General features: G+C 40.2%; 1 long non-coding RNA gene across 1 annotated transcript; it reads right to left on the reverse strand.

The window, feature by feature from the left end:
* Window positions 1-8,359: 8,359 nt before the first annotated feature.
* LOC112987017 (uncharacterized) lies at window positions 8,360-59,265 on the reverse strand. Its single transcript, XR_003260165.2, has 4 exons — window positions 59,133-59,265; window positions 57,262-57,477; window positions 34,963-35,104; window positions 8,360-8,724 (listed from the first exon to the last, which is right to left on the reverse strand). It is a non-coding gene; the product is annotated as an uncharacterized LOC112987017 (long non-coding RNA).
* Window positions 59,266-72,089: the final 12,824 nt, after the last annotated feature.

Here is a 72,089-nt window from a genome sequence, read left to right on the forward strand (position 1 = left end):
AATCTGTATTAACCACTTCATTTTCTGTGGTAGCTATTGCAGGAAGTTTATCGCCTACAGTGAACTGAGAGGAAAAAAAAGATGCTTTTGTGATCTCATTCAGAATCCCTTATTAATGGCAAACACTGCATTATTGCAAGGCATAATTTTCTGTTTATCCGTGAGTATAACGTGGATATACTGCAACAGACCTGGTAATCATTCTTCAGATAGTCTGATCTCTTTTCACCACTTATCTCCTGTCTTCAATTACTAGTTCAGACACTGTGAAAGCTTCTGCTAACTGACTCTTTAAAGGTTCCTGCATTAACCGAAGAATGGAGTGCCACAACAATCTCGGGATGGGTATCAGGGAGATTAAAATGCTGTCTAATTTGCCAATCACTATTAATAGGTTTATTGAGTACAAACTGTACCTTTCAGAATTTCACCCAGCATTGATTTCTCAAACAATGAGAAAGCTATTTAAAGTCTTTAATCAGCCATGCTCTTTCTCCAGGAACAGAGAGATGTCTATGCTGTTGTTTATTCTGAATGACTGGAAATACTAAATACTGATGCAGAACTGATCTTCCTTTTTTTATTATTACTTGTGACTAGTGGAAACTTTGTATATTCTTTTTTAATGGTACAAAGCAGGGCAGACAGAGGGAGAAATGACTACTTAGTCCTAGCATAGCATAGCAAATTCTCCCTGGGTCCAAAAGCCAGAAGGCAGTGATTGCTACCGTAGAGAGCTGAGGGAAGGAGAGCTCTGAGAGTGGTTTTCAGATGAGAAATATCTCCCTGGGAGTCCTCGTGCTTTGTGCTGAGACAGGGGCTGAGCATGCGGCTAGGTCCTGATGTCTGCCGGAGCTGGCTTTGCTGCTTTGCTTCCTGCCACGAGGAACGAGGATTAACTGGTGGCTCGTGCATCAGCAGGGTCCTGGTCCTGATCTAGCTCTAGCGTGGGCACTGCGCTTGAACTGTTACATAGCCCTAGTCTCAGCATATAGGAGGTGCACATGCAAGGGGAGAAAAATACCTGGGCCAGGCTAGCCTCTCTGAGCGACGCATTTTTCTCTGCTGCTTAGCTTCTGGACTATTGAACTAATTCTGGAAGATGTTCGTTAACAGGCCAAAGGGAAGTCAGACACATAGCTTTATAACGAATATAATGTGTGACATGGTTATCGTGAGTACACAGAGAAAATGTCAGACTAGATGCACTTGCTGTGATTTTAGTGGGACTATGTAAGAAATAGCTCAGATTTGAGGTTCTTTTGCTAGCTATTGCCTTCAAACAATTTATACTATATTTAGGCCCAGCTATGTGCTATGTCAGGGAACAAGTGAGTCACAAAAGTGATGGACATCTTAGCTACTTTCCTGTGGAAGTGCCCCCTTACCTGATGGTTCCCTTTTGGTTGCGAGTTACCAGTAACTCTGGATTCCCCTCACATGTCACTAGAGACATAAAAGAATTAGAGAGGACTTCTGCGATGTGCATGTGTATATGCTACTGAAAAGCTCAAAAACTAAGAACTCAGGAGGGAGGAACTATCTAATTAAAAGCAATGTGTACTCTCAGAAGTGTGGTTTCCCTCTGAAAATGTCACCTTCTTAATATTCAGTCCGTGATGGGTGTATTTATTACACTCCAGTCCAGTTCATCTGTATTGGCATTAAAGGCAGAAGGGTTTGAAAAGCACAAATGGCATTAGCAGCAAGAAGGAAGGAAAGGCGATTTGACCGCTGACATAAAGGACTGGCAGTCAGGGAAAAAATGTCTGAATGCTTAACACATTTAATCTGAAATTTGCCCCTGACAATGAAATTAGAACCCTACAACGCTGCTCAGATAAAGTTAATTTTCATGTCAGAACTACACTCTTTATTTTGCCATCTCCTGTGTATGACATAACAATAACGCCTTTAGCTGCAGGTCTCCTGCTGTTTTCCACAGGACCCATATCCCATTCCTTTGGGCTGCATTAACCGGTAGAGGGTACAATTCTAGAAATATATTAGAAAAAAATGAAAGAGTTTGTTTCCAAAATGTACTTGCTAGAAATCATGAAAAATAGGTGCAGCAGATCCTAGGGGAGATGGATATTTTGAAGGTGCAGGAAGGGAAGGGAATAACATCAGAAAATGGAAAGAACTCCACTCCATTTGCTTAGTCCTGCTGCCTTTGTGCTTATGGCAGCTCTTCCTCTACTAAGCTAAGGCAGCCCTAAGGCAGGTATGTAACCCCCAAAGAGGCTAAAAACATAACCGAGCAGGTATAAGTCATAAAAAAGTGTGGCAGAGACATTTCTGTTTGTTTTGCAATTCCTTTTACCCATTCTGCTGCCATGGGGCAGAGCTTAATTGGGATCCCTGCTGCTGAGATCCCCGTTTCCCCAGCGCGACGCTGCTAGGGCCGGCTCTTGGGCATTAGGGTAAGAAGGGCATCGCGCAGACAAGAGGTGTGCTGAGCTGGAAAATCTAGCCCATGAATTAATTTTGCTGCCTTGCTCTCTTAGCATTTCCATCTCATCTGCAGGACCCTGCTCAATTTGTCTTGCATGATCTCTGCTTCTTTCACTATACATTTCAGCTTGCTAGAAAATGCATCAAACAATTTCCTCATGCAGGGCCATTTTCTTTTTCTGATTACATCAGTGTGTGTCTGAAATAATGTTGTTAACTTCAGTGGAATTAATCCAGATTTACACCACTATAATAATGATCTCAGTTTGGTTTAGAGTAAGACAGGGGTATGTAGAAGCTTAGTTTCATTTGTTAATTAACTTGCATGGTAGATGAAGAGTGAATAAGACATGATAATGGCATATTGTCGTATAATTAAAAACTGTCCTTTATAATACAAAACCTGTAACCTGGCAGAATTCATCTGTGAAATGACTTCCCTGTTCCCCACCTTTATTCTTTGAATGCATTTTTATGTAACACAGAGGGAATAAAGGGGTGAGCATCAAAGTTGTTCCTACAATATCTATGTAACTGTTAATACTGTTTTTCTGTTAGACAATAGATATTTACATATATTAAAAAAGCCCAAATGCCTTAATAGTTTTAAGGTATGGAAGTAAGGGTATATAACCTTAAGGGTCATTTTTCTAGGACTTTTGGTTTTTTGGTTTTACTTTTGGAACCTGAATTTTAATGATTGTTGTCTTTCATAGGATTCTCATTTTGAAGATTGATTGGTAACATTCTCTGGAGAATCCTGCTTATGCTAATCTTTTTGTTTATGAAGGTAAATGCAATTACAGATGCTGGTCACATGCTCTATCACATCTATGACATTTATCCACATCGGTGAGTAAGTGTTATTCAGAATACAATGCAAATTAATTATCTTTCCTCATAAGAAAAGATTAAAAACTGTGACAATTGCACTCAACATTTACTGTTCACTATTTACCAACTTATAAATTTTATTGATTTATAAATACTGCACAGTACACTACTTTATGCAAAAATTCCTGATACATTTATAAAAAAAAGGTTTCATTATGATTATTCTTAACTCTACCATCTTTGAAACTGAAACTGAATTTATAAATGAACACAAACTCCTTTTTCTTCCTGTGATTTAGTAGGACTGAAAGTTTTCTAGTTAAAAGTGAAAGTGTGTTGAAAGGAAACGTATCCTGCAGTGCTTTCCAGTTAAGTGCCGTCTTGTACTTTACACAGCATCCTTACTTATGAACATGCCTTAGTAGCCATACAATGGGATGAAAACACACCAAGTATTATGCGAGATTATGCAACAGCTGTATAAAAATACAAGAGTATATAGACAGACAAAAACCAGAATGCTTTCAGCATCTCATGGATGAAACATAGGGTGTTAAATTGTGCAGGTAAGAGAAACATAGAAGCTAAAAATACACAGCAATTCTGATATTTAAGTTTCTCAAGTAGCTGAAATTTGCACTACCAAAATTTACATGAGTGATGAGGAAGCACACCCTGGGACGAACCTTGGCAGAGCTACACAGAAATAGTTTCTTCATACGGATGATCTAATTAAGTTGACACTTTGAGTCTAAACAGATCTTCCTTTCATATTTGGCTTCCTTTTGTGTCACGCAACATTTAGTGCCATTCAGGATACACTTCACAGGGCATTAATAGTATAACAGTCGCAAACATCACTTAATAGACAGGGAACCAGAGGCTCCTAACCTACTTCTTGTCACAGCCAGAAGGTGTTAGTGAAGCAGCATAAAGCAGACAGCTCTCCAGTCTGGGGAGACATGGAAAGGCTCTGATTTCAGGCTCCCTCCAACTTATGTTAAAAGGCCATTCTTTAACATCAGGGTTTTGGGGTGTCCTGCATTGCCAACAAGCTGAGTTGCATACATCAACTCTTCCAGAAATCTGATATCTTTAAGGCTGATTGGCTTAAATCTAGTCTCCCTCTGAGAGTGCAATTCACTGTTTGTGAATAAAAGGAGGAAAGTTTCACAGCTTAAATATATGTCAGATGAAAAAATACCTCCTTTTGTTTGCTTTGAACCCAAAGGGCCCTAAAATACAGGTCTCCCAAGTAATCTGTGAGTATTGTAACCACTTTCTTCTTGTTTAAAAGGCTCGCTAGTGTCTACATTTACCTTCCAAATGGACCGATGGAGCAGGTCTGCTCCCTCTTCAGAACTGAACACTTTGCTGGTGGTATATGTTGAAGTAAATCCACTTAACAGGCTGCCTCTCAAGAGCTTTTGGTGGGTCTCCACCTAGTATCTGGATGCTGGGAAGGTCTACATAGGTGAAAGGCATGCAGTTGCTGAGCTGGAGTAGTTCTGCTTGTGCCCAGAAGACGTAATGGAGGGTCTTAGGCACTTTCAGACTAGAACAGAGGAAACCTGCTAGTTTAGGCATGTCTAGGGGCCAACAGCTGCTAAGCTGGGAAACTGTAGTTTGCTGTATTTTTATCGGTGCCTAAGCATTTTTTTTTAATCTAGCCCGAAATTTTTTTAAATTACCAGTGTTAAAATTGTCAGTGAGAGAACTGTCATTACACTTTGTTTTGTATAGTGATGCTATGGATATACCTTTTTCCTTGGACAGTTGTCAAAGATGATATAAAATGCCAAGCAACTCTTTGTTCCATAACTTGAGAACAATGATTTGAATTTTAGAGTTGGCCCAAGTTTTAGAGAGTTCTGATTTTATTTCATCTGTTCATCCAGTTCTGTTTCATTCACATACAAAATAGTTTTTTTGTGATTGCCAATGTGTTCTGGATGAGAAATGTGTGGTCATGCGGCACGCTATGAATTTTACCTGTGCAAAGCTGCTCATTAAGTTGTTTGAAAGGTGGGTTCTTTTCCTTCCAAGTACCATTGCATATATTTGGGACCTGGAATATTTCTTCTGTGGACATCACCTAATTTGGTGCTGGCCTTACTTCGGGGCTCAGCTGGTTTAAACAATGGTTTGATACTGAAACTGAAGTAGCAGGAGAAAGGTTTCAAAACTACATGGCAAATTCTTTGATAGCAGAAGCAATGGTACATTAGAAAAACTAAAAAAGTTACAACTGAATGAATCTGATGAAACAATGGGATTGTGGCTGTAGGTGTGAGCTCTTATAGTGGAAGAATATATGTTGATCTTGTTAATTAAATTCATCTTGCTTTTATCTGTATAAAAACAGTGATATATGGGGTGGTTGGTCTGATGATATTTTCATCTTATGAGTAGCTCTTTTTACCTCTCTGATGTAACTGAGTACACTTAGACAGTTGCCTGGAGCTTGAATTCTTCCCCAGTCTTCTCGTAGGTATGTATAAATTCTTCCCTGAGTTTTTACTGTGGCTATCAGCAGACTGCCCAAATTTAGCTCCTTTAAATGCATGCCTTAGGCTTTCTGTACCTTTCTTCTGTAGAAAGATAAAGAGGGTCATGCTGAGTGTTGAACCCCTGTTTCTTGATTATGGTAACACAGCAGACCTAATTGTACCTACTGCAAGCGCTTTCACTAGGGGACCTCTGGCCAGCACACTGATTACAGCAACTCCAAACAAGCATCTTCAAGCTAAAACATCATTTATTTCTTTCCTCAAGGTATAAAGCATGTAATACAAGAAGTAAAAATAGCACAAAAAGGATTTCTGTAGGTCTCTCACTCTCTTGCTACTTGATGCAGCAGGAACAACAGGTGAAAGCAAGCTCCAGTAGTGCAAAATGCCAGTGGTGATCAGCTGCATTAAGTATATTATTTTCTCTGCCATCCTGAGAATCTGTGTCTTTAAGATAGAAAGCGAGAAATCCTGTTTGCATGCAGACTGAGAATGCTAGTTTTGAGGTGATAGGACTTCACTTAAAACTTACTCTCTTTTATTCAGAGAAGAGCTAAAGCATACATGCTGGGGTCAGTCCTCCCTAGTGTTACCATGTGTACACATGCTGTGTAACCTCTGGAGATGTGAGGAAAACTCAGGCAGTGTCCCACGGTGGAGCTGCAGGGTGGCAGAGTGGCCAGGCAGAAGTTGGGGGGGTTGCCCTGAGGCTAGAGGTGCCTGAATTTATGTACCTGCCTTACTAGCAAGAAGGGTCTTTTGCTACACCATACACAACCCTGCTCCGTGGCTCTGTTATGCTTTAAAATACTCTGACACCTCATAAAAAAGGATTTTCCCAAACCCCTTCCTTTCTTTCCCTTAGAAAGGAAAAAAGGAAATCTCATTTTGTACACATGTGAGCTGAAAGGGGAAAAAAAATTAAAACTGAAGTTGTTTGGCTTGCCTAAAGCTTTTTCCCTTGATGTTTTTTCTGACTAGAAAATTGTCAAAAACATTTTTTCCCATTGAAAATATCAGTTTACAGGAAGTGATACTGTTAGACTTGCCTCTCTCTGCCTCCAAAACATTGCCAGTGAGCATTTCTTCCTCCAGCTAGGACTGCCATTACTGTGAACTTCTGACTTGAAAGGTTTTGCATAGAAGTAGATGCATGTGTCTGCTTAGTACAAATGGAATTTATAAGTATATTTATTCCTGTTTACTAGACCACTACAACGTTGGGCAGAACATAGTGACCCACTTCCTCAGTTTCTTTCTTCAAATCAAAGTGGGAAAAAAGTTAGTTTGCTCATTTTGCTGCATGCTTGCTACATTGGAAAAGTTAGACTGTCTCATCTTTCTGGATGCTGCAATCAGCATCCTCTTTATCCCATATAAAAAGAGAAGAGAAAAAGAAAAAGATCAAGGCTTACTCTATTGTTGCTGTGGTTCAAGGGCCCTCCCTATATTTAGGGAATTCAAATAAGGCAGAAAGCAAAGAGAACATAGTTCTATTGCAACTGCTAGACTGTAGAAATTTAAATATATCCCTCAAAGATACCAGGTTTCTTCCTACAGCTTCCTTGAATAATGTTATAAAAGAAAGAAAAAAAAATGTTTGAATCCCAGGGGAGAAAACCAAGGTAAGCAATTAACTCATTATTTCAGATAAAATTGTATCAGATACCAGGAGGAACTTACAGTGTCTTGTCTATAGCTATTTTCCTCTCTATACATGCCACAAAGTCACATTTCTGTGCATACAGGTGTTTCGGTCACCCTTCTGCTGAGAGCCAGGCTCTGAGGAACCACCGCGCAGCACCCCGGAGGATGCGGTGCCCGCGCCAGCTGCTGCGGGCTGCCGAAGGGCTTGCCGGGGCCAGTCCTGCGCTGGCACGACAGGCAAGGAGACAGGCAGCGGGGCAGATCTCCCGGCAGACGGCAGCGTGGGTCACTCAGGAGGTAACGTGGTGCTGCCTGGGGGTCGCCTGCAGCGGCGGTGGCTCGGGGAGGGCTCCTTCGTGCTCTGCGCAGGGCAGGGTGCTTCGAGGAGGACGTGTGAGCTCCGGAGCAGCACCAGCGACGCGCAGAGGTGTGAAACGCCCCGGCAGCCCTGGGAGCAAGGGAGCGTGGCTGAGGCCTGAAAACGTCCACCCAAGCCATGCAGACAGACGGACGCACATTCACGCTGCTTGGGCTGGCCGGACGTCAGCTACCGGCACCATGGCTGTTTTTCAGTTTGTGTCTCAACTGCTCGTGTGCCCTGCAGCGGGACGGGCTCGGCTCCCCGGGAGGTATGGTGTCACCGCGCGCTCCCTGTCAGCAGCTGCGGACCAAGCTCTCTGCAGGCACAAAGGGAGAATTACCTGCCTTTAAATGCATCTGATCAAGTCACTATGAAAGGATCTGTGAGGCCGTTGGTGCCTCTGATGTGTTTCAGTCATTTTTATAAGGAGGTTAGTGAACCCAAAGTCTGGGCTGATTACTAAACGCTTTCCAATTTCTGTAACCTTTTTAAAAGAGGAAGGGTATTTATTACTAGCCAGGCACTTAGATCACACAGAAATAAGAGAGATCTTGAAGGCATAAAAACATCAACGAAACTAAGACAAATGAGTCAGACTTTGCCTAGATAAGGATGAAAGGGCAGAGCCTGTCCATCATTCCCAGACCCTTGCTCGTCCTTCTGTTTATAGGGCAGAGGAGCGGCACTGGCTCACGCCGGGACACAGAGAGCAGCCATCCTCCACCGGGATCGCCGCAGTCCTGATGTACTGTTCTCTGTTGTGGAGAGGTACGTAATTCAGTCCATTTCAGAAGAAAGAAAGTCATCACTGTGGTGTGTCCCAGTTGGGTGTCCTGCACAGTTCTTTGTCCCAGTGTGTTTGTCACTTCTCCCCTTGCAAGGGCTGCTTCTTTACACATCTTTCTCCTTGTGTTAGGCCTGAAGACCAGAACAAATTAGTGTATACATTCCTTGGGAGGAGTTCCCACAGACTGGTAACCTACATGGGTGATTTGCATTAATTAACCAAAGTGGTTCCAGTTTTCACAGATGTACTCAGTTGGAGAAAGACATATACCATCATGCATAGCTTTGATACAGTCATCTTTTTAATATGCCGTAAGGTCATTTCTAAATACACTGTTTTGTCCCAGACAAAACAGGGCAACATCAACCAGCTCTGGGCATCAGGGGCTGCCACTGGAGGTATCAAAAAGGATGTGAAAGGAATCTATTTCTTTTCTCAGTCCGGAAATTAAGGGAGTTTTTTTTTATGAATTAAATTTCTTTTTAAAAAGCACCTTAGTACTTGGGTCAATATCCTGAAATTTCCATGTGTCCAGAGCACCCCTTTCATCCCAAAGCCTTTCTTCCTTTCCTGCTCGCAGGGGAAAGTCACCCGCTGCTGTAATGGCAGGTGAACGTCAGGCAGAAGTGAAAGGTCCCTAGGACTCTCAGCACTATTTCAGCTTCATGGCGAAGCTGGGTCAGAGGACTTCTGTTAGCAGGATTTGTGACGGTCCTGCTCACAGGGGAAGGGCATCTTCTCCAGCCTTTTCCTGCAGCTTTCAAAGTCTCTTTCAGCTGACTCACCTCTGCTCTCCAGCTGGCCTAACTGCATGCGTCGAGAGGGCAAAGAAACAGGGGCTGAGCCTGCAGACATACTCTCTAGCCCTGAGATGCAAGGGCACAGTTTTCCTACCTAAGACCCTGCACATTATTTCCTCAGGGGAAAGCATGAGTAGTTTGGCTTTATGGAAGCAAGGTGACAGGCACTCTGAGAATAAGAATTGCATAAGATAGCTCAGACATTGGAAAATAATAGCTCTGTCAAACTGCATCTATGCAACATATTTCTATGAGGAATCCTGTTAGAAATGTGTGATAAGACCTTGTTAGTGCACGTACAAATGAGTGTGACTGCTACGTAAAGCCTAAGGGGTTTATTTTTATTTATTTATTTTTTTGAGCAAAAGAACAAAGTCTCCAGCATTGATGCTGCTGCAAAACTGAATGCTGTTCTAAGAGCACTTCAGTTTTTGGATCCTACATGTCTTTTCCTCTGGGTGTAATTCTTAAAGATTATGGGAATGGACATACTTCCTCTGAAATTACTGGCAAAGCTCCAACTGACTTCACTGGAAACAAGATAAGACACTATTTGTAAGATGGTGACTTTTTCTATTGCCAATCCCCTGTGATGCTCTGTCAATCTCTGCATTACAGATATGCTGAGATTTTGAATAGATGGCAGGTCACTAAAACTTATCAAACTGAACCAGAAGAACACGTTACATTTCTCTAGTGTTCTTCATTATAGTTCTCAAAGTGGTAAGTAAGTACAGGTAAGTCTCATCTCTCTACTAAGAAAAATGGGGTTCAAAATAAAATAACCAAAGTAAAATATTAAGATCACAGAATGAACTAATATGTGAGGTAGCAATCAGTTTCTTAGTTCCATGGCTACCTATTTTTCAATGGACGTGACACCCTTACTGCCAGTTATCCACAGTTGGGCATTAGCTGTGCCTTAGTGTTTTCTCTTCCATTTAAATTCAATTAGATGTAGAAGTAAATAGAAAAAAACAAAGACAGACTGTGTCTGCATTTTTCAGTGAAACCCAATACATTCAGGCCAGATGCTGAACACAAGCAAAGACTTTTAAATTAATGAAGCCAGGAGAAGCTTTGCTCGAGCACAGAGCACGAGGCAGTCCCAGTCTATGAGCACTTCCAACATGCTGGTGTTAGCTCTATTTCCACCTCTTCAGCAGACATTAATTTGACAACATTTTTTTATATACAAAATAATCAGAACAAAAAAGAAGTTCTGCAAGTGCTCCCCTCTGTGCTCACTCACTTGAAAAAAACCCCTGTTGTCAAGGAAAGTACACCATGGATACAGAAATACTTTTTAATGAACTAGTCACTGTGGCAGCGTGAAGTCTGGGATTAGATCTACAGTGCTATTAGACTTATTTGTGTCTATCTAGTCTGTCTTCTGTTACTTTTATCTATTTTTCATAAATGTTTAAGCTGGTAATGTAAATCATTCTCTTTGTCTCCCGTAGTGCTCTGAGAAGTAAAAAGAAAAAAAAAAAAAAAAGAAAAAAAATCTTAACATCTGACACTGATTTGCAATCAAGCTCCAAGACTTCAAATGGCATCACATGATTCTGCCTGATGGTGATAAACAGCTCCAATAACAGGCTAATGTTGCAGGTTACTGGCCATGGTGATCAGTGGCTGTTGAGAGAGGCACTGTAAAAACAGTGAAGAGAATGTGGGTGAGATTTCCTGGAGAATGCATTGCTTTTCAGATATGCTGTTGTTTTTCCCAATAGCTTGTGTTATGCCTAGTCAAATTTTTGTTTGCATTATGCTCACGTGAGCACAGCTTAGAAGATAGGATGATGTTTGAGAAGTTATGGAGATAAGAGGAAGTTGTGCAGCAGCAAGTCTTCTCCTTGGCCGTGCCAGTTCTCACCCCCAAACCCAGCCCTGCGCATGACACTCCTAAGCGAATCAAAGATTTATGTCCATAAAAAGAGAAAACTTTCCCATAGGTTTTTGAGCTACTGTTATGTTGGATACAGCATTGTTCCGCTTGCAGAATTAGGCAGCGCAACAGAAAGGATTTTGCAGAAACGATATTATTCTTTATGAGCTATGTGCAGATTTTTAGAGTAATGCTCACAGAAACCTGTGGGCTTTATGCACATTCCGTTTCTACAATTACTTTTGGTCTTCTTTTGTGAATATATTTCAAATTTTTAGCGGTAGTCTTTTCTTCAGCCAGTCCAAATTAACATGCAGCCCTAACACTGCTTAGTCTCATCTCCCGCTCTCAGGCCTAAATCCCTAGAATATTTGGTTTAGAAAAAAATACAAAACAACATTAATATTTCTTTAATGCTCTGTAAAAATGATTGAGCGTGTGTTCCGACCACAAAGCAATACCTTGCCTGCTGCAAGAAATGAAATATCTGTTCAAATTTCATTTCTTCGCCTGATCATTAGGGATCAGGAGTTGTTTTGATGCATTTTTGGTGACCTCTATAGAGAACTCATATTGAGACATTAATAAAGAAGCAGAATCCAACCCTCTTCAATCAAAAGAAGGAATAAAGCATACTATACTGCCTTTGACAAAGTCTGAAAAATCTCCTGAGATGAATACAATATATTTTATATTTTACCTGATATTTTCCCAGTATCATTAGACACTTTTATACATTCCTGCACTGATCCAGTCAATACTACTTGTACCTTCTTTTTCTGGTTCTTACTTTTCCATACATGCCCTGCCTTGAGGTACAGAACATAATCACTGCTGCCAGACGGTTGTTGTCTTTCACAAAGCTACGTTGGTAATGTTCCCTACTGGTTTTTGAATCAGGTGCTTGTTCAGTCAAATGCAAGATTACAATGTTCCCTCTGGACTCTTCTCCTCCCAGGCCAACTGCCTGGCAGACTCTCATCTGGAAATTCTTGACATTGCTTTTCTAAATCCTGCCTCTGGCTACAAAGATTAAGATACTGTCTCATCAGCATGCAGATGTACTTCACTGGTTCTGTTTAGATATTTTCTAAACACCGACTAATTAATTTCCAGTTTAAAGCATACCTGATCGGAATACGCAACCAAAAACAAAGTTAAATCTGAAAAATGTATTGGTTGAAAATGTCTTGGTTTCTGAGAAGACAGTAAGGATGTATTTTGCAGCCATTTCTGTCTTCCATTTCGCCTATACGCTTCAATGAAGGAGGATTTAAAGGAGCAGCCCTGATGTTCCAGGTGTCACTGCTGAACTTCACACCTCTTGGACCCCCTGGCTGGTTCCCCTCCACATCTTACGCAAGGCGGTATGATGGAGATGAGGAAGGACGGGGAGGAGGGGGCACTAACCAGTGTCTTCTTGCTGTCTTGTATCCTGCTTCCGCTTCCTGTTGCTTATGCTTAGAGATGAATTCAAAAGAGATGATGCAAATTCATCTGCCACCTGCTTCCCTACAGGGAGCCTAGAGTCCAGCTGGAGTCAGGATGTAAGATCACCGTTTGCGCAACTTTGACTACATGATACGACACAAAGGCACGCAGGCCTTCACAGGGCTTAGGTGGGTTGAAGGGGACCCTGACAACGAACGTACACCACATTTCCACAGAGTCCATGGGACCTGCCTTGCACAGCTTCACAACAGAGGATACTAGTGTGACAAGGTAGCCCTCAGAAAGTTACAGGAGGATCTACACTGATCAGATTCTCATTTTCATGTGCTAACCTGTCTTTAGCCATAACTCAGTTCTTCACAGGAGTATAAACAGTTTTTCAGGGTCCATGTTCATACAGCACATGCAACAATGAGATTCTGGGATTTTAGTAGGGTTTCTAGTTGCTTGAGTAATACAAGTAATGTTAATTTAAATTCTTAAATACTTTGAAAAATTTGCTTTGAAATTCTACCTGGCTATACAAAACCGTTCTGCCCTTTCTCATGCAGTGGATCTAAAAAAGGAGGATATAGTGTTCTCTCTGGAATAACAGTGAATGTGAAGGAAATATTTCAGAATAGCCACAGACAGTGAACAAGCTACAGGTGAACTTCAGTGCAAGAGTAATGCTTATTCAAAAAGAAAACATAAAAGAGCACATGATCAGGGTGTTTTAAGATACCAGTTATGAGTCTAAAGGAGAAAGTCATCAACAAAAGAATCTGCAAGCTAAGAATTATTTTCAGAGCTTATTCTTGCAAGATTATTCTCCAGTGAGTAATTTCAAGAAAATCCGTGTGATGCTTGGTAATTTTTGGAAAAATACAAGTAATACGATCATCATCTATCGTACTGAACAATACTACATCATGATATTCCTCTGCCACAGACCTGACCCTCACCTAACTGAAAACAGAAAAATCCTTGCAGGAAGAATCATCTTTCGGTAAATGCTTGGTGCCTGCTGTAGCCGAGGTCCCAGTCCATGGCTTACAGCTTACATTGTGCTAAAATTAACCATTATGATAGCTTTCCACGGTCGTATAGGTGCAACTGTAGATGTCAGTATGGAGTCTCTTTATTATTTTAAATAAAAGAGATTTCTGGTGTCTGGGAAAGTTCCATTCCTACTGGAATTTCTCTAATAGACCTCTTATACATGGTGAGGAGATCAGACTCCACAGTGACTTGTTATAGAGCTAAATAATAAAAATGTTGGCAGCCTACATTACTGAGGATAGAAGCTGTCACAACACTGAGTGAGATGTGCCTTATTTTTGAAATAAATTCTAGAACCCCAGCTCAAATGAAAATAATCTACTCACATTGTCTTATTCTGAAAAATCATTCTTGAATTTTCTGTCACCTCCCTGACTTGCTCCTCCACATCTTGGTTTTTAACTTCATTTCTAAATTGTGAGGTGAACTTACTACAAAAGGCAGGAATTCTCTCTCATATACAGTGTATTTTTTGTCATTTGAAAGGTGCAAATATAGTGAACATAAAAGAAACACAAGACCTTCAAAGGTCTTAGATTTAGGACAGATTTAGAGAAGGTGGTAAAAAGCTCTAAAAGGGAAATGCCAGCTCCAAAAATGTCAAAGACTCTTTAAATGTGATGAGATAAATATCTTTTCCATAAACCCTGCAAGGTTTCTTTTCAGTAGAGCGTATTGCTGAGCACCCTGGCATCCTGCAGACAGAGAGCCACACAAACCCAGCGCTACAGTACTTGCAACTGTTTTCACTCTTTAGCCATCTCTACCAGGCATCATTTTTTAAATTAATAATATTATAGAGGTTTCTATTTAAAGGTTGTTTTTTAAGTAAGATAACTGTACAAAATGAGCTAAGGAATACAGAAACATTTGTGAAGGATTTTGCTTAGTTCATTCTCCTGAGCTTTGATAGGTCTGAGCGGTAAGTGTGCCATGAGAATATGCAGAGGAACGCATCTTACAGTCCTCGGCTTCTCTCCCAGAAAATTGTAACAGAGCTCAGTCTCTCAGCTGGCGGCCACCAGATTTTGCCTTGCTAGGAAAGGCAAGACTGGGTACAATAAGACATGTCACTAGAAGATGTACTGCATGTACACATGAACTTGACAGCACTTGGCCTTTGTCTCATGCTGAACATATGAATTACCACATTAAAGTTCCCAAGAAACATGACACTGTGTCTTGGCATTTAAAATATCTTCTCCTCATAAATCACTGCCTTCATAGGTACCCCCTTATAAATCACTGCCGTCATAGGTATTTTCTCTCCTTCTCTCCACCCCAACAGAATAGCTTTTAAAAAGAGCAGAAGTATTTTCTCCCTGTTAATGACAGGATAGTAGTGGCAGAAACAGACAGGGCCAGGAATCTTCGGTGAACGTAAAATCGAAATTGTCCTGTGTAAGAACCCATCTAGTACCAATGTCACCTTCACTGAAGCAAAAGAGATGCGAATCCTTGATAAAGCCCTCCATGTTTTGACTGATCACTGCTCTTAAAAATGTGTTCAGGAAATATGTAAGGCAGATTTTTATCAGTTTTACAAAGACATAAGTATGGACTAATTCTACTCACTTTGACAGCGTTACTGCATTTTTATGGAATAATCATCACACGCTGATGCTTCTCCTGTAAAGCATTGGTGACCTGACCCATATGAAATACTGTTTTTCAGTGTCCAGCTTCCAGACTGCTGGTCTTGCTTTGCAGGCCAAATTATCTGATGCTGTTCCTCAGACAAACTATAGAAAAGAGCCCTTTTGAGATTATCTTTGCAGAGAGTCTTTCCTTCTGCAGCTAGAGGTGGAATAGGGGGGATGTGAGGCATGAAAAGAGCATGTGCACTAAAGTGAGCAGGGCCTGAAGCCTGCCGACACAGCAGCTATAGGTGGAGAACATTTGGAGGAGAGGCTGGCTGATCCACTCGGGCCGGCCCAGGGGAAGCTCTCGCTCCTGCTTGGATGAGCTTTGCTATTGTGCCCAAGGGGTGGAGATGTTTACCAAGCTCCGTGCCCGGATTCTGAGGCAGCTTTTAGAGCTCCTGGCCGAGGTCACTGAGCAGATGCAGGGTAAGGCTGATGAGCCCTCAGAGCGGCAGAATAGGGGATGGCTGCAGTGATGCATCTAACACCAGCAAAACTCAGGACCAACAGTGGTCAGTGGCCTGTAAGAACTATAAGGCATGCAAGAAGCAGCTGGACTGTCGCTAATTAAACCTGTCCCAGTGACACCTCCTTTGCCTCGAGAGCCTTATGTTCAAGTACCCAGGTCTTGGCCCTTGATGAAGAAAGCTATTGCACTGTTTGCAGAGGATGTATTTCACCTGCAAACTAAAAACACCTAATTCAAAGTCTTTTCACTCTCTCCCACCATGTCTCGTTCACACACAGTGAAGGAAGTCTAACATAACTAATAGTATAAAAAGCTGCTGACAGGTGTAAGGGAATTTGCGTGGGCACTTGGCTATTCTCTGTTGGTAAAAACCAAGTCAGCTGATGAGGCTATCCCAGCCCCTCTATCGCTCTCACATTTCGTGCTTGATCGAAAGGGACAGAGAAATAAAGATTCCAACAAGAAATGAGAATTGCGCCCCTGTAATATTCTCAGCCTTTCTCTGCAAAAGAAAGACTTGCGACAGGATGATAACTGGTTGACAGAAGCCTTGTCAAACACTGTGAGGAATTATGGAATACTTTTAAATAATTCATGTAATGTGAGTTTTTATATGGCTTTATCTGCAAACACTGGTTTTATTACTGCTATCATTGTTCATGCAGCTCAGCTGAAAATTACACGCATCAGACTGTGACTTCTCAAACATATGTGCTCCAGGACAGAGAGCTTTTCTTTGATGTGGGTTAGCAAGCTCAGGTTTTGACCTCAGCAACTCTCTGCATGATATCTGGAGTCACAAAGGGTCAGCCTAAAAATCACTGAGGAGAGAGCTCCCAGTTTGTTGACAAACCCCATCTAAATTCTCAGAAATTTATGTCCACAGTTGATATCACGCACCCAAAATGAAGCCAACCTAATTCAAATCCAACGGCAAATAGGCAAAAAACACCAAGAGCAACTGTGACTAAGCAGAGACATCCATGATTCAACAACTGTCTGTAACATTGAATAAATAATTTGAATTAGGTTTATTATTTTTGCTGTAAGTACAGTGCTGTTCGCTGGAGCAAAGTTTGGGCTGAATTCTGTTCATATGCTTATTTTGATTGGAGTTACAATGTACTCCTTACGTGGGTAAAATAGGTAGAGATTGACCCTTCCAATATCTACATAGCTAGTCATAGGATTTGCTTCAAAAATGCTATTGAGTGAGGAGAGAAAAGCAACACACACTTCTGAAAGCAGCTCTGAAGCACTGATTGTACTATGTTTATCAGGACTTATATGAGTTTATCTGTAGTGCTCAACTACATGTTCTGCTGCCTGTTCATTCATGCCAGCAACACTAATATACTGTTAGCAGAAACTGTGGGACTTAAAGAATGTTACTTAAAGAACTGATAACCCCATCAAAATATAAGGCAAATTATTTCTTTACAATATAAGTAAGGTAATAAGTAGCTATCTCTTGACAGGTGTATCATATAAAAGGTGAGAGATGCAGCCCATTCTACTCTTATTAATACCATAATAATGTTACTTTTAAAATCATTGATGGCAGTGGCTACCTAGTGGTGACAGAAACAACTTCTCTATGGTGAAGATACTCATTCATATGCTTTTTTGTGTGAGAATTGAAATAGGTGGGAATTAGATACTTAAATATGAGAATCTAGGTCTTCCTCTATTGCTTTGAAACTAGTTTAATGCTGTTCAGTATTTCTTGACAGATTATCTTTACTTCCTAGAACACCAAATGGAAACAGTCATATCAGATTTCCTGTTCTATACAGTGTATTCCAGCTGCTTATACACACTACATGACATCCAGCAAAGGATATGTATTTTCCTTTACAAGGCAGTATGTTTTGTCTATGTTAGCTTTATGTTGCACTAGGATAATGCAGGTGGATATGAAATTGCTGTCTGTGAAACATCAATGGAAAGTTTCTTGTGCCCTGCATCAGGGAACTGGCAGAGTACTTTGCTTAGGATTTATTCCTTCCTAGCTGAACAATGTTCCCAGTATAGAAACAATTAGTTTAATGCAATGGAGCAGCTGGATGATTATCGCAAGCTTTACTGGCTAACTATTGTTAACAATATGTTCCCTAAACCTGTTTCTACATGAAATCAGCTAAAGGGAACTTAACACCTTAAAGAAATGTAATGACATGAGTACAGCTGATGGTTTACTCATGAAATCCATTTACGGAGCAGGGAAATTAAAATGATTGGAAATTCTTGCAAATCTGCATATGCTTAATCTAAAAATTAGTAGTTAACTTCTAAATAACCCCAGAAAGTTTGTGGTTCAGACCAGATAAAGACAAGCACCAAAAAAACAGTGTGGTCAAAAATGTTATAAACTAAACCACAGCTGACTAACCAATTCCCCACAGTAAAGTACTACACTTTCTGAGGCCTTAAATTGGAAAGGCCTTAAAATAGGAAATTTTGTGGATGGTAAGAAAAACTTTGTGATGCTTGACAGGCATCTATATTGTAAGTATCCAAGTTCACAGCAATCTTTTAGAAGATGGTAAAATGATTTCCTGAGCTTTTAGTGCTTATTTAGTGTGAGAACCGTAAGAATATGTTGTAAAAGGAAATTTTAACAAAGTATCTAACTTCTCAGCACTGAGCTGTATATTGCCCAGCAGCTAAGCTCCAAGCAAACTCAATGCACTTCTATTTGAACATACTTGAGACCTTCTTTAAATGTTTTCTACTTTAAATAAAGTCTTTCCTTATTTACTTCATAAGTATATTCATTGTCACCAAAACAGGGATTTTACAAGAGAAAACACAGTCAAAATTACTGTTACAAGAATGGTTTTTACTGAGGGTGAGAAAGAAATTTGTGTGCATTTACACTGCTTTCTGTTATTGTTTTCCCCCTCCTCTTTCTGGCAATGAAAAAAAATGCTACGACCAGCATGCCCTGCAGTATTTTCTGAATATGGAAGCCCATGGTGATCTCTTTACATAGTTCTGAAATGAAGAAAACTGTTCGTTATGGAGCTAGTTGATCTTCAATAGTACCTTCTGAAGTCTATACCAAGAAAACATCATTAAAAATCCAGTACACACTCATCTTACTTATCCTCAGATGTGTTGTGCATCTTTGTCCTGGTTAAACAAAAGTGTTTCAGTTCTTCAAAGAATGAACTTTGAAAAGCACAGAACCATTTGGCCAAAACTAGAAAATACTGCTTTGGTTTAAAGAGAGTAAAGGGAGAGAACCTTCTTTTTCTTTAAGTAGTTCATCTTCAAATGATGGTGAGACTCTACAGGGTGTATGCAAACTAAGAGAACAGCAAAATCACCATAAGGAAAGTCTTGTTCCTTTTCATATGGAGATTCCCATCCTTAACTTGGCCTTTTAATTAGCTTGATTATAGTGGTGACTATTTGTTACTGCCTCAGTGCTGTAATTTAAGAAACTGACTATTCATTAGAAATTCCTGTTTTCAAAGATTTACAAATAAATCTGAGCAGCAGCAGCACCAGCAGCAACAACAACGACAAAAGATAAATTTACTTAGAAACTTGGATGAGAGAAAAATCACTTGGGGATATTTCCAAACTCTCCAACTCAGACTTGAGTTCGGCTTGGCAAAGTTAGCAGCTCTGCATGTTAAAAGGAATTCTTCCTGCCTTAATGTGTGGATTTTTACAGCATTTGATTTGCTCAGCATATGAAATGTTTAAGCAAAGCATACCACCATGATATAATTGGTATTAATGAAAAAGTGGTTTGAGAAATAAAGCCTGTAGTATGTTGAAAGAGTCTGAGTCAAACTAGTAGATCTTTTTTTCAACAATGTATTCAGGAAACCATTTTTAAAATATTATTATCTGCATTATCAGTCAGCTGCTCATGAGCTTACTGAATGGAGTGGAAATTATTTGTCCAAAATATTTTTAAATAAATTCAGAGCTCCTAGTCTTGTAAACACCTGGGCGCCTGTGTATATACGTACATGTAGTACAGAAAAAGAAGTTGCATTTAGCGTGGTTGGCTCAAAGGCAAAATTCAGTTTTGCAGTGACAGCAGAAGGGATTTGGATGGGAAAAAGTGTTTGGAAGCAGGCCTGTGAAAAGCCTGGGAAGAGAGCGAAGATGAGTGAGGAGGGCTGGAAGAGATAAAGGAGACTTCTAGGATTCATGGCAGGCCCAGCAAAGGATCAGAGGACTTTGGGGTGGAGAGGGACCACTGGAGGTTGTGGAGGCTGTGGAAGAGACCTCTGGATTTTTTTTCTTCTGCAGTGAACAGCCCCTCTGAGATCCCCTTCTCTGGTACTTTGAGTATAACACTTTTATCCGCAAAGCCCCCCTTCCCCAGTTAGTCACCCATCTCCAGCCTCCGAGAGGAACCTCGCAACCTCCTGCACAGCAGCCCCTACTCGCCTTCTCCTGAGCCCCTTCTGGGAAAGGGAGCAAGGGGAAAGGGTGAGAGTCAGAGGAGAGCTCCTAAATGACGGGAGCTTCTGCTTGTCCTGCTGCCAGAGCTGGGGTTGCTCCTTTTGCTTCTAACCCTTCTCTCAGCAGCAGCAGATAGTAGGAGGTAGAGGTCAACTGTCGAGCCAGATCAGCTAACCCTAGCGCAGGCAAGCAGACACTTCACTGCCTTTGCCTGCTGCCCACTTTGCCTGCAGCCTCCAACCAGCTCTGCTGAGGTCGATGAAAGCATGAAGAGGCAGCTATGTTGACTGCGTGACTGCAGCTTTAGATATACCAATTGGATAACGGCTTAGTTTCCTTGAAAGCTCATCTTGCTCTGCTTCATGGATAGAGGAGAATCAGGCCATATAAGTTAACGAACCATTCAAGCCACAAGCAAGCTGCAGCAGATTGGACAGCTGTGATTCTCTTTCCCAGACAGCATACTGGTTTGCCTCATCATATCACGTTTGTGTGGTGTTCTAAAACTTTTCTTAATTATTCCAACCAAATTCATCATTTAAACTGAGATACACTAGTGAACCCAAGACTCATGAAGAAAAACAAGCCTGTTAGTCTCAGAAAAAGGAGATTAATGTACTTCTTCAGATACAGACAACTACACAAACACTGCAAGCTGTGCATAGGTATAGTCTAAGAGCTGTATTCAGTGTTTGTCAGCAGATTTCAGGTTTTGGGCTCAATGGAGGGAACTCATCTCACAGGGAGGATGATCACTTGTGGTCAGCCGGGATAGGCTCCAGAGTGCAGGCTGATTTCCACTTGCACAGTGAGGACCATTGGCATTTTAATTTAACACTACCAACTACTAAACGTTCAATTTTATTTATATGTGTGACTGTGTGGATTGACTTCTATAGAATTAAAGCTGGATCTGCTTTGATGCCTTACATTTTGACAGGGCTACTCTGATTTTCTCTTTTTAGTAAAGGAAGTTTCAGTGGAGATCTTGTGGGAGTTTCATTTACTCAGCCTTGGAAAAAGTAACTGCAACTTCAGCTTCTAAAGACAAATCATGAAAGAAGGCCTGGGGCCTGATTCGCATTTGCCTGGACAGGATGAGAGAGGATTGAAAGCAGACAAGACAAAGGCTTTCACCGACAGCCGTCAGCTGTAGTCGCCTGAGGGCACAATCTTGTCCCTGAAAAACCACAGAGAGGAAAATAGATGGGTATCCTTTGAAAGCCAATTTGTGCTTCGAAAGAGATTACATATTTCCCAGAGATCTTCTATAGATAACATAGGGAATATGTATAGTTAGAGTATGCTTTTGAAGCACACACCTGCTGTATATTTTATAATAGTCGTTCTTCCAAATTGAGCAAGGTGCATGTAACCTGTTACCAGACCACTCTTTGAAAGGGCAAAAGCTCTTTGCCATGAGCAGTAATCACAAGGAGACCTTTCTACAGTATAAAATCCTGCAGCTTTCCCAAAGAGTCTTTTCCTATTTTCTCTGTAGATTTTATTAGCAGTATGACAGAAAAACAGGCTGCTAATAATTTGTTCTTCCACCCTCTCCTCCTCCTTTCAACTATTTTTATATGGAGTGCATAATTTCACTGTATTGGATGCTTAATATAATCCCTGTGCAACAGGAATTGCATCTTCTTCCTACTTCCTGAAAGGCATACTCATTTAACTGGCAAATGTTGTATGAATTAAGAAAAACAAAGGAAGGGCAAAGGGAGAACAGAAGTTATATACCAGGGCGGAAGAAATTAAATTAACTTTTGATCGATGGACAGAAATCTGCTGGTTATATGACAGAAACCAAACATTCTGCAACTTATTGCTTCCCCTAATATTCCATCAGAAAAAAAATTAAAATTCAGTACAAATACAAATAAGCAGAGTGTATCTACGAAGCATTCGTAATAGCTATTAGTTGGGATAAAAATGCATTATTAACTACTTCCAATTGCAAGAGCTGGTGAATACATGGAAAACTAAAAGCTCCTGTAAGCTAATGTAATGTTTTTAACAGAAATTCCATGGTGATGCACACTAATACTTAAGAAGTAATAAAACTGGCATACTGGTGTGGGCATAGCAAACAAGCAAAGCAGAGTGCTCCAAGTCAGAGCACTGCTGTAGTCTTGCTGAATTCGTGGAATAAGCATTAGGGAGTCCACTTTGTCCTTTGTGATCAGCAAGCAGACTGGAAAGGCCAAATTCTCAACTGCCAGATCTGGCATTTGCCAACACAAATGCCAGCTTTTCTAAGTGCAAGTAGATAAAGTTCCAGCGATAACCTGTGTATGGGGAGAAGGGTGAGGGAGCAGATACATGGGGTTATTTGAATACTTTTTCTGTAGATATATGCAGAGAGTAAAGCCAGATAATTTAGAAGAGCTTTAAAATACTCGGAAGACTCTCCAAATTACTAAACATTCACAGCAGCTGAATATGAAGGTGTACAGAAAGCCACTAATAGGGACTAACAATGTTGTGTGCCTTATATATTCCAGCATAAGAGCAGAGACTGAGTAGGAAAAGCTTTAAGAGAAATTGTTGTCAGTTTAAGCTATGCAGGGTTGTTTGAGAGGGCTCAGCAGCAGGATAAAAGCACACTGCAGCAAAATGTTTATTGCTGAGGTTGCTCCAAATAAGTAAACTGTTTCAGATACAGCTGTATAGACAGAGAACAACATTCACCTGCATTAATCCAATATAAGACCATGCTTTGTTTGCATCTGGAAAAAAACACTACTATTTTCACAAATGAGACTTTGGATCTAGATTTACCTGGTGGTTCTCCAAGAGCTCCAGCGGGTGCCCTGGGGAAGGGAGAGAGGTGGGCTATCTGCCATGCTGGGTAGAGAGGTCAGCGAGGAGCTGGGCAGGGGCTGCAGGATTCCCCAGCGTTATGGCCTGCTGGGGATGGGGACAGCCCCCATGGCCTTCCCCAGGTCAGCTTCTGACTTAGGGTCCAGGGCACTGTTGCCTTCCTGATAGCACTGCTGATGTCCGAAGTTGGATTAGGCAAGCACCTGATCTTACGTTTCAAGTTTCCTGCAGTTGGTCGTTGTCTGGCGAAACATGTCCAGAAAACAGTCTATGAAGAAGGTAGGGCCCCGAAGCTCATGTGTGGGGAAGAAATGGTCTACAGAGTGACGTGTGTTTGGGACAAAGGTAGGTATGCTCTTGTAAGGCCACCCAGGGGACTGTGGGGAGATGGTCTGTGAAGTGGCACCTTTAAATTAACTCTTTTAATGTGAATTTTGGCTTTCCCTGAGAAGCAAGGGTCACCTTAAATTTGGAGGCCACCTTTTGTTGGAATGGTATGGTGCTTGGGGTATCTCCACTGGTGTTAATAGTTAGCTTACGGTGGTGGATTTCATTTAAATAAAAGGGGAAAGAGACGGGGGGCATTTATAAAGCCTGGAGGCCACAAAGCCTGTGAAGAAAAATCAAATATTACCTGTCTGCTTTAGATGGGATTTTGTTAAAGAGAGCACAAGAGAGAGCTGAGTGATTACTAACAGAGCTGAGCTTAGCAGAAAAGAGAGAAAAGCCTCATAAAAAGTCCAGGAAAATGGTCACTCCTAAATGTCTTGGTATCTGTACCCTACAGAGCTGCTGGGCAACAATGGAGCTGGTTGACAGGTAGTCTAGGCACAAAAGAGCCACAGGGCTCTTAAGCTAAGGCTGGGTATTGCAACTCTTCTCAAGCTCAGAAGAAATCTTCACAAGGCAGGTGAGTAGCACAGAAAGGACATGCACACGGGTGCCCGGTAATACAGAAATGTAAACATTGTACTGAGACTTCATGCTCAGTAGTGTGAGCATGACAGACATCTGTCTATGAAGAAACTGATGTGCTATGTAATTACAATGCCTTTGAACAGGATTTAAGACACTGTTTCAAAAGTGCTTTCAGTGGTGTATGTGGTATTGCATGTAAATAATTATTAGGTAATTATATGTCATTGTCTTTCTTAGAAGTTAACTGAAAGCTGTAATTCTGCTTATGTTCTGAATACTCTGCTAAATCCCCTCCTAAAGGTCATGCTGTTACAAAAAAATCAGATGAAGATGGAGGGAGAGGGAATGCTGTAGTGTTTTATGAAGAATTTGCTTTCTATATTGATACACAATTAGGAAGAGATGCAATAGACGTAAAGTAGTGGCATTTTGCTAATTATTACCATGGCAAAAGTCCTCGGCTTATTCAGTAGGCAAACATACCTTTAATGCCATCTCCTCATATAATCTTCATTAAAATGTATAACAGCCAGAAATATCAATAACAAATTAAGATACTCTGCTTTTGATGGAGAGAATTAAGGAATTATAAATGAAATTTCAGGTATTCCATTTACCATGAGAGATAACCCTATATAGATGTTAAGCCAGAAGTTTTATTATTGCAAATACAGGGCCAAATCAGTAAATCAGTGTATATTTTTATAGCTCTAATCCAAGAGGCATATATATTGTTATCCAATGGATGGATGAAGTTTTGCTTACACTTTTGCTATTTTTTTGCTTATGGTACAAAGGAAAAAATTGAATCACATTTAAATAAATGCCCAATATACGCAGAGCTTCAGATGGACACATAAAAAAAAAAGCTACTTGATTTATAAAATACAGAATATCCCAAATACAAACCACATAAAATGGAAAACCTATTTAAATGGGTACAGCAATGACTTCAGTTAGGAAGCCTGACTTCTAATGATACATGTGTAAAGTGGGACGGCAAACAATGGATGTAATTCCTGTAACACAGTACGTGAATCCCAGAAAAGCTGTACTACTTCCTCTTAGCTGCAGAATTCCAGACCGCAGCAAACTCACAGTCAATTTATACGGCTTTACCAAATCAAAATCTTGCTTTCCAATTTATAGCATGGGTGAGTGTATTCTGCAAGGAGGGGAGAGTTGATAGCTGTTGCATAGTCATTACCTTTGGGTTGAGACGGTGGGGGTGAAAAGATGGAAGCCCATCAACCTCATTAGGAGTGATGGACTGGGAGAAGAGAGGGTGAAGACAAAGTTCAATTTACGTACTTTAAAATATGCAACTTGTGGGAGCAAAGTGGGTGTTGTAATTGGCAATCCTTTGATTCTTTTGCCTGCAAGGGCTATTAATAAGAGACCAACAGAATTTAAGGACAGGTGGGATTATTGTATTAGCCATCCCGCCAATCTTAGACTGACTTGCCCCCATATTAAGACACTGGATTTTGCTGGTTAAAGCATAACTTTCAAGATGGCTTCTAGACTCAATTTCAACAGATTGTGATGGAGATAAAACTCCATTTTCCTTAGTACTTTCCACCAGTCTTTAAGTAACATTTCCTCTGGAGCTGAGAGGAAAGAAGGGGTCATGAGAGCAGTTGTGACACTGAACTGTGAAGTTTGTACCAGAACAACACCAGCGACACCACAACAAGAAGAGCTGCAGCCAGATTCAGGTCCATGGGAGCATGCAAAGCCCAGTGCAGCAACCAGGGCAATGGGAGCATGGAAAGTGTGTAGTGAGGGGAGCTCGACAAGACAGGACTTGAATAAAGGCAGATTCAGCAATGAGGTACCAAAATTTCTAGTTAGGTGTTATCTTCACTTCAGAGATTCTGTGTAAGTGCTGGAGACAGTCCTTACACAGGGAAATGAATAAGGTGCTTGATGGCAGATGGAAATGAGTGTTGAGAAATAAAGAATAACAAATGCTGGGCTGGAAAACCTGGAATCATCAATCTGCATTGCTGATTTCCAAACTTTGACCTCTTAGGAAGAAAACTAGAGCAGCAAATACAGCAAATCAGGAGGTAGTACGGCTCAAAAAGAATGCAGAAAATAGTGTTATGCCAGCACTAGAGATGGGCTGTCCAGAGGTGAATGCAGTGTTTCAGCCAAGATGTTTGTCAGCTACAAAGAAAATATGATGAGCAGTGAGGTGACAAGAAATAATCAGAGATAGAGAAAATACTTTTCCCCTGGGAGACTGAGAAGATTAGGTTTGTTTGCCTTGCAGAGGAGATTAATTAGAGATACTGAACATGATAAATGCAATAAAGAAAATAGATGGAGAATGTATGCTTACCAATTCTTACAGTAAAAGAATAAAATGATATCGAATAAAAATATTAAAGGAAAGAAATGTAAGATTAATAACAGGGTTTCTTTTATATGATAACATAAAATTAGCCTCTGGAATGTATTGCCACAGTATGTGAGCCTAGTAAGATTCAGAAAGGGAGATTTATACAGCTAATGAGAATCACTGCAGGCACATTAGATACAAACTGAGGATAACTGTAAGTCTGGGCACCAGGACACTACATTTGCTGTTGGTCATGATCAGTCCTTTCTTTGCCTTCCTGACTTCAGGCAGTACTTCTGGGTCTTCAGATAAGCAACAAAGCACAAATCACATTGCTATACCCTACAAGAACTTTTTCCCAATGTTCCAAAATATTTATAGCCACGAATGTGCCAAAAAGTTCTGAACTCTCCTACTGAGACATACCCACAACTATCTTTCCAAGTGAAGATATCCACTTCCAGAGGGAGTGGATATCTTTTGGCATAACAGTATCTGGTGACATTTTAAGAGGCTGGTATCTGCCAAAAGGTCTGTGCTGCAGAAGGATATAAATGAGAGTTTCCAGAAGACCTCTCAGAAGGTATCTCAAGGGCTCTGGGAAAGTTCTAAAAACCCTCTGCAAGACAGCAGGATCTGAGTGCAAAACTTCCTGCCTCAGAAAAGAGCCTCTCTTCTGCCCTGTCCCCTACCAGTCCTGGGATGCTAATGACTTCCACGTGTATAGACGGTTTGTGTGTTGTGTGCTCAGAGGGGCAGAGCGAGCTCTGTGGCTACTGCCAAGGCTGCAGTGACTCTGTTCTGGAGTGACCAGGGTCGTGCACACAATGTAAATGGGCATAGGGAAGAAAAAGAACTTGCAGTGCTACTGCCTTAATGTGTAAGGATCCAAATATGATCCTCTCCCAAACTGCTTTTCATGAGCCTGCATCTTTGTGTACTGTTGAGTTACCATCTAATTCTGAAGGATTTAAAACTATTGCTTACAGATTAACTAAGCCTGCAGGTCTCGCAGCATCTCTTTCCTTTGATTTCCGAAACAGTATACGAAAATGACTGATTTTTTATGAAGCCATTCTCTGTACGGCACTTTCATTTGCAAGTTTTGTAGGGGATCATTGAGTCCAAGTTAAAGTGCATTTTGTTGGCTCTTAAAAACCAAAAAAGAAACCATGCTAAATATTTTGCCACAGCCGTGCATTCATATAGCAAAACATTGGCAGCAAGTTTAAAAATGATTTTTTGTTAAATGTCATGATTTAAAGGCCACGCTAGCAATAAAATCTTTATTACAAAGCTGTGAAATTGGACAGTTTAAACCTAATAGATAAGTGGAGATGCCTCAGGTAACAGTCTGGCTAGAATGACAGTGATTATTGACAATTTTTAATGCTTTGCCATGTTAAACTGTCAGTGGTACCCACAATACCTTCACTGACACTGATTTGAGAAGTAATGCCAACATTACTATCTCTGCTATAACTTCTCCTTCTGTAGGAATTTCATTGTAAGAAGTCACAAGCCCTAAGTCTGGAAAAGTCTTCATCTGCTGTTGGAATATGCAGTACAACTTCAGTCCTAGAAAGGGTTAGGATTTAACTGTGTTGTAATGTATTCACACAAGGAGGCAAGTTGATTTGCCTGGAGACCCATAAATCAGGCATTTCATGAATCTGCAGAGGTTGACTGTGCAGTCAGAATGGTCTTTTAACAAGTATGTTTGATATTACACATGGGGTTGTGTATTTATATGTGAATAAATCCTTGAAAACTGGTTTAAAAGAAGGTTAATAACACTTTGGAACTGAGCACTCAGAAAACATGATATGCCAGGGTCAACATTAGTCTGTGGAGTCTTCATTTGTCTTGAATCATGATATATCCTCTAGTTACACAATGACATGCGTAATTTGTGGTCCCCACCTTGTCATTGTTTCGCATTCATGATCTCCCCATGAAGTGCTTGTCCAAATTCAGTGTTGCCCGCCCCCCATCCCTTTACCCCATCAGACCGGAGATATGTTGCCGAAGAGTACCAGTTCCAGGCCTGTGGTTAATAAAGGTCCAGAGCAGGAGATTTTGCTTGAAGGACTCAAAAATCATAAGCTAAACATCATTCTATAAGATCTGAGATATTCCTTAATTTAATAGGAGGAAAAGGCAGAAGACGACTGTAAGTCTGCTCTCTGGATATATGATATACCTCTGATGCTGCTTTTCCAGAGGTATCCCTTGTCATGGTAAGCCATTTTTTTCCATAGCATAAGGTCCTTAGGAAACACAATTGTTGTGAGAATATTTTTGCTAGATGGCTTATCTTTAATAGAAAAACTATCTTGCATTTTCAGAAGATCATTTGGGATGATAGCAGGCAGCAACTATCTGTGTTGGCACCTTTCTCACCTTAAAGAGGCTTAGATATGTTTAATCCTGTTCTACAATACATTTATCTTCAAAGCTCAACAGAACCTAAGAAAGTTATGTTCTCACCTGCTCAGTCCCGAGGGCTCCAGTTGCTATTATTTCTATTTGGATATGAGGATACATAAGGGGTTTTTGCAAGTATTTAATCAAGATAACTTACGGTCGCTCAGAAATCTCACCAAAGTAAGGGGCAAAATGAACATTGAGTTTGAACCTTAAATTTTGTGTTTCAGATTGCCACCACTGAATTTCATGTCTTAAACATGAGTATTCTTGCATGAAATATGAGTGATTCAATTCACCAGCTACTGAAATAAAACTGCTGGTTTTGGGGGAAAATATACAGCAACATAAAACAGTAGTGTACAGGGAGAGGCATTTGAGACAGGATGAAAAAAATAGCTTGTGTTTACATGGGCAAGACATAGTCATGCTGACTGGAAACGCTTCAGAAAGACCCTGGCCAGTATCCCACATTTTATGAAAATGCCACTGGGTCTGTGCGTAAATTTCTTCGGTGACTGGGAAAAGACAAGTCTGAGATAGTTTTGATCAAGGCTGCTAGTGTCTGGGGAACAGCAAAGCCATGGGCACATGGACATCAGCCACTCATTGGGTATCATGGCTCCTAAGTGAAGCCATGATTTCATGAGCTTCAGTGCAGGCTGTATTCCTGTTGTTAATTGTTAATTGTTAAGGTTAATTGACTAGGTCTATATGAACTTCCCCTCTTCTCAGTTAAAAATAGTCGTTTTAAGTTCTGTAAGTAGCTTGTAGTCTCAGTTCTTCATTTTAGTCAAAGACTGCCTTGGGTATTTTAGCACCAGTTCATGGCTTTTTCCATGAGCTGGTGCTAAAATAAAAGCACAGTGATGAGGCATTCATTCGTATCAATGAAGAAGGAAGAATGCCACCTACTGAACTACACTAAAGGTGCTTCTGCAATCAGGTGTTTTTATTAGCCATTTCCATTTCAAGAAATGAACATGCATTATTCTACTTAGCTTGAAAACTGGAGAAGATACAAACCTGAGCAAAATGTTTGCTATCGCACAAGCTTCGCCATAAATTTCAATGAAATGAGCAAAAAGCTACAGACTTTGCAATGGTTGATTTACAACAGAGGACAACAATGAGTCATGAATCACAGACTGTTTTAATTGATTTTGCATACAACATAAACTGTGGAAAACCTGATTAAATGGCTTGTAGAAGACCTCATGAGTGACTTGCATTCTAAAGTTACTCAGTTCTTTTAAAAGGGAAAAAAATGTACAAAAGTGCATAAAAGATTATTTTGTAAATTAAAAAGAAAAACAGTATCAGAGATCCTACAGCTGGTAGAGATCTTAAGGGTCATCCTGGATGCAAGATATGGGAACATGAAAAGCTAGAGAAATCCATTCACTCTGGCACAGAGAATTTCAGCAGAGGGAATCTTAGTGGTTAAACTCATTTCAGTTACCTGTCATTAAGATATCCAAGCGCACTGGATTTTTATGACCTTTTCTTTCACCTTTTTGATTCCTCCTGGCTATTTCTTATTTCCTCAGTTTTCTGAACTCAGCACAGGTGTATAAGTTTAATGAAATCACAGAAGGCTAAAGTTACATATTACAGCTTGGGTGATGCCTTTGTTGATGGTAGTTGGTATCTATGCTAGTTAAAAGGGATTGTAAGGAACAACAAAGCCCAAAAAAGGCTGGATCTACTGGAAATATGAGCTTCACAGAACACTTCAGAGTGCTCTTAGACTGCTTGGCTGTTCCTAATCACTACAAAAGACTCTTTGCTGGCTCTTGGTTTCTTAGTTAGAAAAGCAGTGTTTCTATCCCATGCCAAGGTAAAGGTCTGGATCTACTGATTCATCAGTTCTGAATTTGTCTGCTCCTGGAAATTACCAATATGTAAGTTAAGATTATAATGGAATAATCTTCTGCTTAAGCCTGTATTTTAATGCTGCTGGATGAAATAGTTTGAGAAGATATTAAATCATAGAACAAATGTTAGAAGAATGTGCAATTGGAAGGATCTTTCTGGGACATCATATCCTGTCTCCTGCCACATCATGCAGCTTGCTTTTCAGAAATGTTATCAAGCTACTTCTTGCTCTGCACAGCTCCTGTCAGAAAGCTGCCTTTGAATCTAACTCTAAAAATTAAAAACTTTCTTGTAATTTCCAGCCCCCAAATGTATGCCTGATTAGTTTATTTCTAAGTGTTGTTGTAACATTATATTCTTTTTTACCATGTTTTCCAAAGAGACGGAGACTTATGTGTTTGTGCTTTTTGTTTTGAATTGCTGCATAATTTCAAAAAAAAAAAAAAAAAAAAAAAAAAAAGATAATGGGGAGAGGTCTCAAAGACAGCGAATTCCTACTAGTCCTGTCAAAAAGTCAACAGTGTGCTAGAGATGAGAGACCTCTACCACTAAAGCAGAGCAGAGGTAGCTCAGCTCTTATGCATTTGGCAGAGGCCAGTTGGCTGTTCAGCACATCTGCACTAATCAGAACATGTTGCTTTTTCCCCTGCTGCTGGCACAAAGGTGCATAAAGCATGTAGGAGGGGGCTGCAGGGACCCAGCAAGATGTCTGGGATATGGGAGGGAGCAGAAAGGGTGCAGAGGCAGGAAGAAGTAGAAAGATTGTAGTAAGCGCCTTAGAAGATGTAATGGATGGGGAAACAGAGGTATAGGTATAGAGTGTATACTCACAGAGGTATAGGATGGTACTAGGTCTTGCAGAAAGGACATGGGAGAAGAAAAACCTGCAGTAGACCACATTTCAATAGCTCCCCTGCTCTTGAACAAAATGTGCATCTTTAACAGTCTTCAGAGCTTACCAAATCAATATACAGCAATCATGTCTGTCACTAGCTTTCATTTTTCTAGACTCAATACAGAATGCTTTTGCCTTCTCTAGTAAGATAGCATTTTCTCTCCTTTGATCATCCTCATGTTCCTTTTCTGTTTATGTTCCAGTTCCATATGGTTTATAGTGCAGCAGTGAAGGTGGCAAATTTCCCTCCTTTGGAAGTGGCATGATACAGGTTGTGGTGTTACCCAGGGCAACCTGGGGTGGGATGGACAGCAGATGTATTTCAAGCAGGGCTGCCTACACTTGAGCTAGGCCACTGACACCAGCTAACAAGAGGAAACATGGATAAGGATGGCTTACTCTAAAACTCCTCATATTCTTAATTCATGTATACACACAACAAAGTACACATGGGATGTGGGATAATACTTATGCTCAGCTGAGGTCCCTGTGTCCTGGGTGCATCAGCAGATTTCCTTGCAGGGCACTTTGAGGTCTAATTTTCGTTGCTGTTTTTCTGCTATTGTGGTGGTGCATGTTTCCCCACATCTTCTGCCCTTCCTTCCTTTCAGTCTCAGAAGAGTTCCTTAGCAGTTTAGGCAAAGGTTGGTCATGAGAGGTTACTAGTGGGTGCATCAAAAAAGTTGCATAGGAACCTACTGCTGCTCTTAATGGAAATGGTATCCTCAGCAGTATAGTTCTGCACTATAACTGTACAATTACATTCAAGATTATTTCTTTAACCCACATGTTTAATTCTTATTCTAGGTGCTTGATTTGTCCTAGGGCTAGACCAGACTTTCAAATTAAGGCCTTAGAGTAAATATTCAACAACAGGCATGTGGCAGTGCCTCCACTGGGAAGGAGATATATCTATACCTGTCTATATTTATAACTATAGCTACAGATATATCAGTTTCAGATGATTCCTCTTAATAGCTAGGCAATAGTCTGTACTTACTATTGCTGAAATGAAAAGCAATACTGCCAAATGCAAACAAAAGGGGATTCTTTATGAAGTTTGATTTCCATAGTGAAAGAGCTCTGTTTCCATTTAATTTGAAATCAGCACTGGGGAAGCAAAAAATATCTTTCTCTACAAAGAGGACATAAAGCAAAGCTAACTTTTAATCTCAGTCCATTGCTGAATATGACAGTATTATATGGGTCGAATTGGAATGGAAGTCTGTAGAGTAAGTAATAAAACACCAAAGAAACCACCCAACCCCTACTGAAAGAGTTAGGAAGGAATGAATACCTAAGTTAGCTAGACTTGGACAAAGCTAAGCCCAAATAGTTCATCTGCTCTAAGCTCAAAAATCCGTTTCTAGGTTTTATAGAAATGACTATCAGCACAAATGACAGAAGCACTTCTGCAAATTGTGGCAGGTACTTTTACTCTTTGGGCTCATCCCACAGAGAAGCAGTATATTGCTAATTTGAACTAAATATGGCCATTTCATTTACTAATTCTTTTCCTGAAGTCAAAGTGCTTGGTTTAGTTTGATTACACATATGAGACCAGTTACTCAGGGAGGTTGGACTCAGACCTGAAAACTAAATTAAGCCTACCAGACAGATCCTCACTGAAATGCATACACACTTGTCTTTACCAGTGCAGCCTCTTCCCAGTTCAGAAACATAAGGACACTTCAGGGAATATGGAATGTTCTGTGCAGAGTGATTTAACAACACAATCTCCATTAGCTTTAATGAGAGTTGCACGATTAAATCTTCATGCAATGTGCTAAAAATTACTCTTCCAATTTAGTGCATAAAATAATAGGTCCACTTCAAAATGTGAACAAATGAAATGTAGATGAATAATTTCTGGAAAGTGCATATGCCTCAGGTTGATTAGATGCTTAAGAAGGGGGGACAAGTTAAATGCATAGTGTAAATCTTGTTGAATTAGACAGAACAAAACAGAAGGTATGAAATGTTTTGTAATTCTTCACTGTGAATCAGGTAAATACTAGGTTGTCTCTATTTCAACAGTGTATATAAAAGGATGTCTAACAAAGACATTAAGCACTTTTCTACCAATTAATTACACAATATACAATCCTTAAGCATCATAAAAGGCTTCCTTACAGCCAATAAGCTTCAAAGGAGAGCAAAACCAAATAAACTGTCTCATTCCAAACACCTTTGCTAAAAGAAACATTGTGGACTGTTCAGTGGGGACACAAATGTAGGCAATTTGGACAAGTTGTGGAGAGGGAGTGAATTCCCATATTGATAAATCGTCATGAAGAACTTTGTGGACAGCTGTCATACCGGCGGAAACCGAAAGCTTAAAACAGCTTTTGAAGTCCCTTTGGAAACAAATGCAGACTGTGGATCACTAGTAATATTGACTCAAAGAAAGATATTCTACCCTAACAATCGACTGCTAAAATCTATGGACACCTTCATCTTCCAACTGGATTTCAAGTACAGGAAGTAATCATTGCTATTGATGTTTTTAATGCAATACTCAATACCATATGCAATTATATATCAGGCTGCAGTGTTTCACTTAGTGTATATCAATAGTTAACAGCTTTCCACATGTGCTCTATTTATAGGCAAGCTGTGCATCTATATTTTAACATATACAGCCAAGTTTACATGTAGCAAAGAGGCTTCACTGGGGCATTTATTTATACCCAAAGTATGGAAACTCCACACCCACAAGCCTATCCTCCTGAGGCTGTAATGGTTTGGAGAACAACTCCAAAGCAACATAGATTGCCCCTGTATTTGAAGATTTAATCATTCTTTTTCTCTAGTCTGATCTTGTTCACTAAAAATTTATGAAAGCAAGTGTCTCACTGACCTACAAAGTTAACTGTACTTTATGTGAATATAAAAAGTAGTAGCTCTTTGCTGTGGACTAGGTTTTAGAGCCTGATACAGAGAGAAGGAGTGAAAAGATTAGACTTCGGTAGAAGAACAAGCAGAATAAGAGTTTTGTTCTGAGGAAGACTAAGCAACGACCTCACTTTCAAAGCTTTTAAAAGCAGTATGAGAAAAGGTAAGATCCATTTTATGACTACATCATAAAATACTACACCTTGGCCTTGATTAGCTAAATAACATAGACAAAGCACATAGCAGGGAGAGAGCACACAGCAGACAGCTGCTCTGCCAGTGTACGTGTAGAATAAGAACAGCATAAAAAGGGTTTAGGAATGATCCCTTACACTGAGTAAGGGTCTTGAGAAGTCCTGCCCTTTCCCCCTAAAAACAGAGGTGAAAAGAGAAGCAGACAAATCAGAAACATACAGACTTAAATGTGATCATCATAATGGAAATGACACATACCTGTACAATCATCTTCAGCATTTCTTCTTCTCCAAGACAAGCTCCAAGATCAGTTTTCTCCTCTGCTCCCTCTCTTGTCCATCATTCCTTACTGTCTTTCTCTTTCACAGCCATTCCATTCAGAAGCAAACATCTTGTGAAGCTATAAGAAAAAATACATTTTTCAGAATGGATATAACCAGAAGGGCACTCTTTTATAGAATGTACAGATAACTGGCTTGGTTGTCTGAAAGTCAATAAATAAATACTTCTCCCTAGTGTATGGAGCAGGGTGCTTTACCACCTGGAACCTATGTGCCTCCTGTTGTAATGGGATCTACTGGTTCCCTGTACTGAGACGTCCCTTTCCAACAGCATCAGCTGGAACTTCAACATTTCAGCCTGAAAATGGGGTTAAATGAGGCCAAGAAGTGATTAACAGGCCTGAAATATGGGCACTATTATTGTTTTCATGCTGCCCTGTGAGATTTCTCAGCTGGAATACAGAGAGTAAAGATTGCCAATGTACATTTTTACACTGAGTCTCTTACATTAGGATCCAAGAAACTGGTGCTTTCAGTCCCTGTTCCTCTCTACGTACTCCAACTTTTGCAATATAGTACATCATTCTGAGATGAGTCTAAATGAGGTTAAGTGGCCAAAAAGTGTACAGCAGAAGCAAGCTTCAGGAAAGAGGAATAAGTAATAACAATAAATGACTGTAAAATGAAGAACATAGCAAAAGCCAACAAGGGTCACTGCAGGTAACTTGGATGAGAACTGATGATAGAATCAGTATAACACATTTTCTCAGAAATTCATCTGGTGCCAAATGCAAGTAAGAAACAGATAAAACTGGATGCCAAAAATGGACTCCTGATCCATTTCAGAAGAGGATGCAGAATTCAGAGATCATTGGAAATATATCTGCAATGGGAAAACGGAATTATGCCAACTGGAATGAAAATTGTGAGAAGTTTAAATGACAAGACCAGGAAAGCTTTATCTTAGCTCAGTCTGTCTGATACCTTTTGCAGTACAAAAAAGAGTACTGAAATGAGCTGATAACTCCCGCTCAGGATCTGAAGCAACTGCTGCCAGATTAAATTGTGGTCCTTGGAAATGGAGTCATTAGCTGGGCGCAAATTCAACTGCAGAACCTGTGCTGCCAACTGGGAGCCACAAGTCCCATGTGATACTGTATATGGGATTCCCAACATGAAAACTTTGGAAGGACTATTCAAAATATCTACTTGCAGGAAAACAGCATTTGGGACTGGTCCTTACAGTGGATCACTCAGGACAGAAGGCAATGGAATATGTAGGTGAGAAAGAAAATGTTCTCCTTTAAACATAGTATCATGTGAAGACATGAGTCATGCCTCTTGGTCTTTAATTTGACATTCTCATAGTAAAAATAAGAGATACAAAAGCTAAGTAGAAAATGCTGATAAGATGTATTATACTCCACATTAAAACTAGAACAGTTTTAATTTGGGAAAAGAAATGTTTTCAATGGAAAGGAGTTGATTTTTGAAATGATTTTCCAGGGACTGATTCATTGCTGTTTGGATTCCCATGTCATGATTAAGTGGCTGATGGATGAATTTAAGCTCAGCTGCAGGGCTGAATGTTATATCTAGCATTCTGCAGTCTTGCCTCAGACTCATGTTTTTATAGAATCCTTGTAACCTGGAGATCTTGTGATGGAATTACAGCTAGTACTTGAGGCACTCTAAACTATAATCAGGAGATGAATCAAAATTATGCTAAATCTGTGTAGAAAATGTAGTTTGAAAAGTCATCTTTAATCTACCGCTTACTGAACTATTTGCGTTCAGCTTCCCTGAATGCAGCAGTATAAATATATTGACTCTTTTTCTCATTTGTCTGATGTCTCCTTTGAGCCACCCCTTGACAGAGGGGTGAATGGCTATAATGACTTTATTTACACCGTTCTGAAAGAATGGCTTCAACAGCTGCTCCAACTCCCTGCTACATGGCCTCATCACGAACAGCTGTAGACTGGCGGGGGACAGCCAGACTGCACATACTCATCGGTGCGCTTACCTTCTGGGTGCGACTGAGACTGTGGAGTCCTCAAATGAAATGATGAATTATTATACAGAGAATAGGAAAGGAAGACATCCAGAAAAAAGTGCTCAACCAGCCTAGCTAGTGTGCGGAGTAACAAAAAAAGTAGGCTAGATTTATACTAGCAAGGGAGTTAGATGTAAGAAAGAGAGGAAAACAATACTAGAAAAAAAAAAGGGTGACAAAAATGATGGCTCAAAATTTATTACATAATTATATTTTTTAAAATTAAGGAAACCAAGGATGGCATATATCCCACCCAACTTTAGCAACCTGAAAGCTGGACAGCTGCTCTACATGAGTTCTGTATTTTCCCTCAGCAGTCAAAGGAGAGAAGCTAGCATCTTCAGGAGGTAATTCATCCCATCATAAAAAGATGCTTCAATCGGTGATCTGAGTCACCTTCTGGAAACACCATTCTCTATTTGACAGAACGTAGCAACTCACTTAGACTAGATGTTAGATGTTTTTTGATGTTTGAATGAAAGTAGGATGAATTGTTCCCTTAGACATTAAGCAACCAGGAAGTAAAGGAAGTTATGCAAAAATAGAAGTGAATAAAGAACGAGCAAAGGAATATTTAGAAATTTTACAAAGTTACAAATCAGCTCCTTGGGACTAAGGATAAACTCCCACATCCTAGAGTAGATAATTTCATTACAAACAGATGCAATAGACAGTGATAGGTTTACTATAGCATATATTTAATAAACCTGAGTGCCTACTTGCCATGCTCTTCTATTTTGCAGAACAGAAGACCATTGTTCCGTCTAGCCCAGTGTTCTGTCTCTGATGGAAGCAATAGAAGATGTTATGTAGGGAGACCATGCAAGCTTGGCCACTTTCTGCAGTCTTACAATAAAAAATATTTTTTGTTTGCCCTGTGTTAAAAATATGTGTAATAGCTTTATGCCATCTGTCTGAATAAATCAATCTAAGAGGATGTGCATGGCTATAATGAGGTTCTGTTTACTATTTCACAGGCACTCTCTTGGGGCCAAACAATGGGTGTGTTTAGGTGATAGTAAAGACCCCATAATCGTTTGTGGCACCCAAGACCATGATTATTTTAGGCATATTATATCTTCGCTGCCCACCGCAACAAACCACAGCAGTAATTGCCTCTTCCACATTGTGGCACTGACTGTTGACTTGCCAGCTCCAAAGTGATGTTTATTTTTTGGGCTTATCTGCTTTCTGGGCTGCACTGCAACCCCTCACTTTACACCGACAGGCAAGAGCAAGTTCCTCTAACAGAGCCATGAGGTTCACCTCGCTCCTGGAAGGAGCCTGGACACATCAGTTGTCGGGTGCTGTGCATTCTCCCAGACTCGTGGTGCTTGCACCTGAGCCAAGACCACCAGAGTTAACCGGTCAAGTGACTTCACTACCCCTGCAGTGAAGACAGGCAGTGAATTACCCACTGTAATCCTCCCTCAGGCCCAGAACGCCCCGTAATGATGATCTGACATCGCAGCTTGAATAGGTTCTCTATAGAAAATCCTACTGCTTTTTTTCTCTTAGACAGGTTTTCTATTTCCAATTCCACCTCCATTATCTCATGCTGTGGTGCTTATACCACGGATTTATGTAAAGACTTGTTTGTGAGGATGCATACTATGCAAAGGAAACCCTGGCCAGCAATCCATTTCTCTCACTGAAGCCATCACTATTGTATTCAAATGCCTCTGAGCTGGCCACAAATCTGTTATTAAACAATGATGTTATCTATTTCTTTAATGAGTGGAGCATTTATAATGATTTTCCCAGAACATTTTTCTTAATCTTTTATCACATTGTCCTTAGCAAATAATTCTCTGTGGCCAGTTCTCAGCTGTAGAAAGAATCTGTCTTACATTGCATGTAGGGTTATTAAGAGTATTACTTTTGTTAGACACTGGTGTATCAATATCCTAAAGGCTCATTCTTAGCACATCTTCTGGATGCTAAATGCTCAGTTCAAGTACAGATGTCTGCCTCTTACACAGCAAAAGCACATTTTTGGGGGCTTAATTTCATGCTGATTGCTGCTTCTGCCACTGTGCCTCTGATCCAGTTACATACCTGCTTTCCAAGTGGGGAAAAAAGTCTTTTGAAAACCGCTCAGGCTGAAGCATCAAATCTTCAATGATGTTCATACTTCCAGTTTTGTTTATATAACAGTTCACAGTGGGAATTTTCTTCATATTTCCCAGGTTAGATTAAGTAAAACTGATGCTTATGAACATGGAGAGATTGACAAGAACATGTAGAGAAAAGCACTGTAAGTCAGATCCTGTGCAGTCTTCCATTCAGACCCTTAATCTTGAATTGCAGTAACCATTTTTATCCCATTATCCTGGCTTTTGGCTTTTCCTAAGGAGATATTTGCAATCATGATAAAATTGAGCTGAGCTGTCTATGCACATTAATGATTAAGGGAGATGAATACTTCACAGAATCCACTTTAAATTTAGCTTGACTGATACTAGTAAGCTGTAGAAGGAAGTTTCTTTCTGACAGTCACTCATCTGACCAGCTGATGGTTATGTGAACTTTTCTGGACAAGCTTTTCTGGGCCAACTCATCTGACAATTTAGGGGTCAAGTAATTGTAATAAATTCTAAGAGAAATGGCTCAAAGTTAAGGAGAATTGTACAAGATACTACCAGATTTTCTCAAATGTGAGAAAGCCTTTAAGAGAAATATGTCACTGCTGTCAAGCTGAATAAGCATAAGGAAACAGCAATCAGAAAAATATTCAATAGACCGAAAGTAATTCTGGAATAAAGTATCAGAAAATATCTCTTTTCATGCTTGTAATATATCTGTTGTTCACAGTACTAGAAGTCTGTCCTCTGGACTCAATGATATTCTGCTGGTATGGGAACCACAAAGATTATTGGCAATAATATTTTGTTCGTAGATAGATATGCTGCACTGGAAAAATGTACTGATAATAAAGGTTTATCCCTCACAGAAGGGAACATTTTCTACTAGCAATATTAGACATTTTTGAAAAGGTTATTAGTGTAAGAGATAATTTAACAGAACATGATCTTTTCATTTTATAAGAAGTAATAAAGTATCTATTATCTATATTCAGAGTGCAACACTTTGCAACCAGACAGTTTTCCAGACAAGGGGACTCTATCATTATGATCATCTACAAGCAGCAAATACTTCAGCTTCCTGGTTTTCACAGTTTCAGCGTATTTCCCTTCCTTGACTTGTCTGTTCACATCTGCCAGTCATACCAGCTTTAACCTCTCTCCTTTAAGCTGGTGCTGAAGTTTCTCTGAAGCTGGGATTCTGGAGGGAGGATTCAGCTTCTGGGCCCTGGAAGGAGCTTGTAGGAAGAGTTTGTCTATGACTAGAAGAAAAATCATCCCGAGAAAGATAAAATAAATAAACCAGTAAACCAGGACCTACACGGAAGAAAAAGAGGCCTGGCCAACAAATTATGCAACGTTTTAAAATCAAGATGTGCAATGATAAAGTGATACCTGCCAAACTGAAACAAGTAACACAGGTCTTTTTACCCTCATAAATGAAAGGGGAGCAATGGAGGAAGTGTAGCCACAGTGAGGGTGGGTTACAAGTTAAAAAAGATCTAGATATGGTCCCAAAACTAACTTAGTGTGTTGCCCCAGTTTTCAGTAAATACAGCGACCCTGTGACAACAAAGGAGTTTGGTAAATGGAAACAAAGGTATGGCACTGGATTTTACCTCAGCTGAGAAGGGAGCAAAACTTAGAGAACATAACGTGTTTGAGAGCTCTGGATTTTGAAATACCTGATACCTGAATCACAGGCCCGGAAGAAAGTATTTTAAAAAAATCTAGTGAGCTGAGTGTAACATTATATGATTGCAAAATGGCAAAGAAAATATCTATATTTTAGAAGGTGGAGAGTGTGAATGGAAGAGATCCAAATAACTATCATTCAATCCCAATCCTGATCTCAATACAATGCAAAGAATTAGAATATATTTGGAAGGAAAATGGATAAGACTATGCAAAATGAAATAAAATACACATGGGGAGATCAAAGGTAGACTGTACCAGTATTGATCTTCGATGAAAAAAAAAAAAATCTGTAGAAAAGCAATCTCTGTCTGGATTTCAGTAAGCATCAAATATAAATCACATAGAAATTACTAGTTAAACTGGGGGAAATAGGGGTGAGAACTCAGAAAGGATTACTAGGTAGTAATCTTGCTAGGTAGTAAGGCAAATTAGTCTGAATTAGGTTCTGAGTTGCTTTTGCTTTGCTGTTTCTTGTACCTGAGCCAATTCACAGCTAGAATTTGCACACCCGCCTGCAAGCTACAAGCAGTTAGAAGTACTCCCAAAGACTGCGGTGTACTTGGTTTAGCAAAACAGAGGCAAAGAGCAAATATGTAAATACACTAGCGTGGTAAGGGCTTATAGGAAAAACCATTTATTTTAGCTGAAAGAAAATGCTGGCACAAGAACAACAGAGAATTAACTGGCCATGGATAGGTATAAACTTGACAGTAGAAGAATGTTTCTAATTAGGAAAAAAGTGTTGCCCTACTCAAATCTTCCCATGAGAAGACTGGGACAAAATACTACCAAGGATCAGTATAGGAGAGGTGGACTGGCTGCTTCCAGGGACCTGGACTCAGTGTGTGAGATGCCTTCTAGTCCTGTGCTCCTTGTTGTCTCTGCTGGTACACAGGAGACAATAATCACATGACATTTTTGCTAATTTTTCTATCTACTAGCATACATGCCAAAGGAACAGTTTGTCACACCACCAGGTCACACTCTTTAAATCATGCCACAACACATTGCTTCACTCTTTAGCCTTTTACTGCGAGGCGCTTTACAGTAATATCAACACACAGTTATTCTTTCAATATGACCTTTTGTTTTGTGCAGGCGTAAGATGTCAATGCATTAGCTATATTTATGCATACTCACCCCACGATGTCTAAGGCATATGGTAGAATATTATCGCCCTACAAGTGACCATCTGTGGGATATAAAGGCCAGCATCATTCTGTCTTCTGCTATGTGGAATGCATACAACTCCCATTGACTTCTGGTTAAATGACTGCGGTGGGAGCATAGCGTAGCAAACACTTATAAACAAAGAGTAAGTTTCTGCCTAGCATGCAACACAAGGATATGTTTCTAAAGGAGGGTTTCAGCCTTACCTCTGAATCTGCCTTTGTGCTTTGCATGCAACCATTTCAATATGGAGAGCAGACCATGATGTTTTCACATAGAAATAATAGAATTTGCACACACACTAGCAAGTGGGGTAAGCCCTGTTTTGACATTTTTGTTACCGCATAAGCCTGAACCAATGTGGCTTTTGATTAAAGTCTCCTGGACTTGTTTTTTAACTTCAGAATTGTTTATACTGCGGCTGTAGCAAAATCATGTTTGTCATAGATAGGGCCTTGTTGTGGTAAGTATGGTGACACTAAAAAGTTAGATATCATTCCTTTCCTGATAACATTATCATATGATTACATTTTCATCAAATTAAAATAACTGAGAGTAATAAGTCTCCTTTGTGTAGGCTACAAGCTGTCCCTTCTGTTAACATCTTTGGCTCATTAAAATGTGCATAACACATACTACTCACAAACACTTCAGATAAAGGGACCTTTTTGTTCAAGTCTCTGTGTTAAAGAGTGATTACTTCATGGAGAGCTGAAAGAATCATTGCAGAAATGCTACAAACTGTAGGATAGCAGGATCATGTTCTACCCAAACATATTGAGGATGAAGAGGGAGTGGGAAAGATTAGAAGATCATAGTTTTGCTGCCCTTATTAAGTTTTGCAGAGACTGCTTAAACTAGGCAGGTGTTTTCTGTCTTTTCATATCTAAGTATGCAATATGCTTTCCCACCTTACATTTACATCAAACTCTAGCCACATATGTAGAGATTTTTTTAAACATCCTAGAGAACGCTGCATTGAGCCAAGGCCATCACTGATACACCTTTATCCCACAGAGCGGCATTTTCCCTGTGAAACAGCTTGGTTCGCCCTTTGCAAATACCTAAATATTTCAGGAACTTTCTTCCCCAGACCAATAAATTCCACTTTATACAAACCAAGAAATGAAGAATGAACTTGAAAACTCTACAAGGAAAGAAGCTTTATGTTCCGCATCCCCAACATATAGGGCAACATACAGCCTCATGCTCTGTCTGAAAAAAAATCAGTACTGCTAGAATCTGAGCTGGCTAGAAAAAACATTACTCTTGTGATCTCAGATCAATTAGAGCAATCAATCTTAGTGACGTATATCACTAAGAGACAAAACTCATCCAGATTCTCCAGGAAATTTCAGGTTTTAGTTGATTACAGCACAAAGAATTGGTAAAGGAATATTAGACGGCTCAGAGGTTTGTTTCTGTTAAGCAGGCATGAAGCCTTAGCTGAGGTATTTTGCTTTGGAAGCTGAGTTTGAGTGCATAGGAGTGCAGATTTCTTCTCAAGTCATGTAATACTTCCTGATCTGGGTCAAGCTCAACTGGGTAGAAAAATAGTTCCTGGTAGGATTTAGCATATTTGAATCCTACCCTAAGCAAAATAGACATTAAAAATAGAAACTGTGAAAGATAACAGCAAAAGATTTTTAATCCTTCAAAAAATTAAAAAAAGCAAGGAAGGAAGCTATCTTTTGCTTGACTGTCATTAAAGTACAACACTGAAGTTTTGTAAAATCAGCTGTTAATTTTTTTTTTCACTTGCGTTTGCTCCCCACTTAACCCCTCCAAAGATATGTTATGATTACTGGGAAAACTGTCTTTTTTTCAGAATGATCTTCCACCTCTTCCACTGTCTAGAATAACCTTTCTGATTAGCCACCTATTCTTTTTCAGACCTGTAATCAATTTTTTGTAACTTTTTATTGATATTAAAATTTGTAGTCACATAGCTCATATCAAGGGTCCATTTTGTCCAGTCTTCTGTCTCCAGCAGCTGCCAGAAATGGATGCCCATGAGGCAGTCATGAATGATATTTTCACCTAATGTTCTTTCAGCCTTCAAATATTTTCAGTACAAGGAATTTCTTGACCCTATTTTGGTTTGTCAATTCAGTAACTCTCAACAGGTCTCTCTTCTAAGCCCTTGCCGAGCCCCCACTTGGGCACACATTGCATCCACAACATCCTACAGCAAGGAGTCCCATCAAGCTACCGCCTATTCTGTGAAGCACCACCTCTTTGTGTTTGTTTTGAATCTAGCTTAATTTGAGGCCCCCCCTACTTCTTGTCTTGGCACAGACTACGAATGTTTTTCACCTTGGCATCACTTTCATTTATCTACGCTGAGTTAACCCGCAGTTTATCCATACTTTTTTTGCCACTCGTAACTTTGTGGACCTCAGTCATATCCCCCCCTAAATAATCTCAATCGCAGGGTGGAGAATCCCAGCTTAACCACTTGGTTTCTGTGTGGAGACTGCTCAGTACCTCTGATTGCCCTCATTGCCCTTCTCTTAAATTTTTCCATCCGTAGCAGAACTCTGCTAGAAGGCATCAGATGTGTCCACATTATTTGAAGCAGGGATGAACCTCAAGTCTGTACAGCAGCATGGTGATTTCTGTTTTGTTTCTTAGGCTTTTTCCTAATAATTCCTAACATTTTATTTCTTCTTTGACTGCTGCTCACTACTGAGCCAATATTTTCCTGAAGCTGTCTATCACAACCCCAAGCCTTCATTCCTGAAACATAAGGATATCTCACAATACATCATTTATATATGAAGCTATGAATACTTCGCACTCTGTGAATCACTTTCATTTATCTACATGGAATTTAATTTACCATTTTATCAGTCTGTTCTATAAAGTCCCCCTGTGATTTTTCACAGTCTTCCTCTAGCTTTACCATCAGAAGGCTTTGTCACCTTACTACTCACTGCCTTTTCCATGTCACATAGGTTGAAAGTGAAGCAACTATGGGAAAGGTTGTGGTAGAAACAGGCAAGTGTTAACATCCATTTTGCCTGTTTATACCATAACCTCTTTGCTAGTTGCTTCAATTTCAGAAAAACTCTGTTGCCCCTCTCTAGAAAAAGGTTTCAGTGTGGGAATCTTCCAGTTTCTTCCACCATGAACACTGCAGAAAATCCACTCAGCCTCTCTGCAGAGGCCTGGCACTTGCTGGGTGCTCCTTAGGTGCTCTGGTCATGGAGCTCTTTATGGACTTTCTGATGTGCTTCTTCTGCCAGACATTTTAATAACCTTGAAGGTTTTAGTATAAGCTTGGATTCCCTTAGTTGCTTGTGCCCCAAACTCTTTTCTGGCCTCCTCCATTATATTTTTACCCTGATCTGCCAGAGTTTATCATCCTTTCCAACCTCTTTGTTGAATGCAGCTTCAGCTTTCTGAAAAAAATCCTACTCATTTCCATTGAACTCCTCCATTTACTTATTTAGTGACACTGGCACTCCTGTAAGGTTGTTAAATAGAAGTACATTATGGTTGCTGTTACAAAGTGTTGCTTCAACTAAAAGATTGTGAACCAGCTCCTGTGTGTTTCTCAGCTGCAGGAGAAGTGCTGCATCTCCTCTTGCAGGTTTGTTAAATACCTGTTCCACAATGCAGTCACTCCTGGCGTCCCGGAGTGGTCTCTCTGTTTCACATCCTGAGGTGAGGTTTGGCCAGTGTGGACGGGACAGCTGAAGTCTCCTAATACAGTTTTACTGCCTGTTCTCACAGCCTCTCTGACCTCCCTTAGTGCATCATGGGCAACATTGCCATCCTGTCTAGCAGGCAGTAACACAGACTCAATGCTATAGTCTTCCTATTTTGGCCTGTGATTTTAATTTACACAAAAGCTGTGTTACTTGGTAATGTGGTCAGTTTTCCAATTTGTTTCAATGCTAAAGTTTGTAAGATACTGTTTTGGTCTGTTACTGGCATAACTTACATATAATCTTTCTGTAACTTTTGTACTGCGGTGTTATTGTGTCCCACTGATCTTCCTTCCTCCAAGTTTCTGAGGTGCCTGCTATGCCGATATCTTCACTTAAGGCCAGACATTCCAGGTTCCCCATCTTATTTCTCAGACTTCCAGCAGTAGTGTTGAAGCAGTTGTACTACTGTTACGGTTTTCTTCATGGACCCCTATCTAAATCACAAACTATTATTTGTTTTCTGTTTCTAATTCAGTTATTTCTATTGGTAATCAGCTTCTACAATAGAGACTGTTGTGCTATTTACAACAGACTACACTAGAAAAAGAGCTTGTTTTGGTTGGAACTTTCATAAATTGGAACACTCACAAGTATTTATAATCACTTGGCATTGTTGCAAAGAAAATATGCAATCAGCTTTACAGTTCATTAACAGCAATGGGGATGCCTTTCTAGAAAAGCAAAGAATAGAGAATAAAAGATTCTGAAAAAAACAGAGACCACATTTATTGTTTCTAACATTTCTCTCCATGGTTTTCCTCTTCTTTTTGTCCATATTTGTTCTAAAACTAATTATTAAAATGGAATTCTCTCTAACCAGATTGTGAAAAACTTATATAGTATGGATCTATTTAGGATAAATGGAAGCCATTGCATTGTTCAGTTTGACCTAAAACCATCACAATCCTACCTGGTCAACACTGACACCACCTTCAAAATCTAATCTCTCTCTGACACATGACAGACATAGGAAGGCAGCTTAGTGTCATTCCCATTTTCCTTCCTCTAGCCATGCTATCAATGTCAGCCAGTCAGAGTCATTATACCACAACAGCGATTCCCATGGCTACCTCTCTGCATCACTGCTCAGCAGTTCTCAGGTAGCACTACTCACAGAGCTGCAAAAGCAAAGGGCTGAAACCACCACAATCTATGAGCTCAGATGCAGAAGCAGGAGAATAAGGACACTGCCAGAGTCTTACCGGCACGTAGGATCAGCAACAGAATTCCTTAAGCTTCTCCCATTCACTGCAACTCCACCTTGTAACATCCTCATAAATCTTGTGGATATAGCTGGCATTTCAAAGCTGACTGGCCATAGTACATGCCACATGAAGGGAATGGCCAGTTTCTGATATCCAGGAGAGTCATTCCTCATGACAAACAGAATCATGCAGATAGGCAAAGGGACTGCAGGTGACAGGAGGAGAGCTTTGTAGAAATATGGCCGGGAACACACAAAAATGTAGGGTTAATTCTCTTTTTGCCTTCAGAGTATCAGCTGCTTGTGAAACACTCTATGAGCTTAATCCACACGCAGTCTTCCAGTGGCACTGAAGGTCAGGTTTCAGTACAATGCCAGTACAATGCTTGCCTCCTAGGTAAGCCTGTGAAACACTAAAACACTCCCTTCTACAGCTTTATTTCTCTAGCTGCAATACTGTTACCTTCCCTTGTCTTTTGCTCCCACAACGTGCAACGCTACTACAGAGTCAAAAGGAGATGCAACAACACAAATTCTGAGGACTTCCTCAATGACCCTCATGGAGATTTTTGTCTTATCACTTGCTTGTTTTCTGGTGTCTGACACAAACTGATGGGTAGAATAAATGTCTGCCATGTTCTCACCCTTCAGTATTCACCAACATTACTCCTTTAATGCTTTTATTTTCACTTTGTGGTGGTAAATGTGTGCTTACCTCTACTTCATGTGCTTCTGAAATCATTTTGCAAATATCCTTTTCAGTCTGCTCTATTCAGAAACCTGGTTCTGCTTTTCTGCAGAAACTCTCAGAGGCATTCATTTGTGTTTCACCCAGAGTATCGTGGAATTTGCTTTGCATATTACTAGACACTGCAGTTCATGATTATCAGTCATGATTTAGAAGACCTGGGTTCTAGAAGCAATATGGACATTGTCGCTCAGTCACTATCTGTTCCTCTATTTTCTATTTTAAATGAAGATAATATACACTTACAGTGTGTATACACTTACACTTTAAATTGCTTTGACATCTGCAGTTAAAAGGCACCCTTCTTTTCAAAATTGTCATCACTTCAACCATAATATTTTGCTTAAAGCAAGAGAGCCCCATATAGGAAATGAGATGAGCTTTGTCTGTTTTAACATAAGCTACATTCATAGCAAGGCTTCTACTGATGTAACGATCAGTTAAAAGAAACAATACCCCAAACAACACACTTACGCAGGTACACAGTCTGGATGTAGACCATTCTTATATAATACAGATGCAGTGCAGAAAGATCATGTAATATTTTAATAAGCTCATAGCTGGAAACACTGGAAAAGACAGCTAAATCTGGGGCAAGATTATTTGAGTTTACGGAAGGCCATGAAAGCTGAGGAACATTATGTTAAAGCATTACCACTAATCTAAGTTGAAAAAAATGTGGTAGTTATGACCTATTCATGTTTTGAGATGTCATTGGCTTCCTTTATTGGAGTCACATTAAAGCAAATGAATATGACAGAATTAAAATGGGCTTGTCATGCCATCACCCTCAGCTTTAAAAAAAAAAAAAAAGCCCCAAATGCTACATTCTGGTGAATAAGAGAAAGGGAAGATAGGGACTCTAAATAAAGCAGTTTTGCAAGTTTGAAGGTTTAGTGAGTTTCTAGGGAAGGAAGCACTTTGATTTTGTCTATCTGGGACTAATCCACATGCTTAGGGGAGACAGTAATGTCAAGAGAAGATTGAAAGTGCCCAAGGCTATAAAAAAACACTGGAGTGGATTAGCTTTAAAAGGAAACAAATACTCTGTATTTGGACAACCTCCCCTATGGTAAGTCACATCTGCTGATTTAGAGCAGAGATTTGTACCTATGGAAATAGATTTCTAATATATGAGGAACATTTTACCAGAAAATACTCATGTAATCCATTTTATTTTTATTTATTTCCTCTCTACAAAGCTTTTCATTGCTTCACATAAGAAGAGAGAATGCAGCACATACATACTCTCCTACTGACACAGAACATATCTTCTGGCCTAGGGAGCAATTTCAATGAAATACACTATTGCACTCAAATCTTTGTGTTTCCCTACAAACATAAATAGGAATAGTACATGACACTTGTGGAGATTTTATCATGCACCCATTGGAAATCTCTTCACAGAAGGAGTTACCACTTTGCACATCATAGAGGAGATTTTCTGAGGGAGAAGAGAATTTGAATCTGTGTTTTACTGGAGAGAGGTAGCCTGCATACATTTTGTAATCTTAATCTTGTAATCCATGACATGGAAAGGCCCCAGAGGAAGCAGCGTAACTGTGAATAGCCACAGCAAGGTCCCAGACTTTTGCGTATTTAAGCAGAAGGGCATCTAGACTTGTGCAAAAATGTAAGAGTGGGGCAATGAGGTAGAGAGGCTGATTGCTAGTGCTTCTAGAGCAGGAAAGGACTCCAACAGCTAGTCTGGGAGGACTATTAGCCAAGACATCCACTGAGCTAATGAGGAGCTAAGAAGAAATGAATCTCAAGCAATCTGAAAGCAAGATTTAGTTCTCAAACATCCACAGATGGCTTTGCTTAGGTGGACAGAGCTCACCTTTAGGAATCGCTGCAATGTCTGTGGCTTTCTACACAGGAATAGCTCACTCTTCAGGGTTTAAAAGTTTTGCTGAGCTAGCCTATGTTTTGCTGCCCCCTCCCCCCACCCAAGTAAATTCATTTGCTCTTGACAGGCCTTATTATTCTGCCTCAAAGAACACTTTTATGTTTTACTTGTACTTTTCACATATGTTCCCCAGAGGCTTAGCTCCAGAGTTCCCATCTGGGGACAGCATCCTTTTGAACAGCAGGTAGGGTGGAAGGTAACCCCCGGTGTCATTTTGTTTGCTGATGGAGCTAGTTCCTGGCTGACATGCGTTGGCAGATGGTCTTCCTTTTGCTCTCAGTCAGAAAGAAACACATGCCAAATAGACATGTGTGAGAAGTTTTGCCTTTCCACTTTTTCAAGGAAAGTAATAGATAAGATTTTTTTTCAGGCTTCAGGCATTGGTTTACATATAAAAGAGCTACTTTCTCTCTGGTTTAATTTGAAATGTATCCAGAAGTGCCTTTTTAAATTCTCAAAACCTTGAAGACCTGTGATTTATTTTCAATTTATTTCTTATTCACTGTATTCATTTTAGTGCTACTGAAATAAAAGTCTCCTAAGCAGGCATTTAGAAAAGTATGTAGTACAAATATACAGAGGAACTGCTTCTCACAAGATGAACAAAGCCTGCCAATGCTAGGAAAAAAGCACTTTTAGGTGCTTGGCTAACTGCTGTAATATTGAAAGACTCAATGAACTGAACTCAACTTTGTCATACACACGTCATACACATTTGGCCCTTCTAGCTGTTGTTCACTGATTGTTGTTCACTGCTTTCTAGGTCAGAGATTCCCAGCCTTTGGCTGTTGAGCCTCGTGTGAAGACTTTGGCAGTGTCCTGCCCCTAAGGAAACTGAGTCTGCTCTTCCTCAGCACCCAGAGATTGCTGTGCCACCTTCCTACGCTCACTTGCAGTCCAGAGCTCTGACTACCACCACCTACCCAGGTGCTTCCTGTGGCCTGCCCTTTGCTTCAGCTTCCCAATGACTGTCATTCCTTCTCCATCAAATTTTTCAAGACTCATAGATTTTTTCATAGCAAATCAATTTTGAATGTTGTAAGTCAGCAATGCTATAGATCTATGTGCCTGAGTACCATGATATATTTTAGTTTCAGGTAAACACTGCTTAGGGAATGCTATTTACACCTCTATTCTTCCAGAAATTTTCACTTTACAGGTAAAATGTTTGTGCAAATGTGATATTTTCTGTTCCACAGCATTGGTGGCATTTTCATTTTCATTGCAGTTGTCGAATTCCTGCAGTGGAGGTTTCACACATGATACAAGTGCAAAATATACCAATTTGCACTGGGGACTCACAAAAGACCACCTACACAGTGTTTGCCAAGTCTACTTCACTTGTATTCTTTTTTTTTTTTTTTAGTGCTGAAAAGTAAATGGGTTTTGGGAAATTTCACCCACCAGTGCTTATATCCAGTTTTAATGAAATTGAAGTAGACATACCATATGCTTCTCATTTAAAAACATTCTTGCTTTTTTAACTAATTGGAGATTGAGTGTGAAACATGATTCCTGGACTTGTTTGTCCCTTTGCTCATTAAGAGTTAATGGCCCTGGTTTTGACTGCTGAATACCAGGGATGAAATGCAGCACAGCCATTACAGTCTCAAGACTGCAGCAGCTTGAACCAAAACACCAATCTCACCCCTGAAATGTTACCACGCTGCAGCACTGGTGTAGTGACTGCCCACTGCACACGTTTCCTATGGCATCCCATGATAAATGCAGGGTGACTCAGCCCCCTTTCTCTTGAATTAGTTGGTTAACTAATGGCGAAGCTCTTGTAGAGGAACTGATGGAAAGTAGCTTGTCACCTCACAGTAACTTGCTTGTGTCCTCGAAGGCCGCCCCTAAGGCTCCAAGGACAAATCGCTGTGTAGGCTGTATTCAGTACATGGGAGATACGTTGCGTCTTTCATGACCTCGGTCTGTCACGTAGACTGAAAACTACTATTGAGGAACAAAGGAATACACAGGAGACAGCAAAAGCATGTGTGTATTCAGTGTTATTTTTGGCTTCTTTATTACAATTATTCTCCTAATATAAGTTATATTACACAAAAGTCTTGGTAAATTTCCCTTCAGCAAAGCCACTAGTGTCTCTGCCCTGCACTTTCGCTTCCTTAATGCAGAGAAACACAGTGCCGGATGTAACTTTGCTTGAAGGCAATGAACTAGCAATAGTTATACTGGAGCATGAAGCCATATCTGTAAATGTAAGAGCAGGGGTATTCAGGCCAACATTTTCCATACCAAAAGGCTGGAAACATAACCAAGAAGCCTTCAGTTGTCTGGGAAGAACTCTCCTTCACTATTTGTCCAGCTTTAAGTCTATGCAAACGTCAAGAGGTCTTAGGGCTAGAATAAGGGGTCAATAAAGATAAGGAAAAAGACAGCTGGAGGAAAAGCCTACAGAATGCTGATTTTACTGGGGATATGCTAAATTAGCATTCTCTAATCTTTATTTCTATTAACCACACGTGCACTCTAGTGTAAAGCAATTCTGATTAAAAAACAGATTTGGTTGCCCAAATGCAGGTGCCTAGAACATTAGAATTACCCAAGGGCATCCAAGACTTCCTCACGGGTCTTACAGATACGACAGAACTATGGGACACTTGCACCTTCTAGAAAGACAGTCAGAGGCAAGGCAGTATGGAGCCTAAAAAAAAATTACATCCAATGAAACCCACTCTCCAGGTTAAGACAACCATCTGCACGGGAGTGTCTGCACATGAGTTAGGTGTTTTGGCTTCCATATGGATAAAGGAAATGCAAGCAACTGGAAACCAAAACAATAAAATGGAGTTTAGAGAATTCGTCAGCTTACCCTGAAGTAGATGCCTACAGATCCATTCAGCTGCCTCCACACAGGCATCTAGTGTCATCTGAGGTGCCCTGTAGATTAGAGACAATTGCACAGGGCTGCCAGATGTGATACAGGTCCTCAGCTGCTCTTTTAGAGTGATGGCTGAAGGCCAGGTGCGATACCTGAGGACATCTCAAATGCAGTAGACCTAATTGTGTGGGCACCTGAATTGAGCCCAACATCTCCTTTTACTATAATTTTATACCCAGCCTTTTATACCCAGCTTACACCTTTTACACCCAGCTTACATATAATCGGAATACATTTATATATAAACGTAGGCGTCATTCTCAAACTGAATGCCACCCTAAATGATGTAATCCAGCTCACCAACGCCACTATTGGATTTGCTCTCATTCCAAAGAAGTAGATGTAGACAATTTTTAGGAGCCTTGTGAGAAAAGGGGATATTTTCAGGACATGTGAATAGATTGGTGGATGAACCATTTTTTTGCTGCAAGCCACTCAATAAAAATGCCTACAAGCTCTATGCTATGGTTAAGTCAAGATTCATTGTTTATATGTACTAGAGATTGTAGCTGTAATGAACATTACATGATTAGGAAGCATAAGAGAGACAGTAAATTGCACTTTTACTGAAGTAGAGGTCTGTGTTTTTGAATCATTTAAATGAGACATGAGAGGGTTCTGGATGCACTGTTTGACATTTTAATCAACCACCATGCATACTAAGGGTTAACTGTTTCCTTGCTAGTCCTGGTCAGAACTGGCATTTCTAAAAGACTCTCCTAGGACTGTGTATCAAGATCATACTAATTCCTTTTTGTTACATTTTAATAAAGGTCTTAAAGACCTCAAGGCTGGTATTCACAGGCTCCGCTGTAATGGGTCCTGTTCAAAAGTCTGTGTTGTGGCTTGGCTGTTTTCTTTTTCCTATCCACTGTGAACTCCCAAAGCTGTTTTGAATTCTCTTGCCACCAGCATCATTCCAATGGTTTCTGCTGCAATCACTTGAGCTGCTCCAGAGTTTGACTGGTTTAAAAGGTCAGATGATGCTAATATGAGTGATGCAAAAGTAAGGAATCCATGCTAGGCCCAGGCACAGTTCTTTATCACTAAAAGCCCCACTCCCAAGACAAAATGAAACAAAATATAATACATTCATCCTCCTCCATGTCACCTTTTTTCATTCCATTGGGAACAAGATGAGTACTAATTAGATACCATTTCCTGTGAAAAGTCCTCCCATGCCAGCAATTCTTTGTGTAAGACACCTCTCTAACAGAACACAACTCCTGGGTCATCAAGTCTAGTCACTAGCTTTCAGCAGTATTACACTGTATGAACTGATTAAATACTAGTGGCAGAAGGCAGTATGAATACAGTGTGCGGTGCAGATATATAGACTGAAAGCTAGGTGGTGTTCAATTCCCTATTAAGTAAGCTACAACAACACATTCAACTGTATTATAGATAGAATAATTATACTATACTAGATAATGTAGCTGTATTACAAAGACAGAGATCACACTAGATGAAGAGCATTTGACAGACTAGCCACAAAAGTGTCCAGGTGTGGACCAAAACATTTGCCATATGCTGGAGATGGAGCACTTCCTAGTGGCAACCATTTTACGGAGTCTAGGCAAAATGGAGAGGTTCTTCATTTCAGATGGAGAACAGATTTCATTTAAGCACAAAACAGCAAGGACGGAACCAGCTGAACATAAAATGAAACACTATTTTAAACTGAAGCAGCAGCCCCACCACAACTACCAGAGTTCAAACCTTTTTAGATTTTAAACAAGCCTTTTTTCTTCTTAGACCTTCTCTGAAAACTAACTCACAGACAGCTTACGTTGCCCAGTAACCTCTCTACACAATACTTTCATCTGTTATACCTCTCCTCACTGGGCTCTGCAACCCTTTGAAGCCAAAGCAGGGCCTACTTAACTGGGAACCTTTCTGGCCTCTACGTGGAATTTCCTTGCATGTGCATGTGTAGCTTGCAGATGGGCGTACTCTCCCACTCACACTAGCTAAGGCTAACTAGGAGACACTTCACTAAAATCTGTGACTCCACTAAAATCCCATTCACAGAAAACTGGTTTAAGAAGAGAACTAGGCTCTAGCTATAAAATGTGAAAAGCTAGGCTTGAGAAATTAAGCCTGGAATTTTGGTGTCTCAGTCCAGTCATCACACTGCTGCAAGCACTGTATTTATCCATAGCAGTCAGACTGTGTGAATTGGGAGATTTCCCCAGCTATGTGCTGAGTCAAGGAAGTATATTTCTATCCCCAGGATTCTGAGCGAGAAGATTTATCGGCTGCCAGCCCCTGACTATTGGCAAAGTTAGTGTGTTTTCCTCATGCACTATGGTTGCACTTGACCCCAGATGTGGGGTAGGAAAGACCTTTTGCCTAAAGGCATGTTGGCACTTCTATGACCACAGCAGTTTTCTCCTTTGCCTTCTGCTCTCTGGCAGAGATGATCCTCAGGAGTGTTTCATTATTTTTTGCACCAAAGACAAGACCTGCCTCCTGTGATACATGACTGTAACTCTGGCTTTTGTAACTCTGGTGTTTCACTCCAGCCCTTTAGGACGTTATGGAGCCTAGGGAAGCTCCATAGTCTGTGGTGCTCAGGGAAATGTGTAGTGTTTGTTCAGATCGAAATATCTATTCCATCATTACTTCCAGTCACAGGATATGGAGCTTGTTGAACCATATCAATTCTTCCAGTTCTACTATTTGCTATACTAATTTGCCATACTAATTGCTAGCAGACATTTCATGTCCCTGTGCCCTGCAGCCGAACTTGAAACAGGATACTTCAGCCCTGAAGCCCTTACAGTCAAGATATTAGATCAGATGGCCCAGATTTTTCTTATCCTACAGCACACACCTGAAAGGAAAGCCCTGCCTCTACTAAAGGGTTAGCATATTATTCAAACAGCAACACGCTTCTACTGAGAACTGTCAAGCCCGTTCATCAAAGTTTACGAAAAAAACAGATTGTACCTGGGCGAGTGCAGCCCCCCCTGTGCTGTTAGTCATTTTTTCCCTAGTCATAATGGTGGGGGGGGGGGCCTACAGATCTTACCCAAAATAGCCTTCTCTGCTGTGCTAATCTTAGTTAAAGTTGAACTGTATGTTACTCCCACTGCAACAACCAGACACTGGCACAAGTGAATCCACCCCCAAGCCCAGTCTCTGCCTATAATGTCTCTGGCTCCTTGTTTGGGACTGATGCTGCCTGATTGATAGTCTCTTTTGGCCTCACTCTCCAAGACAGTCGCTCCATCCAGGTATGTCTGCTTCTACCTAGGCATGAGCAGAAAGTGACTTTCTCCAGCCAGCATGAGGGAGAGAGATATTGAGTGAAGAGAATTCAAGGCACAGAAACTCCAAGGATCATGTCCCTAGAGGAAAATCTTTAAATACGACTTTCCCAGTTTGTGGCATACTTCAAAAGGCCGTAAAGAATTGTACTGCCTTAAGTCTCATAGCAGATTGCATACCATTTAGTGGCTGTGTATCAGGACATTACATGCTCATTGCCTGATTATACCATGTTAGTCACTGTAAACTGAGCAGTTTTGCAATAGCTGACTTCTTTTTCTCATTGCAAAGCTTTTAATTTAAATACAGTACTATGTCCTGCTGGTAGAAACACTGTCATGACGATCACCTCTGACGCATGTGCTAGGAGCATACCCCTTTAGAAATCTGATTTGTGCAGTATACACTGGTTGCAGAGACTTTTGGAAAGACCTGAAAACTTCACAAGCCTCTGTTGAAACAGTCGTCTTTGGCCCACTGTTCTATGTCCTGGCCTGCAAGCACGATAGCTAAGGTGACAAAATATGACCTGAATCATCTATAATAACCTGTGATCCTTCAAACACACAAGAAGTAGGAGGACTAATTTCAGGAAAAATGTGCCAGCCAGTCTGCAGAAGCTATGTACAGCAGATCCCAATGCCATCCCAGGACAACAAGGTATGGTAATTCTTTGGCTGGGCAAAGCCAAAGCTTCTTCTCCTAGTCTTCAAAGGCCTTGCTGTCTGGCACTACTGGAAGACTTCTGGGGATCCATTCCTCTAAAGCTGATGAGATTATTTTGTGCAAATGTTTGTTCACACTAAGAGTCCATGAGAGCAGATACAGCTACTCATGTGAATTAGCACCCACATCATTGTGATGGGCTCAACACTGCCCTGGTTATGGGCTGTGCAAATGGATGATTGTCTTCCTCAGCTGCCAGATTCTGCTGTTACTCTTTGCTATAGTGTGTCAAGGCTCTCCTTACTCATATTTGCAGGGCGTTAGGGCAAGAATATGCCTCAATTCTAGTAGCATTGATGATAAACTCTCTAAACATATTTGGATCATATAACACAATCTCTTTCATAGTCAAGGTCTAGTGCTGCTGTTGCCCAGTAAACTGGCTGGCCTTTTAGCAAAGGACACAGCTACACAGGCCATTTTTCACAAAGCCACCAGAATGCACTTAACCTCTCAAAAATAATAAGAAAAAGACAAGCCACCATCAGAATATGACTGGTGAGTAGGTTCATCTGAGCCCATAGTGTCTTGTGTTTATTTGGCGTTCATAGTATAAACCTCACCCCCAGTAATCTCCACTGCTGAAAATTAGTTGACCGAATGCTCTAAGCAATTAGGTATCTTATTGGACTTGGGTTTCATCCCTTTAACGTCCAGACTATAAAACTGTAATTATAATAGAATTTAAAATAACAAAAATGAAGTTGGTCTATCCTCCAGTGGAATAGTCAGTATTATACCAGGGACCTCCTAATAAATATTAGGCAAGTTCTCTGCAAACAGAAGTTACCTCTCTAATATCCTTAATGAAGATGGCTTCTCCAGTTCTGCCTGGCTTCTTATGTGAGGATGATGTTTCTGCATGTCTCCTTTAGCTCCACTTTCCACACAGAGCTCTCTAGCTGAGCAGGTTTGCCTTGGATGGCAGCAGGGTTCATGGATCAGTAGGGAGTTATTCCCCTTCTCAGGTGAGGTCTTCAAGGTCCCATCCCAAACCTACTGAATGCTAGAATTCAAGTAACAAGTTACTGACAGCATACACAAAATCACTGGGTTTTACATGAAACTTAAGATTAACTGAGCTAAGGAACAAGTTGCATATCATTAAAACTAATCAGTTAAGTCCACATATTCTACATAAAAAGGATGTCATTACTAAACTATATTTCACAGAGAATAAACTATAAACAAGAGGTGGTGTCTAAACAGCACAATGCTCTGCCTTCAGTCTATCAAGCTAGTGTAGTAATGAGCTTTAGCTGTAGGAAAGTTTTCAGGGTTGTCATCCATAACTAGTAAGGCTTCCTGCTGGCACCAAAAGACAAAGGACAGAATATACTTTGAAAATATTCCACTAAAAATGGAATCTATTGATTTGACATGGTTTAAAATAGCGTTACCAGTGACAACAGTACTTCATCATCAGGGCTGATTTTTATTCATGGTTTATTAGACATCCTTTTGGGTCAATTTCCTATCTGCTGAAGTGTTCTAAATGCCTGATACATGATTTCATAATGAATGTATCGTTATTTGGGGAGTTTTCTAGATCAATTTGGAGCATTTAAAAGAGGAGGAAAGTGTCAGGAATGAAATACAAGCTCTCTCTCCATAGGAATAGTACAGTCGAGGCAGTGGCACTGGTTTTAAAACTTGTAATAGGTTTAATTCCTACACTTTTATCTGAGTGTAAAATAAAAGACAGATTATGTCAGATCTGGTACCAATTAATCCCAAATAATTAATAGAGGAGGTACACAAAAACATCGGTGTTCTTTGGGTTATTTCACAGCACAGATAAGCTATAAACCTAGCTAAGTTGCTAGTTAAACTGGGTCTACGAGTGCTTGCATCAGTGAAGCAGCACCAAACAAATGGACTGTATTGATGAATGTCCACTGACAGCTTTGAAGAGGTTTATTCTTTTCACTTACACCTAGATTTTTTCATTAATTTAACTCTACTAACTTCAGTGGAATTACTCCTTATTGTCAGAAACTCAGAAGAGAATCAGATGTCTGACAGGGAAGAGGATGACTGTGAGGAAGGGGGGGGGCCTGGGCACACATCCGACTATTTGAGCACTCTGAGGAAGGGGGTGGGGAACGGAGAGAAGACATCAGAGAAGCAGAAGCAGGGCTTGGAAATGGGGCAGCCTGAACAGATGCTAAGATCCTAGGGCTGCAGTAAAGCCCGCTGCTTAGGGTTGATTACAGCTGTAATCACCCGACAAACCCTCACTGTCATAGCACTGTGAGTTTTCTTGCTAACAACAAACTAGGTAGCCACTAAACTGTGGCTTTCTGGGGAAGCTTTTAGATGGTTTCCACATGTTATGGCTTCCCCAATAGGTGTCAACTGAAAATGCCTCTGATGCTGATCCATCTTGCATCTTGTATTTGATGACCTAGGCTGGATCCACCTCCCAGCATGGCCTTCTACGAACAGAAGTGCAGAGCAGACCCAACTAAGGTGCTTCCTGCTTTTCACCTGTGTTGGCTGCCACAAACATAATTGTTATAGGGGCATTATAGTTGTTTTCTCACAACGCACTGAAAAATAACCCCTGAAGCTGTAGGCTAGGAACCTGCATTAGGAACCTTCAGATATATTTACAGAAATCAGAGTTCTTGACACAAGTAACTTTACATTGTGACTTACCTCATGTGAGATTAAGAGTCTTTGGTATTCTAATTATATTGCTTTCTCTTAGAGGCAGAATGGTTACACAACAAGACTGGAAGCCATAGAAACCTCATTTCTGCTATTTCCAGCTCTGTGAGAAATGCTATCCCCAGTTCAAATTCACCACCTACAAAAAGGAGATAACAGTAATTACTTCTCTGTCTTGTGTGGACATGCAAGTTATGAGGCTTCATTATTCAATGGTTATACAGTATTTTGAACATGAAAACCTATATAGTTCACATTAAAAATAAGGCATTCAAAACTGAATAGACAAAAAGCACTACATTACCATCACCAGATTTTAATGCTCTTGATTTTCACCATTGTGGAGATTGCTTAAGACTCCTGTGTTAAAGTTTTCTGTAAAGCTTTGATGGAGTACACATTAGTAGAGGAATCTGGATTTAACTTCGAAGAAGTTATGGTAGAAAGATCCATTTGTATCAGTGACCCTCTATAAGTACAGTGACTTTTTTTTGTTTGCTGTTAAACATACACACCTAAGTACTTTGTGTGTGCAATGATCTTCCTTTTTACTACATGGTAGTTAAAACCTCTTAATTCAATTGTTTTAGTACAGCCAAGATTACAGTCTATATGCAGCCACCACTTTCATTGTATTCCATGGGCCAAGGAACACTTGCAGTGTGCTTTGAGGCTTATAGTGGGAGTCTTGCAATATTACAAGTTTTTCTTACAGCATACTTCCTAGATAAAAATGACCTTGTGAGAACAGAAGTGTTTTTCTAACATTCATAGATATGAGTGGAAATTCGGGAACAGGACTCAGGTGAGCCCTAGTGGCTCAAAAATAGAAGGCAAAGAAGATACATTTTAGATAGGTTTTCTTTGCAGAGTCCCATGAAGTGACATAAATACCAGCTACAGCATTGGAGGCTTTCTCCCAATCTCTGAGCCTTCCCCATCATTTTGACGAGACAGATATCCCATACAAGGTCTCTAATCACTAGAGGGACTGTGGCACTGCATGTGCAGAAGGATGACATGGGGATCAACTGGTTGTTACCTTTGATACTTGACACTTAATGTGTCCGAATCTGTGACCAGTTGGAGTCAGATCACTCTAGCTACATCTAACCTAGCAGGCCGGAAACCACATCCAGGCTCCTGGGTCCAGGCATGTACCTCCTCGTATCCAGACCACTGTAAGAGACAGGAATCCCTTTGGGGTTTCTGAGTTTCTTCAAAAAGAAACGAGCATACAAGTCAGACAGAAGCCACAGCATGTTTCAAAAACATCCCCCACCTGATAACCAGGAGACCCTGGGACCCATTAATGAGTGCACCCATACCTTAGTGTATGTGCAACTAGACATCCTCTTTTGTTTGGCCTTAGTAGCTTGTGAAGAGCTAAGCTATTTTGAACTCCTTTTGAGCGGGAGGTGGGTCATTCATTGAGCTGGCAGCACTACTTCCTCTAACCTTTATCTCATCATACACCTTAGAAAATTTGCTATTGTTTTGAAAAGGATAGGTGGAAACTTGAAAACATATAGCAATGGGCTATTGCAAGCAGACATCAAAAACAAACTTGGGGTTTAAAAATCTTGTTAGAAAAAAGAAAAAGCAAATAGTTATCATAATGACAGTCTCTGTAACCATTCCTTTTGTGATACTCATATTCTGAGGCCTGGGTAATTTTTTTGCCTTGTAATTTTGAGAACATTAAAACTTTATTACTGCAGCTGTTTTCTTCAAGAAAATCTGTGGCTGCAGAATTATAATACATATGGTAATGCTACATTAGTGTAGTATTATTCACTCACTATAGCTAAACTTGGGTCAGCACTTCCTTTATAGACTCCTACACTTTAGGGTTTGTCCATGCACATTTCCTTTTAGCTGACATGATGCCTCAGTTGTACAGCTATATTTACATTTAAAAAAAAAAAAAACAGTTTGAAAAAGCTCTCCTCAAGACCTCTTAATCTCATATCTAATATCTAAATGTTAGTATCTCCTATTTGAATATGTGTGGCATATTTAATTGGCACTGAAATCCTTTCCTGCTTTGTACCATTAGAGACAATATGTTACTGGAAATAAAATTGTCATGTAAGGATTTCTGCAGTTAAATAACTCCCCGTTGGCTTAGCTGCCCCTATCAATGTATCTTGTTAATATTCAAACTGCTGCTGGAAGGTGAGGCATTTTGGTTTTCCTCTTAATCATCTCTTCTATATAGCAGTCTTCAAATCTAAACCCCTTTGAATTTGTTAAATTCAAATGTTCAGTTATTGAATCCTTTCACTCAAATCTATTCACTGGAGTTGGGCTTACTTTGTGAGGTTTCTGGACTTCCATGGAGTGGAAGCACAAGAGGAGTGTTTTAAAAAAAAAGCCTTTTCTTCAAAGACTTGCAGCTTAATTTAGTAAACTCAAGTGTCCTGTTTGTTTAAACAGCACACCCCAGATTCATATCTTCCTACTTTTCAACTCACTGACTTGCCTTTGCATCACAAACAGTTGTTGATACCTTCTTAAGCATCACCTTAGGAATTAGCAAAGGAAGCTAGAGGAAGATGATCAGTGCATTATGCAGAGGACACAATGTGCCCTTCACAAAGCCGAGGGCTATTTGGACCCCACTGTCATCTTCTACTCTTCCTCCTCAATGGTGACCCCAAAGTATTTCCTGTGGTTGGGGATAATACGAAGTAGCTTGAAGCTGCCATGGGAACACTCTTCTGTAACGGTCTTCTCTGGGAATTGTAATTAACTTGTCCCACTTCACTTTGGGTCACCATAGTCTAGCTAGACCAAAGAAACTGTAGAACAACCATCTGCCCTGATCTCCTCCTTCTGCTCTAGCCCCTAGACTGTATTCCCTCCTCTTTTCTTTAAGCTTCAGAAGTGGAATCAGAGGGCTTTCTAAAAACCCAAGATAGCAAGTACAGTAACTCAGATGGCCAGTTTACATTAATTAATTAGCTTCTTATCTGACACCATTTTTCCTCAGATGGTCAGTTTACCTTAATCTGTGTCTTCCTTTGGTCAGTCTGTGTATCCCAGACTTGAAGCCTCATCTATTTACCTTCATTTGTGTCAAGTAGCTACAGAATCAGCCCAGAATTCTCCAGTCACATAAATGCTGATGAGTACACAGTGCCATTTCTGCCTGCTAAAAGGACTGCATACATATCTGCAGTCACATGGAAGGAGTTATTTTTCTGTATTTTTGATGAAATGCTTTGTTTTAAAATCCTATTTGACCTAATATGGAAAACGCTTCACTTTCAGATGTGATAAGAGATCTTTTCTAGCTAAAATGAACTTGAGTTCTCTCTCCTCCCTCCACCCTTAAGATTGATGATTGCTGGTAGCATTTTCACTTTATCTCCAATCACTCCTCAGAAGGAATCTCATTGTTTCTAACGCCTGGCTGAGTCTGGCAATTTATGTAGCTGATACATAAATGGTGAAAGGAATTGGCGTGGACAGTGCAATACCTGCAAAGCAGCTCAAAATTTAGCAGGGCTGGGAGAGTTTGGCAAAGAAAACTACTTGCATAGTAAGCAACCTTTGATTGTTTATTTTTCTGAGGGAAGGAACCCTGCAGAATCTTCTTTTTACTAAGCTTAGAGGCATCCCATCACTTCTATGATTCCTTTGAAAGGCAGCTGGATACAGCTCCCATCAGCATACTCTGGGCAGCAGCTGTGGAAATTTCAGAATATAGCTTGAATCTTGCCTGTCTGTAGCTGAGACTTGTTTCAAGAGGGTTAGTGATAAATACATTGCTTTTGGTTGAAGCTGAGCTCCACTTCAGTTCATGTAAGGTATGGAAAAAGCATTTATGTATGTGTATGTTTATGTGTATATGGGTGTGTGTAATCTGTACAAAACCGGATACCTATGAGAGGATTCCTTTTATTCTCCCTTATGCACTTTCTTTTTCTGATATCCTCTGCAACTTGCTCAGGTCTCTTTCTCCAAACCTGACATCTGCATAGTCACTAATATAGGTGAAAAGTGGGTATATTATATATTGTACAATAGAATTCTCCACTGTATGTAGTAGGATTTTCTTGTAATTAATATAATGGTTACATTTTACACCCACACTGCACAGTTGTAAAGGCTACACCAGATTCAAAGCAGAGGCTTTCAGTATCTGTACATCCATCCCTTTATCTTGAACACTGAATTGTCAAAAAAACTTGCCTGTCTTCACATGAATTACTATGCTCTGCTGCCTGACATCTCCTATGCAGTTCTTCTTACTACCTTTCTTACCTCCTACTTTGGAGTTCATGATGTATTTTCTGCACATCATGGGCTACAAGGAGTTATATCTACTAGGAGTTGGTGTGGCCTCCATAACAAAATCCACAGTCTGAGTTACATGGTTAGGGTGTACAATGCATAGGCAGAGAGAGCTGACATGCTGAGTGCGGGAGCTATGTACAAGGACAGTAGCCAGTGGGAACCCCAAGGGTCTGTCTCAAATGCTGCCCTGCTCCAGGGCTTTGATACCTTAGCAGGGACACACCTCATCCTGCTCAGCACTCAGAGCTCTCAATCCTCTGCTGGAGGGAGGCATCTAAGTTGTTTTTCTGCAAAAACAGATTGAGTCATTCTTTCCTTCAAGAACATGACTGGAAGTGGTGTTATCCTCTTTCATATACAAAAATTAGTTGCAGGCATGTTACATTACTTCAGAATTTACCATATTTTTCACATAGGTTAAATAGTCATTTGACCAGATCCATAAACAAACCTTGAAAAATGGATTAGCTCCCTGCTCCCTCTGCCTAGTTGAGGCAGAGTCACACAGTGACGTTCACATTATGCCCTTTTTTATATCCCAATTACTTTTGTTCTTTTGGGCGCAGTAGAACAGATTCAAGAGAAAGCTCAGATAATGCCACATCGTATGGGAAAAGTAATGGCCAAGCAGCTTCTGGAAGCTGATAATGTCTTAGGCAGAGAAAGAAACTGAACCATGGTCTCCAACCTGGTAAGGTGGCCTATTCCTTAGTCCAGTGATGCCCATTGCATTCTTAGCTCAACATTTAATGAGGAAACACATTGTGTTCTTGCCCTCACCAGGGCCAGTTCTAAATGGATGGGAATCTCCACCTTACTTTTCTGTCATTTGTGTACGCATACCTGTTCTGATGCAATATTTTATACATGCAGGAGTGTTAACAGCAGTCACCTACACACCGGATTCTGTCCAATGTTCATCTCCTGAACATGGGTTCATCTGGGATATATTTTCACAGTTGCTGTGCAGCACAAGTAGAGGAGTTCCCTCCTGTTGCTGAGAAAGGCTGCAGCTGGCACAGGGGGTGCAAAGCAATTTTGACACAGAGGTGCTGCACACCTGACCTTGCATACTCAGCAGATACATCCCAGATTTGCAACCACACAACAGGCTGGACAGAGCTATTGTGAGTGTTAAATAGCATCCCGCCTGAGACATACCACATGTCCAGAACTCAAGGATATACAGAAAATCTTCAAAATCCACCTTGATAAATTTCCTTTGGAAAAACGACTTGTCTGAAAAAATCTACAGGTATAATAGCCCTAACAAACAGTAAAAATGTATATTTCAATCAAAACTTTGTTACTCAGGATAATATGGGTCTAAGAGCACAGACAATGGCAATAGCCAGAAAATCTAGGATATGTCCAAAGATGCCTGACAGCAGAGAGGCCATCTTCTATATAATGCTTAGATTTTCATAGAGAAATCTAATCACTAACATGGCGGATGGGACTGTGGGTGCCCTTGTTAAAATTCGGCCTCCAAGTTAGTTGACCTGACTGAACTGATTTTCTTGCCTCTGATGACATCCCTCGCTCTAAGTTTACAGTTAAATCATTCCTATCAGTTATGATTTCATTCTTGGCTCAACAAGTGCTTGTGAATACATTTTTAATCTTATTTTTAATCTCATAATATCTCATTATCCAAAAACAAATGGCATCAATTATATGATGGTAATATTTGAAAAACAACACAAACAAGCAACAAAATCTTTTAAGGAAGTTGTCATCAGTTTCCCCTTAAACTGACATTCCTTCTCCCATTGGAAATGGCACAAGTCAGACACTGTGCTGTACTATCAGAATATAAACAAACTGAATTTGCTGAGAATGTACTTGCTGAAGGGTGCTAGTCATAACACTTCAAACAAAAAAGGACAGATCTCTGTACCTTTTTTCCAGTGGTATACTTGATTATCATGGAGAATGGAAAAGTTTTAAAGAACATCTTTTAAAATCTTTTTCATGGAATTATGTCCTCTGTCAAGTCTACATAATGGCTTTCAATGAGAAACCTCAAGATAACACAGCCAACAGCAATATAAAGCCTGCTGATTCAACTGTGATTCAACTGCTGGGGAAGGAGAAGTCAGCAGGGCTTACAGGAGGGGGAAATAGAAGTCCCTCTGAAGATGATTTTTAGCTGGAAGGACAATATGACTATTTGTCCATAAAGAAAAACGATTCCTTCTTATTCCCTGACTTAAAATGTTGATTATTCTTTAAGATATTCCAAACTTGGCTGGATATTCGCAGAGTATATAAAATGTCTGTTTAGCGGAACTGAAAGGAAAAGTGTAGACCTTATGATGTACAAATTCTGTTTTTGTTGAATATATATGTGCAGAATTGGCTCAAATTCATCAGTTTAATCACCAGTTTGATCTGGTGCAAAGAGCAGCAGATCATATTCCTAGACTCAGTCTCTCAAGGGTGAATCAGTATGCACTCATCAGATTAAATTCATTTAGTTCAGGTTTGTTTCACAGTATTCTGAATATAGCTGTTACAGGCTTAGCTACCCACCTTACAGTCATATGAGTTGAAGCTAAAAACAGTAGTAATTTTTAAACTTCTCTTATGTAGGAAGATTCAGGATTAATAATAGTAGCTCCCAGATGATGTAGACGTATTACTATCATTTTCTAAAATAAAGAAATGCCAGTAATCTGTGCAAAATTCAGTTAACTTTTGAATGACAGAAAAAAAATCCTTTCCATTTAATCTGGGATTGATTCTCTCCAGTGTTTCCAAAGCAAAAGGCTTTTATCATTTTACTATAAAGGACATTTTTTTCCAAAAGGAATAGAACATTACTGTTCTGCAATGGTTCCCCAGAAGTGATAACAGAATATTTTCAAAGAAGTAAGTACTTTTGGGGGGAGCCGATGACTGAATCTCAGTGATTTTGAAAAGTTTAAGATTAGACAAAGACTTTTTTCTTACCCTTTCTTAGTGGGTCAGAGCAAAGGGGCAAGGAAGGACCTCAAAGTGTCATCATGACCACTCTCCTACCTGGAGATCTTGCAAACTTTTTAAAATGGGCCCAGCTGTCTACTCTTCTGTACTTTCCACACTCATTTATCCTGTACAATTTTGTATACTACACTACCATTTTTTGCCACTGCAAATTTTGCATACTCCACTGCAGAAATCAACATTTCACTCTTTATCATGCAGAGCCAAAATACATGGAATGAACTCAGGGAGCCTTCTGGGGCTGGGAGAGGGCGATGATAGTGTTAAGTGCATGTATGAAGTATACTAACGTAAAGACTGTAGTATATACTCAATACATGATGTACGTGTGTGTATATATGTGTGTATGTATGTATGTATGTCATAATACTAAATAAAACAGAACTAGTGCAAAGGCTTGAGCACTGGCCTACAATTGCCTGTAGTGTTTAGCTGTTAGCAAAGTTACTAACAGTTATAATTGTGCCAGCTCTCCTAGACAATGTCTAAACCTATTTTGGGCAATAGCATGTGCCAGGGACTGTCCCTAACAGATAGTTTGGATCCTGCCATCTTTTCTGAGGGGACAGCAGACAGAACATGTAGCAGTATGAGCACAAGATGGCCTGTGTCATTTGGCCTCAGGACCACTGAATGATCCCTAGCCTGTTTTATTTAGTCACATAGATGTAGCCAAGAAGACCAAATACCTGTTGCAACCCTTGTTCTGACTGGAGCTTTGAAGCTCTGGAGCCTGCAGAATCTCATCAATCGTGTTGATATCTAGATTTCAGTATGAAAATGTATGATTAAACAACTAAATGGTATATATATTTTCTTTTCAGGTAATTTAAATGGCTGCAGATTGGATGGTCAATTGAAAGATGTTTAATGTTTGTTCCCCAGGTGTTAGGGAAACTGTTCAATCCCGGTTTCCCTAACACTAGGATGCCATTCAGTTTCCCCTAACACCTCCCTCCCGTGCCCAACCTTCTAGCGCTGGACCTAACAGTTCACCTGCAAAATGGTCCTTACTACTGAAATCTCACTTACTGAGGGCCACTACCAGTGAAAATCCAGCCTTTTGGTTTTCTATTCATCGAGCATCCCTGCAGCTGTCTCTGGCAGGGCTCTCCAGGTGTGGAGCTAGGGTGCACCTGCAGCAGGGCTGCCCACAACGGGCAGGGCTGCGGGGTCCGAGGGCAGTCTGGAGGGGCACATGGGTTCAGCGCTACCAGAAACAGGCCAGCTTCTGCATGAAGAGAAGTAATACAAGAAGGAAACATACTTGTTAGCAATCATTTGCAATGGGGGTAGGAGAAAGTCATTTCAAAGCTTTATTCCACACAGAAAAACTTAATGGATAGTAAAAAGATGTTCTTGACTGGCTAGTATGACCCTGAATCCCACAGGTAAGAGTGACAGATAAATAGGAAGCTATTATCTTATGTTTTAAATAAAACAGTCAAAATTATTCTTGCCTTACCTTTTGATTTCCAATACAGATATGAAGCTACATACCTGAAGAAAAAAAGAAAGCAAAATTCTTTTTTTTCTTCTGCTTAAAACCCCTGTAGTTTGGCATGTATTTCATAAGCAAAATCAGGAAATTAAATCTGGCTTAATAAGAGGCTTGACTGCAGCAGAAAACATGTTGTAAATGTAAAACCTTTAGAAGTGTCCTTGGCGGGGCAAAAGAAATTCAGTGGCTAAAGTGCAGCTATTTACTAGCTCAAGCTATGTTAAACTCCAGTGACTGATAGGCAGTACCTCCTGCTTTCAGCCTTCAGGCACTGTATGAAGTCACAGGAGTGACCGGAGTGAAAGTTATAATCAAACCTTGATGCAATGTTTAATCATTTTTCTGAGGCTGCAGATAACAGTTAACATAATACATCATGAAATAAGCTAAATTATCATTCTATGAGCAGGTTATGCTACAAACAATTCCTTCCATTTTACGTCTAAATGCCAGATCAATGCAACTCAATGTCATACGCTAGTTAATACTAGTTAATACTTAACGTCATACACTAGTTACTATTAGTTGTTCTGCAACACAACTGAACTCCCACTAAAAATATCATCTACTAACCTAACCAACCTCCATTTTATTTATTCTGTACTACACTAAAAAGAGATGAATTTCACCTTTATGTAAAAGTAAATTTCTTCTAAATTAAATTCTCTGTAAATTTGGAAGTATTTTGATACCATGAAGTCTGAGCTTAAAATATAGATACTTTAAGACAGGGGCATGCATTTACTGAGAACATGAGTCCTGTGAATAGTGACCTATAAACTCTGGGAACCCCAGCCTTGGCCATAGGAAGTTGTTGAGTCATCACGGCACTGAATACAGAGCTGTCTGAAACTCTGATAGTTCAAGTTTGTAGAACTTCTTGATATTCCAAAAATTGTTTACATTCTGCTTATAAATAGAACCAAACTTTCTTTGTTCTCTGTGAGCCAGCAATAAATAAAAAGAAGATTTTTAGAAACAGTATAGGACATTCCCAAAATGCTTCTTGCATTTTTGCCTGGTTCAGTTAGCTGCTGCAGACTGGTATCTGCTGGGGTCCCAAGCCTGTGGCTTCAGTGCAGTTGTGCCCTGTGCAGTGCTATAGAAACCCACGCCTTGGGGCTAGCTGCTCCAATATTGCTTTTCTGGAAGCCAGCTGCTGTGCAGGTTGAGAAGGTGCGGGGATCCTTGGCCCTTGGTAGTCCATGTGGCGGCACTGACCTAAAATCATGGAACCTCTGATTTTCAGCTGCTGCCACAAGACTTCTGTGCTTTCTTCTGGGAGGGCTCCAAATCTACTTTCTAGGTGTCAGCTCTAGCCAACACTTCCAATTTTTTAGGTCTGTTTCAAGACCTGAGCTGGGAAAACAAGAGCAATTTCTCACTAACCAGAGATCTTCCAGCTCCTTACTCTACACTGTGTTTTAGCATCTGCAGTTCTCAGTTCTCAGGCTTCCAGACTTCCTGGTGGAGCCTGACCTGCTGGGTGCTCCAGGCTCCTAATACCATAGCTGGGAACTGGATCTTGTCTGTGCTGTAGGGAATTTGGGAGCACTGGCCTAGCAGATACACCACAGATCTGCGGCCTAAACATGAATGTTCTCAAAACATTTTGGGTTTGAACAATCAGTGTTTTCCAACAGAATTGCACTTCCAGAAAATTAGTACTCAGACCTAAATAGTTATCCCCTTCATCTTGTTAAGAGGTTAGGTATACTCTTTTGGGGGGGAAAAGAAGGGGAGACAGAGAGGGAGAACATTAAAGAATATTCACAATAGGCAGAAAATTCAGATTCTGCAGAAACCATTCTGCTATTGACAAAGCATTCTGTGAAATTGCCCTCTAAGAGCTCTAACAGATTCATGTTAGTTATTTAGGCAAACATATAAGTGATCTGTGGAAAGTTTTCATGGAGCACTGTAAGCATTCCTTTGAAAGTAATTATGAGTTTGTTCCTCTGGTTCTGTTACACTTGCTATTTACTCTTTCCATTTCTTTGCAATTCTCCTTTACCCAGATACAATTCCTGCAGTGCTACACGCATTAGACTCCTGAAAATATACAGGAAGGTAATGGTGTTTGTTAACTACAAATATTTTTCTGGACTCAGCAAGGGTTTTTGCAGCTTCAATTTTTGGACTAGTCATCTCAATATTTCACTTTTAATGAGGTAATTTTAACACTTCTCCCTCTTTTTTTTCTAAGTACATATTGTTGCCACTAGTATCTGCACATATGCATCCTCATCGTAATATATATCCCTAGCTATGGTAATTAAGGTGTATCACTTCTTTAAGCTTTCAGTGAAGCATTTTGCTGAATTTTGAAAGCAAAAGGTGTTCACGTAACTTGCCTCCATACATGTATTTATTCTTTGATAAACATATTAAGTTTTAAGTATATTACAGTGTTATGTGTATTCCCTGGAAAATTCCAAATGACATAGCAAACCACAAAACCCCAGTATAGTCATTTCAAAATAGAAAAGTTCAGCAGTGACTGAAGACACACTAATAAGCTGATCTATGGTATAGACAACATAGGCTCAGAAAGAATTTTGTAACAGATACTGTAACATGGTATTCTGGTCAGAGATGGGAAGTAGAGGAGCTTCTATGTTGTAATCCAGAGAAAAGACCTAGATACAAGGCTGTAAGTATCAGTATAGGAGCCGTATGTGCTGATCCCTGTGTTTGTACAGTGATTCAAATAGACCTGAGTGCAAGAGAAATTAAAAAATTTACTGAAAAATAAAAAAATTAAATACATTCAGCAGTTGCTTTGGAAAATGCTCTGAGGCAAAGCACATCTTTTTGAGTTCCCATACCAGTCTCAAAGCAGATAGGCATTCCTGTCTGAAAGTCAGACAACTTAGGTTTGTTTAGATCTTTAGCACAATATTTAATTAGGCATAGATAACAACTCCTTTGTTGTGGTAATCCTCATCAAGTCTGGAAAGGCAGTATGTCGGCTCATATGCCCATGAGAAATCACTAGCTCAGGATGTCCAAGGCACCACTGAAGCATTTGGAAGGCAAAGAATGCTTCAGCTGTACTGAAGCAATAGACAGGACACAAATTTCTCCTAATTTTGACAGTCATTCAAAATATCATTCACTGGTATTCCAAGGCTTCCCTGATTGTTGCCTGAAATTTAGGAACACCAATGCTATGTGCATGAAACCTGCATATTTTGGAAGCCTGGCACCTATCTTTTAAGTAAAACCAACAGCCAGTTCTGCTATGTGAAATGGACATCCATGGCACAAAGACACTTACCTGCATTGCCGGTGATGATGTCCACCCTGTCCTCTCTTGGTATGTGAGGCTCTGCTTAGATGACTACACTGCCTGCCTGGGCTTCCATGTGGCCTTTGGTGAGTAGCCTACAGCTATCTCTTCAGGAAGCGTAAGGCCTGTAAGATTATCTCCAGCCACTGCAGGAAGTGAATGCTGCCCACCACAGGTCACAGTCTGTGGGAGAACAGCAGGACACCTTGCCTACCTGAGTGATTGAGGGAGAAACAGAGCTTCTGGAGAGCATGTACTTTCAAAATGTCCTTGGGGCAGTCTCAGCACCCCAGGTAGTGTGGGACCACCCAGGTACAGTACTGCTTCCGCTTCCAGTGTTGAGACTGTTAATATCCTTGCCTTTGCCAGGCCCTGAGATTCCTGTTACTCTCTTCAAATCTAAGAATTGCTCAAAGTCTCCCTCTTCCCTATGCCCCATCGGACCCCAAGGCCAGGCCGTACTTCCCCTTGCCCCAAGCCCTCACCTCCTGCTATTCTTCCTACTTCCCCTTCAACAATATAATTTGGAACTGTGGTCTCTTTCTCATGAAGGACAGCATGGGACCATGTGTGACCTGTTCATGGGAGGCTACTGGAGTATGGCACTTGCACCTGCCAGCAAATGGAAAGCATGAAGGGAATGATAGAATTAAAGACTTTCCCAGCAAACATAATTCCAGAGACCAAATCCACTTACTAAGGTGCAAATATACATAATTGCTGCAAAATACAAAAATCTCTTCCTTTTTGAGGGCAAGTAGATTGCTTTGGTCTCACATTAAACTGGCAGGCCAAAATTATGCCATGAAAGCCATCCTTTGCCCATTGATTGTTTGCTGTACTGAGAGACTGAAAGACT

Source organism: Dromaius novaehollandiae, chromosome W (genome assembly GCF_036370855.1).
Source record: "Dromaius novaehollandiae isolate bDroNov1 chromosome W, bDroNov1.hap1, whole genome shotgun sequence".
In the NCBI taxonomy this organism is placed as follows: Eukaryota; Metazoa; Chordata; class Aves; order Casuariiformes; family Dromaiidae; genus Dromaius; species Dromaius novaehollandiae.